The sequence below is a fragment of the Peromyscus eremicus genome, chromosome 2 (genome assembly GCF_949786415.1).
Source record: "Peromyscus eremicus chromosome 2, PerEre_H2_v1, whole genome shotgun sequence".
Taxonomy (NCBI): Eukaryota; Metazoa; Chordata; class Mammalia; order Rodentia; family Cricetidae; genus Peromyscus; species Peromyscus eremicus.
Window position 1 is genome coordinate 73,988,657 of NC_081417.1, and position 72,089 is coordinate 74,060,745.

Here is a 72,089-nt window from a genome sequence, read left to right on the forward strand (position 1 = left end):
TGTTTCTCAAATGCACCAAATACACACTCACCTGGGCCAGTTCCATAAGGAAGACAAACAGGTATGCACACCCTTCAAAGCACCCAGTAATGTATTGCCATCTACAGAGGTATCCCCTCATTTTTCAGTTCTGTGCATCTTGATGAACCACTTATTCAGGTTCCTTAGGACCCACTTGTTTGGGTTCTTTAGAAAACGAGAACTTACATTCCACAGGTCAGCCTCTGAATTACACTTGCAAGTGGCTGATTTATGGATAATAAGTCCCTTGAAGATGTTTGAGAATAGGGACCCACCACGGAAAATGGAAATGGTTTCATCAATAAAGACACTGTGGTGCTTGTGTCCTTGAAGGTGTACAGGGACCTCCTTCCCACCTGCCTAAGAAGCAGTCCTGCTACAAGCAGGTAGTCTGTGGGAGGAAGGGCAAAAGTTGTCTCTTGATGTATCCCTGGGACCAAAGACACGGCTAGGACACTCAGATGTCACTGAGAGGGTCCCTTTAGCTGAGCACAAGTGGGAATTCAGAATGTTCTTCTGTGAGCAATCACTCAGCTTGGAATGGGGAGATCTGTGTTTAGACATAGCTCTGTCACTGAAATAAAAATAACCTTAGGCAAGTCACAGAAGCTACCAAAGCCTTGCTCTCCCTGTAAAATGGGAATGCCGGTAGTACCCCTCCAGTGCAGAGTTGATGTGCAGTAGTCAAAGGTGTTCTAAGAAAACCTCCTCCATGGTTCATCAGAGTTAGCCTCCACTATCCCCATCTCATGTGGTCTGTGAGCATGGTAAGGGCCAGCTGTGCAACACAGAATGCTGTCTCAGTGCCTTGTGTGCAGACTGGGAGTTCGTGGGTGACAGAATGATGTCTCTGAAGCAATCCTGCACAGCATCCTGTCTTCTATTTTGCTTGCTTTTCCTTTCAGCTTCTCTTAAGTATGTCCAGAACCCCCAGTTGATTTACTGGGGAGCATCAGGGAGGGTGTCTTTGGAAGGGACCGTCACGTACCCCTGTTTACAACTTGGCTGGTTAGAGAACTGTTTTGAGCCCATTGGATGCAAGACCACCAAGTACCAAATATGGATACAATCATGCAGCTAGATCCCATTTCCCTTGGCTTAAAGGTGGTCCTTGAAGTTTGCTAAACAAGTGGAAATTTCATCCAAACGGCAGCAAAGTGTTGAACCTGGCTAAACATTGAGCCCAACTGCACATCAGCAAAGAAAGAATAGATTGAGTCATTGTGAGTCTCTATCAATAGCCCTAGTGTGAGGAGGCTTGAAGAGCCTGACTTCAAGCTTGAGCTGCCAGTAAAATAGTTTCTAATTCTAGAAATATTAAAAAACTGATAATGACAAGACCTTGTTAAAGAACTGTGTTGGGGGCGGGGTGGCAAGACATTGCTAAAAATAGCACACGCGCTCCCAGCTGAAGGTACTAGGTAACATATGGATTCACAGTCGTAATAAGGGCTCTCAGTGATTACACCCGCATTGCTACCACATGTGGCAAGGCCAAGGCTCCGTATGTTCTGGAAGACACCCAGCAAAGGGACGTCAGAGAAGATGGAGTACTGAGAAATCAAAGAGAAGTAGAAGATAATCCTTGTTCTCAGAGGGCTTAGTCAAGTCATCTTCCTGAAGGAGATTCCTAGGCATCTGGATTTTGAGACATGAGACCTATGTGTCCAGCTGCAGCTTGCACACTGACTGGGAATGCCTAAATTCTTGTATCTGGGCTCCTGTGAAACAAGAATCTGAAATACAAAGCTAAATAAAGTCTTGAGGATGCATGCTGAAGAGAAGAAGGAAAGCTATAACCCACCCCTAGAAGATGGACAGAACCCCAGCCAGCTTTCTCATCCCTCCCAGTACCTCAGATGTGCACCTCTAAGGCTTGACTACCTCAATAATCATTAAATGCTTTTAGCAAAGCTGTCTCAGAGGAGCAACTGGCTTTGAAAGCCAAATTGAAAAAGGTCCATCTGATCGTGTAATTGGAGAGAAAGTCGGATCTGTGCCACGATCACACATTAGAGGCATTTGGAGATGAAAGAAAGAAAGGGATAGTCTCATAATTAGCAGGGGGCTGGGCATGCAGAGAAGCGATTCTTCTGGAGCAGTACTGGGATACTGGGATGCAGTTATGCCACCACATACCACCAATTACCTCGTGTGTATATACATACAGAGAGAGAGAGAGAGAGAGAGAAGGACGGATGGACGGACAGACGGACGGATGGACGAAGGGAATGCACAGAGAGATTTTGCTGAGTTGCTGAGCACACCTTGCTCTCAAATGGTTTTGATTCTATTTGGCAACATCTAGAGACGGTGTTTTGGTCTTCATTGTTAGAAAGAGGTTTTCTACTGGTGTCTGATGGATGGAGGCCAGGGAAGCTGTTGAATATGCTATAGGGAAAGATAGACCCTCAAAACAAAGAACTGTTGTGCTAAAAATAGAAGAAAAAAACCTGCTATAAACTGGGCGTGCATGGTAGCTCATGCCTTTAATCTCAGTATTAAGGAGGCTGAAGCAGGAAGATTATCATGAGTTGAAGGCCAGCTGGTGCTACATAGTATGTTCTAGGAAGGAAGGAAGGAAGGAAGGAAGGAGGGAAGGAAGGAAGGAAGGAAGGAAAGAAGGAAGGAAGGAAGGAAGGAAGGAAGGAAGGAAGGAGAGAAAGTGAGAGAGAGGAGAGAGAGAGAGAGAGAGAGAGAGAGAGAGAGAGAGAGAGAGAGAGAGGAAAAAGAAAAGGAAAGGAAAGGAGAGAAAAGAAAGAAAAGGAAGACTTGCTTTAAAGTAGTGATTTTTTTCAACCATTCATCCTTGATAAACTTTTTCATTTTTATACCCTGACAGAAAACAATTTTTCCCTTCAAATGAAAAGGATTGGTTTCCATGATCATTGCAGGAACAATAATGAAAAGGTTCCAGCAATGAACGTGTTCCTTTGATGTGTATTCATTTCCACTCAAGGCTTCTGGACAGAGAGCTTGGTGAGGAAGAAGAGACCTTAACAACTGTGTCAGAGCCAAGAAACCTGAGATTTCCTTGGTGTCCTGCATCCAAGTCCATCGAAGCCCATGCCACACAGTTCCTGGGACCACGCAGCTAGAAATATCAGAAAAGCCACACTCAAGGATGCGTAATTCCCTTTTTGCCTAGAACAGGTGGGGAAGCTGTCCTTGCCCAGCACCCTCACCTGGGTCCAGTGATCCTCTGTACTCTGTAGGGCATGGGTCTCTAGCAAGCTCTCAACAACTGCTTAAGTACAGAGTGAGGAGGAAAGGGGGTAGTGAGAAGAGAAAAGGAAAGAAACTGGAGAGAGAGAGAGAGAGAGAGAGAGAGAGAGAGAGAGAGAGAGAGAGAGAGAGAGAGAGAGAGAGCAGGAAGGGAAAAAGGCAGGAAGGGATTAAATAGATTCTGAGGGAGAGAAGGAAGTGAAAGCATAAGAAGAGAGAGGAGGTATGAGAGAAGTAGAGGAAGACGGAGACGAAGGAGAGACACTCTATGGCTGCCTCTTGCTCAGAAGAGCTCTGTTTCCGCAGACTTAAATCAAACCCTGTCCTAAATATCCCAGGTCTCTCTTTGATAACTTTTATGACACCAAGTTTGGAGTTTCTGATGCACATGACTCATTATTTACTGCAAGTCAGAATCCCCAAACCAAAATCTAAAGCATTCACATGATGTCGCAAGTGGAAAATTCCACACCAGGAAACTAGTTTCACATACAAAATTATACATACCTTCAAGCTATGTGTGTAAGGTGTGGACCAAACAAATGAATTCTTGAGGTAGGTTCTTGTGTACTGGCCAGAACTGGCTTCAATCTCCGTATGTAGCTGAGGATGACCTTGAATTCTGACTCTCTTGCCTTCACTTTCCAAGTGCTGTGATTACAGGTATGTGTCAACTAGTTTATGCCCTGCTAGGGACAAAAACAAGACAAGCTTCATGGGCCAGCACTATTCTACCCACTGAGCTACACCTTCAGTCCCACAAAACCAATTTCTTGATCATACTTGGGTTCCATCAGCAAGATATCCCTTTATATCTATACAAATATTCCAAAAAAAAATTTCTTAAACATTTTTTTGTCTCAAGCATTTTGGTGGGTTTTTTAACTTTTATTTTCAAGGATTTAATACATGAATACTGTATTTACATCATTTCCACCTCACAGTCTTCATCCTCCAGCCCCCCATGTCTCCTCTTCCTCTCAAAAATCACAGTTTCTTCCCCCTTAATTTTTATTGTTTTATATATATGCATTTGTATATGTAAACACAACCTGCATTTCATGTTGTTCTTGTAGGCATGTGTTTAGGACTGACACATAGGATTGAATAACCTATCAGTGGCTAGAGCAGACTGTTTCTCCCCGTCTTAGCACCCATTCATTGCCTGTAGCTCTTCATCTAGGGGTAGGGCCTTGTGAGATTTCCCCCAGCCACATTCTTAAGCTTTTTGATTTCAAAAGAGAGACGCTCAGCCTGTTTAGCCATAAGGTCACAGCCTCTGTCTGTGTTCCCACTCACTGTCTTAGTGCCTGTCTGCGGTGCCTGCCAAAGTTACTTGCTAAACGCATGGGACAGTGGGCAAAATTGCAGGTGGAAGAGTGGCAGTGGTTATCTCTACTAATAAGAAGCCAGCCCTCTGGTTCTTTCAGGAGACAGCCCAAGAGCTTGGGTTTGGTCTTTTCACTTCCGTCAAAATATGTTCTGCTTCTGAGGAGAGCTGCTGTACAGCCTCTGAGACAGTGGCATCTACATTCTCACTTTAAAAATCAATCCCAGGAGCAATTTATTACAGGGAAGTTTCCCGGACTCCAAGAAGTACCTTGAAGTCAGGAGATGATTAATTTGATATAACTGAGAAGCTGCAAACATCTGCTCCCTGTTGACATCTGCCTCTCATTAAGCTCCAGTCCTCTGTCTCCCTCTGCACTTGGGGGGGGGGGTGTTGATCTGGTAACACTAATTATATGGTAAGCCCTGTGCTCAAGGCCCTTGTGCCAGCCACCTGGTAGGGGTTCAATAAAAACTTGCTCTATTGCATTGTACTCCAGGTCCACTCTGGGCACTCTGTGAATCCTCCATCACTCTTAAATAGTAGAAATCAGAAACAGTAATGAGGCTGCCAAACATAATACCATCCTGTAGCTCTGGCTATGGCTCACTCTGGATAAAAATCAAAGCCTTAGTTGATGCACATAAACAGATCAATTACTCAAAAAAATGGCCGACTCTGTTTTGAAATGACCTTTTACTGATATTTCCTATTCACTATTCTTTTTCCCAATAATTCTGTTATCATGATCATTATCATAAAATGTATCTCCAATACTACTCTGCTTTCTTAATAGTTACTTTCTTGTTGCTGAGATAAAACACCTGGCTAAGGCCACTTGAGGAAGGAAGGGTTTATTTGGCCTCCCAGTTTGAGCATACAATTCATCATGACAGGGACAACACAGTAACAGGAGATTGAGGCAGCTGGTCACATTGCATCCACAGCCAGGAAGAAAAGCATTATGGACATGGACATTGCTGCTTAGCTGCCTTTGTCCTTTGAAAGCAGTCCAGCAACCAGCCCATGGAATGGTGCTGCCCACCTTGCAGGTGAGTCTTGCAACCTCAGTTAACCTAATCAAGATAATCCCTCACAGACATGCCAGGGTCTTGTCTCTTCAATGCTTCTAAACGTTGTCACATTGACAATCAATAGCCACAATAACCACTCATTCATGAACTTCAGAGGTTCCTGTTGGGCCAAGAGCTCAAGACACTTTCCTCACGGCCTGGAACAAGCCTGCCCTTAGGGCAGTTCTTTCCTCCAACAGGTCTGCTTTCAGTCACTTGAGGTGACTAACTGTTCTGTGTCACCTGAGATGTCCTAAGCTTGCACAACTGGCCTGAAGCTCAGAGGTCAGATGGCATCATCTTGATTCATCCTTATACTCAAGAGCATTGGCTCCAGTCAAAGACAACTGTCCCCCAAGACCAAAGAGACACTGAGAATCCACTCCACCATCCCCCAGCCTAGGCTCCAAAACCCACAGATTGTCAAGTTGCCTATGAAGTATTATGTAGTTTTAGCATATGACCTGTGCACACCCTTTCAACTGTTTTATATTATTGGTAATTATCACACAACAAACAAGTCTACATATGTGTTACATGTGTGTATGTATGTATGGGGTACAACGTGATGTTTTCATGCATATACAAAATGTGTAATCATCAGGACAGAATTTTGGGTTCTGCAGATGGCTTCGAGGGTCAAGTGCTTGCTTGAAGACCTGAGTTCAGATCCTACAACCTACAAAAAACCAGACACGGTAATGAGCATCTGTAATCCCAGTGTTCCCACAGCCAGATGGAAGGCAGAGGCAGGAAAATCCCCTGGAGCCATCTGGCCAGCTAGCCTGCCATGCACAGGTGTGAACAAGGGACCCTGTCTGAAACAAGGCAGTAGGTGAGGGCCCACATCCAAGATTGTCCTCATTTAAACAAGAATTAAAAAAGAAAAATCAGAGTTTTAAATCTATTAATTTCCTCTAATGTTTATCACTTCTTTGACATAAAGATATTCAAAACTTTCTCTTCTAGTTATTTTGCAACATGCCATATTACATTAATAACTATAGTTACAGAGGAACAGCAGAAAATATTTATTATTATTATTCCAGGATAATTGTGATTTTGTAACTGCTAACTAACTCTTTCTACCCCTTGATCCCTTACCCTCACTATCTTCTAGTGACCATTATTCTACTTCTTACATCTGTGAAATTTTTTAACATTCTTTCTAGATTTCTCAGATGAGTAAGATCATGTGATATTTATTTCTCCATGATTGGAGCATTTCACTTCATTTCATCCATGATTATTCAAATTGCTGGAAATTATACAATTTCATCCTTTTGATGGCCACATGGTATTCTATTGTGTGTATGCAGTTTATATTGTTTCTCCACAGTGTCCCACTGTGTGTGTGTGTGTGTATGTGTGTGTGATATTTATCCATGCCCTAATTGATGGATAATTTGGTTTCATATCATTGCAGCTATAAACAGTGTTACAATAAATGTCTCCTATATGCTTTAAGTAATCTCTTGATTACTTACGATGTCTAAAGCTATATGAGGGTCATGTGAACAGTTGTCATAGTATACTATAACAAAAAAGTCTATAAGTCTGCTCCTAATGGTTGATGTTTCTCAAGCATTTTCTATCTACAGTTGGATGAGTATGAATCTCTGGAGAATATGGGGATAAAAAGTCTACAGGAATAGAGGATCCATAGGAATAGAGGGTCCATAGGGGTAGAAGATCTGGAGGGATAGAAGGTTCATAGGGATAAGGGGTCCTTAGGGATAGAGGGTCCAGAGGGATAGAGGATCTGGAGGAATAGAGGGTCCTTAGGGATAAAGGGTTTTTAGGCATAAAGGGTCCTTAGAGATAGAAGGTCCATAGGGATAGAGGGACTGAAGGAATATAGGGTCTAGAGAGATAGAGGATCTGGAGGGATAGAGGGTCACTTGTGAATGTAAATCTTTCCTAGGAACATCAGAAAGGAAACATAAGAGACACCCAAGCTTCCAAAAGCCTGTCCTTTCCCAATCTCTCTTCTCACTCTTTTCTACCTGTATCTACTATCCCAAATTCTCTCTCCTCCCACTAAGCCTCTGTCCCAGATACCCATCAAGTACATTCTCAGGTTCCTTCATTCCCCTCCTTGACTCAGCCCTCATGTCTGATCATTTCAGCATCCCAGGCTTTTCAGGATTTTCCCATAAGTGCTCTGGATCTAACCCAACAAGCAAAAGACACTTCCTAGCTAGAAGATAAAGTGTTTGTTGGGGGCAAGGTAAGTTTGGTAATGTTTGCCTCATTCCCAGCACATTTCCACATGCACTCTGAATAGAATGGCCTGTGCCAAAACTAACTTTGAATACTCCATACAATATCAAAGACAGACGAAAAGAGCCCTCACCTTTGAGGTCCTCAGTGATGCTCTCTTGGACCATGGAACACTTCAGTTTCATCTTATAGCTTGGGGTATTGCTATCTTACTTTGACTTTTGGAAAATGGTACTGAAGATCACCTGTGAAACTCCAGTATGTCTTTCAACATTTACCTAACTGTTACAGCCAGGGCAGTGGCTTCCCTTCTTTCTTTTTATGATTGGTTTGATCATCTTTAGAACACAACAGCAACCATCACTAGTGAATATCATAACGAAAATCAGCATGTTATCTCCTTCCTTGTATTTCTTTTTCTTTCACCAAGTTCATAGCTACCTTGAAAACAAGGAAATCTCTCATTTATCTCCAAACTTATCTAAAGACATAACCAAAAGAGAGCCTCAGAAAATCTGCGTATAATTTGCTATGTTGCACCCCACAAAGTACCCTGTCCTGTGCCTTATACAAAAAGTATATTTGGGGCTGAGGAGAGAGTTCATTTGGTAGAGTGCTTGCCTAGAACATAAAAAGCCCCAGACTTAACCCCCAGCCTTGTATATACCAGGTGTAGTGGTACACACAGGTAATCTCCAAATTCATGAGGTAGAGACAAAAAATGACAAGTTCAAGGTCATCCTCAGGTATGTATTGAATTTGAAACCAAACTGGGTCAGATACCTAAGACACTATCTCAAAAAAAAGTGTGTGTGTATATAGATAGATAAATGATAGATAGATGATAGATGATAGATAGATAGATAGATAGATAGATAATTAAATATATAGTAAACAACATAAATGAATTCATCTTTTGAAATAAATTCATCTGCATGTAATTCTAACAATGTTTTCAAAGTTCAAAGACAGCAGAGGGGAAACACAGCATTGGAAATGAAAAGGTTGGGCCCATTTCATTCCCTGTGGATACAAAGCCAAGCTTGGAGATTTGTCTAAGGAAATAACACTCTGAGGCAAAGATAATGGGCTGAATGTGGGTCCTTCTTCTGTGACCTGCATGGCTGCAAGGACTTTCATTTCTCTATTAGAATATTCTGCTATACTAGGCTCACATGGCTCCTTTGGTTAATGGTGACAGGAAATGTGACTCCAGAGCCACTAACCACAAATACTAGTGGCCTATAAGCTGGAATAGGATTGGCAAACCCTGCCCAGGCTGCTCTTTGTCAAGGTGGAGAAAAAAATACAATGATGGTACCCTATCATTCTTACACATTGTGCAGTCCATCTCCAGGATGCCTGGACTGCTCCCCAGGCACTGTAGCCTATCCCAACACACATAAATGAGTCATGGATCGTAACTTCCATGGCATAAAGGATTCTTCACACCAAAATTCATTAATTCTTTTGAAATCCAATCCTTGCCCTCCTGTGGAGTTGGGACTTGAACGAACAAGGATGTATTTTCTTTGGCAGCGCTTCTGAGGCAGAAGTTAGAGGTAGGAACATCCTGGAGAAGCAGATCCATCAGTTGCCTGGACATATCTCCAGCTCCAGCCCCAGGGTTGGTGAGGAACCCAACCCCTTTGACAGAGATTGGTTCAGAGGGTAGTGTGGTTATAAATGAACCAGTGAGGTTTGAAAGACAGTTTTGCCAGAAGATTGTGTTACCTACAACAGCACCATTTCGCCACCTAGAGAATTCAGCATGAAGAGGAAGACAAGAATGGAGAGGGATGAGCTGAGGATGTAGCTATGTTGGTAGCCTAGCATGTGACCCCAAGTTCAGCAACACTGCCATCATGTTGCTGGATCACAAATCCTGAAGCCTCTTCCCCCTGGATTACGTATAGCATGAAATAAGATTTCTTTTGTGTGTAAGCCACTTACAGCTAGTTCTCTTCTGATCCTTGAGGCCAAAACACCTATAAGTTTGGGTTTAATTTGTTGAGACTTTAATTTTTTTTTAAGTATAACTCTCATAATAAACAGGTTTTAGCCTCTGGTGTGCACACGGTGTCCCTGTCCTTTATCTTCATCTGAGTGATTCCCTGATTTAGTGGTTTAGGGCTACTCAAATTGTGACTCTATTTAGAGCCTTAATTCCATGCCTAAATCACACATGACCCCTCCTGTCCTTCCTTAGACTCTGTTGATAAGCCTGACACCATGCAGGCAAGTGGATTTAGACACTATACAGACAGACCAAAACCATGTGATATTTTCTAGCTCTTCACATTCCATTTATCAAGTTCCTACTGCCAGCCCTTGGTTAGGCTCCCAGTGAATGAAAGGGAGATGAAGGGAACTGGAATTCACAGAACCTGTCCATGGGTACAATCATAGGGAAGGGTACTGTTGGGTAGATCTTGATGTTTATCCTATAGCCACACAAGGACTAGACAAAAGGGAGAATCCAGGCAATAGCAAATATTCCAAGCAAAAAGAACCACAACACAGAGGATCAGAAGCAGACCTGAGAGAGAGCAGTTAAACAGTTCTCAGAAGAGGGGAAGAAGGGAAGGGAGGAGGAGGTATATTCCAGATTTCATGAGGAGTTGGTCTAAGAAGGAACGGAATGGGGGTGTGCTTACTTGGTGACATTGCACACCCAATGTGGGGCTTGCAAGTGAGACATTGGGGTATATAAATGTGATATATGAGAAGAAAACTTGGGCTGGAGGAATGAATGAGGATTTCATAGCATATAAGTGGGATAAGAAGACATGAGAAATGATAGATAATAATACAAGAGGAGCCCAGATAGAGGTGTGTAACACAAATTGTTAAATGTTCTTATTAATAAAAAAAAAAAAAACAAAAACAAAAAACCTGGAGCCAGATATTGGAGTAAAAGCTGAAAGATCAGAGGGATAGAACAAGCCAGCCGCAAGTTCTTACCTCTACAAAATCCTCAGCCTCAAGACAGTGAGTTCTTGGTTCCTCACACCTTACATACCTTTTTCTGCCCTGCCATCTTACTTGCGGGGATTAAAGGCATATGTGCTTCCCAAGCAAAGATATGAGATCTCAAGTGTTGGGATTAAAGGTGTGTGCCACCACGCCTGGCTGTTCCCAGGGTGGCCTTGAACTCACCAAGATCCAGACGGATCTCTGTCTCCCAAGTGATAGGATTAAAGGTGTGAGCCAGAATTGTCTGGCCTCTATGTCTAATCTAGTGACTGGCTCTATCCTCCAATCCCCAGATAAGTTTTATTGGGGTGCACAATATATCACCACAGAGGCACCTAATGAGTGTCTCTATTTACGAGGCTTTGAGCAAGAGCACTAGTGGAAGTGAGCATGTACACAGTTGAATATCTGAAAGAGACATCAGACCAACACAACAGGCTGCTGAGCAAGATGTTTAATCAGCCTGCACTGAAAATATACCCTTATAATAATCATAATATAATCATATTAAATGTGTGGTATGATGGGTTTCATATGGCTAAAATTTGGGAATAAATTAATAAGATACTGAGTTCAGTAATTACTTTTCAATGTCTATATGTTCTCTTCAAGATAACATTCAAACAAGAGTTTTTGGTTTTTTTTTTTTAAAGATGTGTAGGTGAGGCATAGTGGTGCATGGCTTTAATCCCAGCACTTGGAAGGCAGAGGCAAGCAGAGCTCTGTGAGTGCAAGGTCAGCCTGGTCTATACAGTGAGTTCCAAGGAAACCCAGGCTACTTAGTGAGACCCAGTCACAAACAAACAAATTTTTAAAATATACAAATTTCATACATATTTATACATGCATTCCAGGAAAATTTTCTTATCCTCTTTTCAACAAAATCACTAAAAGTGTGGTTATAATCCAGATGCTTACATATTGGTGCTTTTCTGTGGCAAGACCAAAACAGAAAATGGAAGCAGGAGGAACCGGAAGTACCGACAGCATTGCTTGAGCAATGCTTCCATTCAGAAATGAACCCTTAATTTTGCACACAGTTGCAATGTGAGAAAGCACTGCAAAATATTTTAGCTTTATTCTCTGTAGCTAGAGTTTTCCTGACTGGCCCACAGTCAGGACAAATCTCTGACACCCGCCAGTCCCACAGCCACTCAGACCCAATCAAATAAACACAGAGACTTATATTGGTTACAAACTGTATGGCTGTGGCAGGCTTCTTGCTAACTGTTCTTACAGCTTAAATTAATCCATTTCCATTAATCTATACCTTGCCACGTGGCTTGTGGCTTACCGGTACTTTACATCTTCCTTGTCCTGATGGCGGCTGGCAGTGTCTCCCTTACCCAGCTTCCTGTTCTCTCAATTCTCCTCTCTGTTAGTCCCACCTATACTTCCTGCCTGGCCACTGGCCAATCAGTGATTTATTTATTGACCAATCAGCAACACATTTGACATACAGACCATCCCACAGCAATTCTCTCTTTGTGTAGCATCTAAATTTACAGAGCAGTATAAAGACTCGGTATCTTATTTCACACTCATTGTAACTGAGCCTTCACATACACAAGTTTAATAGCAACATGAATAGTTTAAAATGGCAAACACTTCCCCAATTTCTATATACTACTATTGTGACAATCACATTAACTCCTGAACATTTCTAAGAATATGGATTCAAAAGGAAAGGGAGGGCCTGAGGAGACAGGCAGTCAAGTGCTCGACACACAAGCACAAGGATCTGGGTTTGGGTCTTCAGCAAGTACAGAAAAACTCAGGCACAGCTATCTAAGACTATAATCCAAGCTCTGATAGGTGGAGAAATGAAGAACTCTGAAGCTCATTGGTCAGCCATCCTCGCTAAGTTGAACTCTGGGTTCAGTGAGAGATCCTGTCTCAAAATATAAGTGGAGAGCCATTGAAGAAGACGCATGATATCAACCTCCAGTCTCCGCATGCGACATGTGTGCACATGCTCACAGCTGTAGAAATGTGTACATACACTACAGACAGGCACAACATCACAAATAAAAATTTGTGGAGAGAAGTCAAAAAATGGGTGATGGTGTCATAGATAAACATCATGAAGCAAAATGTATGCATATTCATCGCATCTGAAAGGGTGCAGTGATAAAATTAGTTTTTCCCATCTTATAGGTTCTTCTGTCAACAAAATACTCCTGCACCTCAAAGCAATACTCATTCTTGACTTTTGCAACAGTGTAGCCCACATGCCTTTCTGAAATTTTGACTAAGGCATCTTTTGTTTGGAAGATGTGAGGCAGAAGTAGAGGATTGTCCTGAACAATGAGTCATTAGAGCAGGAGCTGAAGGCCATGAGAGTCATTGCCAGGACTGAGCTGGACTTTGCTCACAGTAGCTCTTCAATAAATGTGCTGGGAGGGTGTGATATGTGGAGTCTCCAAAGAAGACGTTGCTCCAGGCACAGGTCTTTATTGCTGAGTCAAAACCCTCATCTGATTGAGCATTGACAGTTTAATGTAGTTAGAAAAATAAAATCTGCTCAAGGAGCTGATATAAAATGGTGAGAAAAATAAAAGAAAAATCAAGCATGTTACAAAATTAAAGGACATAGGTTGCCCAAGACGTTACTAAGAGAAGCATATGTTTCAGAGTTGGGAGGAGGGGGAGGTCCAAAGGCTGTGTGTGATGACACACATCTGTAACCTCAGCACTCAAGAGGCAGAGGTAGGAAGGTTGTGAAGTCCAGGCCAGCCTGGTCCAAATAGCAGCATGCTGCCTCCAAGGGGAGAAAAGCAAACAGTGAATAAACAAAGTCAAACTACCCATGCAATTCTTCAGTGATGGGAAAGCGTGAAGAGAAAGAAGAATCACAAAAGACAACATGTAAACTACAGTTTCTATCCTGAGATGGCCCTATGCCTGCTACTTTCCTTGGCAGCAAAATCCATAGAGACAGAATGTATTTAATAGTCTAATGTATTATTAATGATGGGTGGGTGTACATTACAACACATGTGTGTAGGTCAGAGGACAACTGTGTGGAATGCGTTCTTTCTTTTCACCCTTACATGAGTTCCAGGGATCAAACTCAAGTCATTAGGATTATGTAGCAAGCACCCCCAGAATATAATTTCGTGGCTGTCAGATTCTGGCAGAGTTGGGAGGAAGGGGAATGATTGATAATGGATGTGAGGGGTTTTAAATCATGAAAATTTCTTAAATTTAGATTATATCATGGCTGTACAACTCTATAACTACACTTACAACTTTTGAATTGGGCATTTAGAGCAACTGAACTTAACTATATATAAACTATATCTCAAAAATGCATGCTATTTTTCAGAGACAACTACTGACTGTGTAACCCAAGCTGGCCTTAAACTCATGATCTTTGTGCCTCGGTTTCACAAGTGTAGGAAATGGTTTCCCTAGAAAGGAAAAACATCTAACTAGAAATATCCACTATATTTCTGTACACCAGTTTTCTACTGTTATGACAAACACATGAGTCAAATAACTTAAATGGCAGAAGGGTCTCTTTTGTCTCACTGTTTCCAATGTTTCAGTCTAAGGCGGAACAGCTCCAGTGCTCCAGGTATGAGGCAAGGCAGAATATTGCCATGGCAGACACAGCTGCTCACCTCTTGGTACCAGGAAGTGAAGACACAAGAACATCTAAAGACAAGATTTATCCATTAGTGACCTACTTCCTCCAACCAGCCTCCTCCTTCTAAAAGCCCTTTCAGCTACAAACTCATTAATGGATTCATTCATTGATGCCCTTACCATTGGGATCAAATTCCTCTCAATAGCACTACCGACTTTATCACCTGTGTCACAGCTAGCCTCCCAGCAAGCTTCAAGTGACTCAGCAATGAGGTGATGAATCCATACCTTCCACCCTCATGATCACACATGAGCCTGTGGAGGAGATCTCATATTCAAACCATAGCAGCATCTAAGACCGCATCACCAAATGCCATCCACGTAACTGCAGAAAATGAAATCTTGGTAGGTGTCAGGTGTTGAAGTCTAAACAGTCTACCATGGTGATTCCATTGCCCCAGACAAAAATAAATAAAAACATTCGTCTTCATTCTTTGAAAAACAAGAGATGGCGCTAGAAGGACCATTTCATAATAAGGTCTTTCATGCTAAAGTAAACTTGAAAACAGAGAACAGTTATAAAAAAAAAAAAAATCCATTTACTGTGTCAGTAATTCTCAGTGTTTCCCCTACTGTTATTGTAGATAATTGAGTAAAAGCTTTTCTTTCCACATCAAGCATCAGTTTCCAACTGATCCTCTAGAAATTCAGTTTTGAGATTTCATTTCAAGACCATGACTGGAGAGTTTATGGGAAATGCATGTGTTTAGGGAAATAGAACCACTTCCTTTTCTTGAGGCAAACACTCAGAACAATTAGAAAGAAACAGAAGAGACAAAAGAAACAAAGGGAAAGTGCGCACTAAATTTATCACCTGTGTCACAGCTAGCCTCCCAGCAAGCTTCAAGTGACTCAGCAATGAGGTGATGAATCCATACCTTCCACCCGCCCAGCCATTCAACATTTTCATGGTTTGAAGTTTTAAACACTGATGCATTTCTTTTGGTTCTGAAGTCCATACACTGCCTAATACCCTAACACCCTTTTACCGAAGTTATAGCTTCTTTTAAAATCATGGTTTTATCAATTCTTTCAAACTCCCATATATGCAGAAGTGGTTTTGGTCATATTCACCCCTCACTACCTCCCCCCAACTCCTCCCAGCTTGACCCCTGAATCCCCTCCTGATTTCATATCTTCTTTTTATTTTCAACTCACTGAGTCTAATTTGTGCTACCCATCTACTCACAGATGTGATCATCCACTAGAACATGATCTGCCTATCAGGGAACACATCCTTAAAGAGAGCTGACCATTCCTCCTCCCGGCTGCCTTCAATTGTCAGTAGTATAGCTTCTAAGAGTTAATTCTTAACTCCAAATTGTGATACGTACAAACAAGAAATATGTAATAGAGGTCTTAGTGAGTAACAGACAGGACTGTACCTCCAGCAATGGCAATTCCAGAGCACAGCTTTGTTATTGCTTGCATTCTCACGGTCTGTTTAACACGATACTTCGTGTCACCTACGAGATTAGCAGCAGGTGTTACTCCATTGTCATTATTTACATCTGTAAATTAAGGTCAACTGGACTATAAAGTGATGAGAGTAGACTCCAGTCTGTAATCCTCACTCATGTCTAATGACTTAACACCTGTCTTTCCCTCTACGTTTCTTGGAATCAGGGACCAAACCCAGCATCCAGCATGTGTTCAATAACCATGTGTTGGACTGAATAGGTCAAACAACCACAAGGATGTGCTGAGACAAGATGTCAGACTACACCATGTAGTGTTTCAAAGTTCCAGCTGTGTTTTACATATTGTTAATCATTTTTAACAATGACAGCAATGAGAAGATGCCAAATGGAATAGGTAGAAACTTTTATAACCAAAACACCCATGTGGAGCAACATCTTGGCATATATCTCAGTGGGCACATAGCTAGCTTCGTGGTCATATAACTCATAGGTCAGTTCTGTAGACATTTAGATCTATAGTCAGATTGCCCTATGCTCATAGACAGCTCCACTGTTATGCAGCCTTGTGTTCACATAACTCTGTGGTCATTGTAGCTCAGAAGCTGTGTATCCCCAGTGGTTGAGTCAGTAGCTATAACTCAGAGATTATGTAGCTCCCCAGTTCTCCACCATGTGCTGAAAACCCTCCTGACACTTAGTTTTCTTATTTGCAAAACGGAGATAAAATTGAAAGCATATCAAAATTAGTACGAGAGTTAAATGAAATCAAATGTAAATCATGCTGCACAATGCCTGGCACATAAGTCACTTAATATATACCATCATTGGCCATTACTTTCACATTTTGCATGTTCACCTTTTCTAATATTTTCACAAAAAAAAGAATGGACAGGGTTTGGATAGGTAAATACAAAGAGGGGATCATGCCAAATGAGGATGAAATTGTGTAAACTGTCCAAGAATACATAACAGTAGTTCATGGAGCCTATGCCAGAGGACTTTGGTTCACTCATTCATTCAGCCAATCATTAACACAAGCACTGTTTTCATTTTCTAAAGTGACATACTAATTTATCAGAAGTTTAGTGGTTGAAAACAAGACATATTATCTCATGGTCTCTATGAGTCAGTAGCCCAGTTATAGCTTATTTGGGTCCTTGTCTTGAGGTTTTATGAAGGTGTTAACTTTATGATTGTGTGAAAGAGAATGACCCCCAGAGGTTCATATGTTTGAAATCTTGGTCCCCATTGATGGAACTGTTGAGAATGATTGGGAGGGTTGTTGGAGGAGGTTTGTCACTGGAAGCAGCCTTGGAGGTTCCAAAAACCTATGCTATTCCCAGTTAGCTCTCTGTGCCTTGTCCTTGGGGATCAAGAGGTAGTTCTCAGCTCTGCTCTGGTGTCATGCCTGCCTACCTGCTGCTGTGACAACCACCATGATGGTTATGAACTCTAAGCCTCCACAACTGTCATCCCCAAATAAACTTTCTTCTATAATTTATCTTAGTCATGATATCTTAGCACAGCAATAGAAGACACTCCACTAACCTGAAGCTTGACTGGGGAAAAAATCTACTTCTGAGTTCATTCAAGTTTGGGGCACAGTCCATTAGTGGCAACTATATGGGTGCTGGTGTATATGTGGGTTCACTGCCAGCTAAGGAACACCCTCAACATTTAAAGGCCACCCTCAAGTCCTTACTACAGGGCTTCCTCCATTGAGCCTCTCACAGCATGGCAGATTCTATTCTAAACAACCAGGAAAACCTCACTTCCTTCAGTCCCTTTCTATCTTTTAAGGTTTTAAGCATGGATTTTACATTTTAAAAAGCATTCATCTTAGCCATATAATGTGATTTAATCACAAGAGTGGCATTCATCATATTAACAGATCCCATGACCACTGCAAAAGAGGTTTTATAGAGAATGTACAACAGGGTACAGGGCAAAACTCGTTGGATCTTCTTAGAAGTCTGCTTCCCACACTCAACTATCATCTTCCAAGCAAGTACTTGGTAGATATGGTACCCAAAAATGAGAGAAAATATTTATGAATTCAATGATAAATAAAGCACCTATCCATTTTATAGGGTGTTCTAGATTGATTTCTGTTGTTGTGAAAAATACCTTGACAGAAAAAAAAGGGGGTGGGAAAGAGGTTTATTTTAGCTTACAGGTCCAAGTTTTGGTCCATCACTGAGCAGAAGTCACTCAGGTAGATAGTCACATCATATCCACAGTCAAGAGAAGAAAGAAATGAATGCATCCTTGCTACATGCTTCCTTGTTATCTGCTCAGTCAGCCTGTTCTACTCTTGTACAGTTCAGGGCTCAGTCCATGAAATGGTGCTGCCTATGCAAGGCGGGTCTTCCCAACTCAATGAATAGTTGAGACAATCCCCCACAGACATGCCCACAGGCCAACCTGATCTTGATAATTCCTCTTTAGACTCTCCTTCCCACGTGATTCTAGTTTGTGTCAAGTTGACAATCAGAACTATCCAGCACACAGGCCTAGGATTATACATGGGGAATACAGGTAAAGGATGGGCCAGTCTCTTATATATCACAGTGCCTAACACATGACATATAGTTAATCATTATTGTCTAATAATTAGAACATGGTCTGTAAGAGGCACACTACAGCTCTGGAAGTGTGTATTAAGAGACGAATTCTCAGTTGTTTGGAATATTAGAAAAGACTTCAAAAAATAGAAACATTTGACCCAGTTTTTTTTTTTATGTTATCAAATTTAACTCATCATTTTTAAAAATGGGGTTAGAGAGATAGCTCAGTTGATAGGATGTTTTCTATCGGGGACTAAGGGTGTTCAGCCCCTCGATAGTCCCCTCCCAGGGTCCGGGAAGAATCTACAACCAGCTGATAATTAATCTTTGATAAAAAGAAATGAATCTATATACACGAAACTCCTTAGTTCATACACTTTATTATTCTGTGATAGTTCTCTCTCTACACAGCTTCTACTCTGCTCCCATGTCTAGCTCTTTTCTTGCCTGATTTCTCTATATTTATCTACTGTCCCCTCTAGGTTCTATCTTAATTCCTTCATCTAGTTCTGTCCCTCCTAGTTTCTCATCTATCTAGTTCTTTCCCCTATCAGCTCCTCTCCCGTCTCCTTCTCTCTCATCTGGCTCTTCCTCATCTTGTTCTTCCCCATCTGGCTCTTCCTCATCTACCATCTCGTTCCTCTAGTCTTCTCTTTTAGCCCTTCAATCTAGTTCTTCTCCATCTCAGTTTGTTCCTCTCAAGTTCTTACCCATCTAGTTCTTCCATTCTCTTTTCTCTTCTCTGACTCTCTGGCTTTATATACCAGGACTTCCAGGGTCAAACGGAGGGGTGATAAGAATCACATTGAAAGGCAATAACCGTTAATTATCATTTGCAACCCCAAAGGGAAGTAACCAATGGGGAAATGAATCAACTAAAGGCTGAATTCAGGTAATATCTAAGAAGAGGGCTCTTATGTGCTCAACTATAATCTTAAACGTGATTGGTAGAAAATGTTAAGAATCTGTAAGTTGCTAAGTCAATGGGAGAAAATAAAACTGTCTTCTTTTTTTCCTGTGGCTCCTATCTGTCCAAGCTATCTGCTGTTTTTCTGCAGGGTGGGGGAAAGTGTGCTCAGTCGCTAGGCAACCTGTGTACAGCTAGATGCCTCTGGTGATAGTTAAAGGGAGATCTGGAACTGGAGGTAAGGTTTGGGAAAGGAGGAAGTAAGGCTTAATTGGCACATCCGCCAGGCCTTCTCAAACAGGTAGCCTGGATGGTTAAGTCTGTTCTTAGAGAATACAGAGTTATCTCTGATAAAGCACTCTCCTCCATCTGGGGATGGACTTGGCCGGATGCTGCTAATGATGATAATTACAGGGAGTTAGTTAATTCTGTTGGCCCTGTTCTCATGGTGTCCTCAACCCCTCTGTCTCCTGCAATCCTTCCTCCCCCTCTTCTGTGGAGTGCCCCTGGCTCACCTAATGTTTGAACTGGGCTTGAACTGGGGTTCTGGCAGAGCATAGCTGTCAGCGCAGAAGGTTATCCAAATATTCCTAAAAGTAGTTAGATAAGGAGTTAGAGGTCTATGAAGTTAGTAAGGCTGTAAGAAAGGAGAGTCCGAGCTAAATTGTGTAAAGCTATTACTGAACATCCACCTGACCTAGGTGGTGTCTCCTTGTGGAATTTGTCTTAAATCAGGAGACTTGCATGTGGACTGTTATTACTGCTAGTCCTTGAAAGTGGCCAAGGGAGATATCTGATTCCAGAGAAAGCCTTTCCTGAGGCAGTTCTCCAAATACCTGGAATGTGTATGTCCAGAGAGTGATCAGTCCACACTGTTAGTCCTTCTTAGGGAAAAGTCAATTGGGAAAACTATGAAGGCACACATGATTTTCATAACAGAATACAGCTGATATATAACAAGCCAAGTAACAACAAAAACTCCTTGGGATTTGGCTTCCTCTGGAGGAATTCCCTGATTCCTCCAGGTAGTGACTTTGCCATAACCAGCTAAGTTCTTATGATATATTCCTGTGGCCTGCAGCAGTTTTCCTGGTATACATGAAGCCCTTGGTTTGGAAGTTCAAAATCATCCTCAAATATACACAAGTTCAAGGCCAGCCTGGACTATGTGAGATCCTGTCTCAAATAAATAGGGAGGGAGGGAGATAGATAGATAGATAGATAGATAGATAGATAGATAGATAGATAGATAAATAGATAGGGTGGGACAGCCCAGAGATCCAGGATAGAACCAAACACAACTGCCAAAAAAAAGTCAATGAAATGATTCCTAATGATATTCTGCTATACTCTTAGATTGGTGCCTAGCCCAAATGTCATCAGAGAGGCATCATCCAGCAACTGATGGGAGCAGATGCAGAGACCCACAGTCAAACATTAGGTGAGCCAGGGGCACTCCACAGAAGAGGGGGAGGAAGGATTGCAGGAGACAGAGGGGTTGAGGACACCATGAGAACAGGGCCAACAGAATTAACTAAGCAGGGCTCACAGGGGCTCACAGAGCCTGAAATGACAAACACAGACCCTGTATGGGTCTGAGCTAGGTCCTCTGTATATATGTTATGTTTGTTAGCTTGGTGTTTTTGTGGGACTCATAACATTGGGAGAGGGGGTGTCTCTGACTCTTTTACCTGCATTTGGGACCCTTTCCCTCCTACTGGGTTGCCTTGCCCAGCCTTGATATGAGGGTTTGTGCCTTGTGCCTAGTTTTACTGTAACTTATTATTCTGTGTTTAGTGAGTATTGCTAGGAGGCCTGCTCATATATATATATATATATATATATATATATATATATATATATAAAATTTAATTTTACATATCAGCCATAGATTCCCCCTCCTGGCCACCACCCCACCCCCCGCCTTACCCCCAGCTCACCCCCCATTCCTATCTCCTCCATGGCAAAGACTCCCCTGAGGATTGAGTTCATTCAACTTGGTAGATTCAGTCCAGGCAGGTCCAGTCCCCTCCTCCTAGGCTGAGCCAAGTGTCCCTGTATAAGCCCCAGGTTCCAAACAGCCAGCATATGCACTGATGACAGGTCCCAGTCCCACTACCTGGATGCCTCCCAAACAGATCAAGCTAATCAACTGTCTCACTTATCCAGAGGATCTGATCCAGTTGGGGGCTCCTCAGCCATTGGTTCATAGTTCATGTGTTTCCATTCGTTTGGCTATTTGTCCCTGTGCTTTTTCCAACCTTGGTTTCAACAATTCTCCCTCATACAAACCTCCTCTTTCTCACCAATTGGACTCCTGGAGCTCCACCTGAGGCCTGGCCGTGGATCACTGCATCTGGTTCCCTCAGTCATTGGATGAAGTTTCTATCACCACAATTAGAGTGTTTGGCCATCCTATCACCAGGGTAGGTCCTTTTGGACTGTCTCTAGACCATTGCCAGTAGTCTATTGTGGAGGTATCCTTGTGGATTTCTGTGGACCTCTCTAGCACCCTGCTTCTTCCTATTCTCATGTGGTCTCCATTTACCATGGTCTCTTATTCCTTGTTCTCCCCCTCTGTTCTTGATCCAGCTGGGATCTCCCGGTCCCCCAAGCTCTCTTTCCCTTGACCCTTGCCCTTCATTACCCCCACTCACGTCCAGATCTCATCCATTTCTCTGTCATTGGGCGATCCTTGTGTCTTTCCAGGAGTCCTGCTCTCTAGGTAGCCTCCCCGGAGTTGTGAGTAGCAGTCCAGTCATCCCTGCTTTACATCTAGTATCCTCCTATGAGTGAGTACATACCATGTTTGTCTTTCTGAGTCTGGGTTACCTCACTCAGGATGATTTTTTCTAGATCCATCCATTTGCCTGCAAACCTCATGATGTCATTGTTTTTTTCTGCTTAGTAGTACTCCATTGTGTATATGTACCACATTTTATTTATCCATTCTTCACTTGAAGGGCATCTAGGTTGTTTCCAGGTTCCGGCTATTACAAACAATGCTGATATGAACATAGCTGTGTATGTGGTATGATTGAGCATTCCTTGGGTATATGCCCAAGATTGGTATAGCTGGATCTTGGGGGAGATTGATTCCCAATTTTCTAAGAAAATGCCATATTGATTTCCAAAGTGGTTGTACAAGCTTGCATTCCCACCAGCAGTGGTGAAGAGTTCCCCTTGCTCCACATCCTCTCCAGCATAAGGTGTCTTCAGTGTTTTTGATCTAAGCCATTCTGACAGGTGTAAGGTGGTATCTCAGAGTCGTTTTGATATGCATTTCCCTGATGGTTAGGGATAGGAAATGGAGGAAGGGATCTGGGGAGAGGGGAAATGGGGAAGGGACTGAGAGGAGAGGAGGAAGGGGAAGTGTAATTGGGATGTAATGTATGAGAGAAGAATAAAATGAAAAAAGAAAAGAAAATACTAAGACAGTAAATATTATTAATCACACCAAATATTCATTAGCATATAAATAATAATTTTATGTATTATTTATGGTTCTTATAACTGAGAAAGTTATTTTTAAGAAAGTATTTTTCCTAAATTTTAACCATCTGAAGTAATTATGTCCAAAGTAATTAAATAAAGCTTGCATCTACCTTTGTACAAATAATAATTATAATAAATAAATTGGAAATTCAGACTCAATAGAAGGACTTGCTCAAGGCCAATTAGCTGGTAAGAGATGAAGGTAAATTTTTTACACCCAGGTCTCCTGGTGGGGGTGCCTGTGCCTCCCTGTATGTGTACAGATGTACACAGGAAAGAGGTTCAGTTCAGCTACAGAGCAGAGTTAGGATGGGCCAACTAGCAAAATGCAAGCTCATGCAGAGAGCTCAGATTTATATCACTGAGAGTCAAGATTGAGGTTTCAAATTAATAAGACAAAACAAGATGAAAAGCTGGGTCCTTTGGTACGATTATTTAGTATCTAATCAAGAAGCAATTTTAGGAGGATTATACTGGCCCTAGTGTGCAAGATGCATTGCAAGGAGCACGGTGCTTAGGCAGGGGTGGCCAGGGGAGCACTAAGGCCTTGCATGTGAGAAGTTGAAGTTTACAGAAGAAGCTGGAGTCAAAATGAGCAGTCAGCAGGAGTGAGAAAAGGGGGCCTGGGAGCTTTGAATTTCCCAACCCTTTGCCCTCCAGGGTTCTTCCATCCTCACCTTCCTGCATAAGCTGCACTCCTCCAGCCCACCTGGACCAGCAGAACAGATGGCAGCACCTCTATTTTTCTGTTTTCTTCCTTGGGAATAGCCTCCTTCATATTCCCTTTTGGTGAAATCCTCCTCCTCCTCCTCCAACGCCCATATTAAATGTCATTCTTACAAGGAAGCACCTCCGACCTCTAGAGCCTTCCCAAACCTGGGAGTCGAGCACCTGCAGTCACTTAGCACTTAAGATCTAAGATCTCCACTGTACCACTCGGCCTGTGGATCTGTGTCTTCATGGTGGTCTCTAATTGATTTCCACTCAGTGTGAGGAAGTCCTTCCAACCATTAGAGCTCTCTCGCTGCCTGTGCAGAGCTGAGCTGCCCGGGAAGGTCGGGAGTGGGTGCTCATAGAAGTTTGTATGCAATCTCAGTAATTATTAGGGAATTGAAATGAATCCCCAAACCTGCTGTAAAGACTTCAACATCTAATGGGAACGCAGAGATGGGAAATCTTTGCGGTCTTGTATTGCTCAGAGTCTGAATTAAATATGGTGGTGTGGCACTCATATTATATATGAACATCTGAACATCTGGTTTGGGTGCCATCTGAAAACAGAAACTCAAATGCCTTCAGGTCACATGTGAGGTAGACAAGTCACCTAAGGAAGTAGGCTGAATTGAGGATCACTAGAAGGTGGTGGGGACAGTTGCATACTGGAGCAGACATGCTCTCTCTCCACAGTGAGTACCCACTCCTCGGCCCCCATTCACACTGCTGAGAAGGAACAAGGCCTAATAAGAGCCATGCTGAGTTTGAAAAAAAAAAAAAAAGGAAAAACGGATTTGGTATAAAATTTCATTTTAACAAAATAAGATGCTGAGCAGACCTAATTAAATGTATCCAAGAACTAAAGTCTGCCTTTGGGGTCTCTTTCAGCCTCAATGCTAAATATCATCTAGATACTTAGGATAATAAATACAAACCTGAGCTTCAGAAATCCCACACTTGGGCTCAACCCTAGAGAGGAATCTCTACTATTCCCTCCAAACCTCAGGGAGTATCAAGGAAGAGGGGTCGAAAAGATTGTAAGGACCAGGGGACTGGAATGGGTGTCATGAAATACTGTCGTCCTGACATGACATGGTTATGGCCCTCATGAGTTCACAACAGCAGAGGCTACCTGCACAAGACTGGGTCCACCAGTATTGCTTCATGGAGAGAGGGGGATTCATAAGGGCCCATCCCTCCCTGCGGAGTTACAGGCAGTTAACGGTCCCTGAGAGAAAGGGATTCTTATTCTTCAGTGGTATAGGCACTGTTACATTGCCCTTGCTCAAGAAATACTCTCCTCCTTACTCACCCCCATGCAAGCAATCATAAGGAAATGCATTGGACACACACAAAGACATGAAAGTAAGAAAGAGATTATCAAAGAATATTGTGTGTGATATAATGAAACTGTGAAAATGTATTTTTTAAACCTCTCTTTTTTTTTGTTTTTCGAGACAGGATTTCTCTGTGTAAAACCCCTCATTTTTATGGAGATATGAAAAGAAATTGTCATTTTAGTACATAATTGAATCAACAGGTACATTTAGCATTTTATGATTTTTGTTTTAACATGTTTGACTTACTTTTGACAATTTCATACATGTAAACAATGCATCTTGATTATATTCACCCCATACTCCATCCAGACCATCCCCTCTAACTACCAACAATTTCCTCTCCTGCCTTCGAGTTTTCTTTTTTTTTTATAACTCACTGAGTCCAATTACTGTTGCCCTTACATGCATGCATATGAGACCATCCACTAGAACCTGGACATCTGACCAGTGTCCACAACCCTGAAAATAAAATGCTTTCTACATCCCAGGGCTCAGCAGTCATCAACAGGTAATACTTTCTAGCCAGGAGCGAGGCCTAATGAACCTCTGACCCACCCATTCTGGAATGTTGACTGGCTTAGTCTTGTGCAGGTCTTGTGCAGACAATCATGGCTGTCGTGAGTTCATGGGTGCAGCTGCATGTCATGTCCAGACAACAACATTTCACAGTGCTTCTCCCCATCATCCAGCTCCTATGTTCTTTCATCTCCTTTTCCATAACGCTCCCTGAGATCTTTTTATACCATTTCTGTTATGTTGTTGTTGTTGTTAACAGTAAATAAAAGGAGTTGGTGACAGTAAGAAGAGAGGTCAAATTAACATTAAAATGTGATCTTAACAGATACAAAGGATATAGAAAGGAAAAAAGGAAGCGCTAGAGATCCTGGTTCAGGAAAGCACAAAAATACAACAGGTAAGAAGCTAAGTAGATATTGATGGGAGCAGAAAAGGGTCTAGTGACATCCTAACAAAAGTGATCATAGGCTGAGCCCCCTCTTAAAGCCAATTAGACCACGGGGATTGTTTTCTTTGAGAGGAAAACAACACTCATTCCATTTGGACCAGTTCACAGTCAAGGAGGCTATAAAATGTCCAGAAATCAAAGCAGAACCCTGGCCAAGGGCACATGGCCTCAGAAAGTTGGACGAAGTGAGACCCAGAGATGAGAATGGGAGGGCTGTTCACAGGACTGTTCTGGGTAAAGCTGCGGAAGGGAATGAGTTCAGCAAACGCAGGGTCAACGTGAGAATGGCAAAGAACAGGGCTTCCATCCTAGGAGACGAATGTTTAGGAACAAATCGAGAGAAAGCACACCCTAGAAAGTGGACCAAGACACCGGCTGGGACAGACACACACCCAGACCCCTAAGGCCAAGGTGTTTGCTGAGAAGCTGTTCTCCCTATATTCCTCTTTTCTCTTTCTTTCTCTCTTTCTTTTTTTTTTTTTTCTTTTTTGGTTTTGGTTTTGTGTTTTCAAGACAGGGTTTCTCTTTGTAACAGTTCTGGCTATCCTGGAACTCACTTTACAGACCAGGATAGCCTTGAATTCACAGAGATCCACTGGCCTCTTCCTCTTCAGTGCTGGGATTAAAGGCATACACTTCTACCCTCAATTCCTCTTGATCTGACTCATTCCCAAGGTACAGCAGCTAGGAGAGGAACTGCCACCTAGTCAGAGCTAATGGTGTTTTATTATTTTATACTTTTTTTTGTTTTTTTTTTTGTTTGTTTGTTTTGTTTGTTTGGTGTGTGTGTGTGTGTGTGTGTGTGTGTGTGTGTGTGTGTGTGTGTGTGTTTAAAAGCCAGTTGAGACTAGAAGTAATCAGACGCCCTGAAGCTGGAGTTACAGGCAGTTGTGAGTTGCCGGACATGGGTGCAGGAAACCGAACTCAAGTCCTGTACAAGAGCATCAAGTGCACGTAATCACTAAAGGCACATCTCCAGCCCTTGAAGACAATGTTGGTGAGTAGTGAACTGAGTCATTCATTTTGAGTTGTCACTAGAATATTCTTTCCATGCCTGACAGAGAAAAGTCTTTACATTTAAGAAGAAACAGGGTTTTGCCTTGAATCTGCAAAGACAAAGCAAGCCATGGAGAAAGGATTCGTTATTCTTAACCGCCATCTCCCACAATCCAGTCAGTAATGCACTCTTACACCTCCCCAAAACCTCCAATCAATTGGGCACACATGCAAGTTCTTAAGTTGCAACTATTCATCACTGTCAACTCCATTTTTCCTTTTTTTAATTGTTTACTTATTTTTATTTTATGTGCATTGGTGTTTTGCCTGCATGTATATCTGTGTAAGGATGTCAGGTCCCCTGGAACTATAGTTATAGACAGTTATGAGCTGTCATGTGGATGCTGGGAATTGAACCTGGGTCCTTTGGAAGAGCAGCCAGTGCTCTTAACCACTGTGCCATCTCTCCTACTCCATTTTTCTTAAGAAAAATGAATTAATATCTATTGGGAAAAGAAAGAAAAGAAGCAGTCTCAGTGAGGAATTTAGTGGACCTGAGATGTGAATTTTCAGAGACACCCTCCTCCCCCACTACCCCCGCTCTTTATCCATTATGTGGGATTAGTTCTTTGTAAATTTGGATTTGTACTGATGAATTAAAATCTTGGCAAGCACTGTTCCTACTGCCTGGGTGCTTCTTTGTGCTCTTTGTGTGACCTGTAACCCACTGCACCTGTTGCTTCTGAATAGGTTCTCTGCAAGTCAGGGTGTGAGTGTGTGAGAATGTGTGTATGTGTGTGGATACAGGCACACACATGCTTTTTAAAGAATTTCACAGTGTTCATTGTGGAAAAAAAAAAAAAAGAACTCCAGAATGAGAGTAGGGATTGTAAAACAGCAGATTGGATTATAGAAGCAAACTGTAAAACCTCTTTTCTGAGGATCTTTTAAGAAAAAATGCCAGGAGACACTCTAAGAAGGACAGCAGGCATTGGTGCTCATTTGGGGATACAAGGGTAGGAAGGTGGGTTCTGAGGGTCCCAGCAGCTCTTGGTGGCTCCTCTGCATTTTCCTCAAGATCAAGAAAAGAATTCAGTGACCCTCCACACAAAACAGCAGTCTCCTTAGGAGGTCAGTCTAGTCCGAGTGGTTGAATAGTACTTGCCCCAGGTAGCACAGTGGGCTAGTGGGAGGCAGGACTCTAGGGTCTCAGCTCTAGCCAAACAGTTCCATGTTAGCTTTGGGGCTGTTGTTCTTTCAGATAACCAGTAACATGCGAGCGCTATGCAGGAGATGCCATATCTCATCAAGTTTCACATTTCTGAAAAATTATATCAGAATCTATGTTAGAAGGATGTTATTTTTGTTTTTCAATGAAATGGGTTTTTTAAATGGGAAAAATAGGAAGTATCCTCAGATATGTATCTTAGTAGCTGAATAAACAGCTCTACAGAATAAACATTTTTTCTTTATAAGTTATATATTATTTATAAGGCAATCGTTCAATATATTAAAGACTGGGCCATTAGTTTCATAATACAATACATTCTCTCCTTTTATTTGCCATCCAGAGCTCTTGCTGAGATGGAAGTTGGCCAAATGGAACAAGAACCCTTCTTGGGACTTCTATTAGTTGTCCTTCTCTCTGGTCTTTCCCTCTTCTCCTCTGCTCCCACCTCCATCACCATCATGAATGAGCCTTGCTCAGACATCTTTGAATTTATCTCCATGATAGTCATTTGCTATATGGGCCTCCCAAAAGGACCTAGAGACAGAAATACTCCCTCATATATAGAAAATTGATAGTCATTTATGGGGCGTGTAGACATTGCTGTGTAAGCTTTAGGTTGCCAGAAACCTCAAAACAGAGCTTGTTACTAAGATGCCCAATACTGGCCCTCATCTGAGAGTCTTAGGCATTGAGTCTCATGGTCCCAGTAAGTCTGCCCTGCCTGGATGTTGCCAGAGTCTGGGTTTGCTTTCAGCACATCTTCCAAAGTTTTATTTGTTGCAAACTTGATCTCAGATTCATAGCACTGGGAGGTAGTGGAATCTTTCAAAGGTGGACACTTTTAAGGAGCCCATAAGGCACCTGCTGGTGCTACCCTTGGAATAAGTTAAGATGGTTTTTATACCGTCCTTTGGTAACTCTCACAGAGTTGTTACTGAGAACCTGGGCATGGCATAACCAGGTCCATGGCTTCATTTCTGCCAGTGTAGCTGCATCTATCTACATTGAGATCCTGCAGCCAAAGCAAGCGTCTTTCACAGAGCTGGCACTCTGCTGTTCAGACTTTCAATATACAAAACTGTAGGATAGATTAACCTCTTTTCCTTATAAAGTTAACTTGCTCCAGGAATTCCATTATAACATAAACCTGACTAACTCTGTCCTAGACTATTCAGGTTGCTATAATAAAATATCTTAGCGTGAGCAATTTATAAGTGGCATGAATGTATTGCTTACAGTTCTGAAGGGCAGGAAGTCCATGATGAAGGCACCACCAGGATTAGTATCTGATGAGGGCTTCCTCTCTGCTTCAAATATGGCAGTTTCTGTATGGATCCTCACAAGTTTGAAAAGAAGAACAAAAACCTCTACTGTGTGTTTGTGTGTGTGTGTGTGTGTGTGTGTGTGTGTGTGTGTGTGAAACTGTGTAACACACACTTGCAGAGGCCCGAGTAGAATGTCACATGTCTTCCCCTATTGCTCTCCACACTGTTGCCTTGATGCTGGGTCTCTTACTGAACCAGAAGCTCAGTGTTTTCCCCTAGGCAGGCTGGCCAGCCAGCTCTGACATTCCACTGCACTCCACAACACTCCACCCTCGGTACTGGAGTTACAGGCACACGCAGTCATGCCTGACTTTTAATGTGGGTGCTGAGGATTTAAACTCAGGTCTTAATGCTTAACAACAAGCACTCTTAGCCACTGAGCCATCCCCCTATTAGTCATTTTGTATTTGATGAATTCCATTCATCTCTATCATTACACACAAATATACCCATGTGTTGACTCACCCTCAGAAGGTAAGAACACTTTACAAATGAAGAACACTGGAGGCACCTCTGCAGCTACTGAGTTGCAGAGCTGGAGTTAAAACCCAGGCCATCTCGCTTTGGAGCCCCTGGTGGCTTATATCGTGTGCTATGTCCACACTACTTAGCACTGTACTCCATGTCAACGTGCATGGTGAATAGAACATTATTCATGTATTGCTATTTTATTTCATTGGAGACAGGGTATCACGTATTCCAGGCTGGCCTCAAACTCACTATGTAGCTGAAAATGACCACGAACTTCTGATCCTCCTGCCTCTACCTCCTGAGTGCCGGGATTACAGGCATGGGCCAGCACACTCAGTTTATACAATGCTAAATAAGGGCCAAACCCAGGATTAGATAAGTATTCTACTAACCTGAGTGACATCCTTGGCCATGTCATTGTTCTTAAGGAGTTCACAGTTGATGCAGAGGGAAAACATAATTACAGCAAGGTGGAACGGTGCTGGCTTCTCTGCATCCTGATCATTGAGACTGTCTAACTTGCAGGATACTAAGGCGGCATTATAAAAGCAATAAACAGCTGTAATGACCATGAGATTTTCACTAGCATAGGTCGTGGCAAAGGAGCTGCAGAAGAATTAGCCATGGCAATAAGGAGGAATGCCAATTTACGCTTTCATCCTGCATAGTTTTCATCCCTCAATAGGGTTTGATCTAGTTTGTAGAACTATAACATAATACTAGAGGCAAGCTAACCTTGTTTTTAAAAAAGGGAAAGAAAGGAAGAGGCTTATTTAGATCCAAGTTTTGGAGTTTGAAAGTCCAAAGGACTACAAAGAAATGCAGAGCTAGCATAGGTTTGAAAGTAAGCGGTTGAGATGGCAGTATGTGTTGAAAAAAAGAGAAAGATTTTTTGAAAAAAATATGACTTTGGAGAGACTGCACTGGAGAGGGGGGAAATATAGAATGGGGGATCAATCTGGACACTCAGCCTACCTCAGAAGGATTCCACGAGAAAACACAAATCTCCCTACTTCTTTGTGTGTCAGTGTGGACCAAGTGCAGAGCCAAAGGACAATTTTAAATGCCATTTTCAGACACCATCCATCTTGCTCTTTTAGATGGCCCGGACCCCACTAAGTAGTGCAGCTAGAGTTTTCCTGATCCTGCCTGGCCCACGGTCAGGACAAATCTCTCTCACCTGCCAGTCCCCCAGTCTCTCAGACCCAAGTGAGTAAACATACAGAGACTTATATTGCTTACAAACTGTATGGCAGCAGCAGGCTTCTTGTTATCTAGTTCTTATATCTTAAATTAACCCATTTCTATTAATCGATAAGTTGCCACGTGGCTTGTGGCTTACCGGTATCTTAACGTTTTGTCATGGCGGCAGATGGCAGCGTCTCTCCGCCTCAGCCTTCTGCTTCCCAGAATTCTCCTCTCTCCTTGTCCCACCTATACTTCCTGTCTGGTTACTGGCCAATCAGTGTTGTATTTATTAACCAATCGGAGCAACACATTTAACATACAGAACATCCCACAGAAAAATAGTCTAGGCTAATAGGCCAGCAAACATCTAGGATGTACCTACTTCTCCCTCCACAGCTGGGAAGGCACCAACATACTCAGCTTTTTCTTGTTTTTTAAACATGAGTTCTGAGGAATAAAACTCAGATCCTCAAGTTTTTTACCAACTGAGCAGCTATGTCCTCTCCTCCCCACTTTCTTAAGTAACCTTTAAACCTTCAATGATTCCCCACTGGGGATAAAGTGCAACCTTGAGATCTTGAATGATCTCATCAATGTCTACATTAAGGTCCTCAATCCCATCGCTCCAGGCTTACACCATCCATTCCAGCCACACAAAGGGAATCGGTAGCATTCATTAGATTTCCCAGGCTGGTCTCTTTCCTGCTTTGTGCAATTACAGAATCAAGTTCAGAACATCCTGACAAAGGTACCTTACAGAGTATAGTTTATCCTGAACTCTTAGTAGAGGTGATAAAGATAGAACAGAAATCCAAGAGCTCTAATCCATGATGGAGTGTTGCAGTAAAAGTCACAAAATTGTTTTCAGTCTTCATCTGAGCCACTTTGCTTCTTTCACAGATGACTTTTCCATGCCTCAGACTCCTCATCTGTACAAGGAGGGTGCTGTGCTCTAGATCTCACCATTTTAAGAAGATGCAGTCAGATAGCAAATGTAAGAGCATAATGAGCTTCATTACCATAAGGAAGTGAAGCTCAACCCACACTACTGCTACACATATGTGAAAGTGGAAAAACAGCCTTAGATGTGCAGATGAAAATAATGACTAACCCAAATCTTTTCAGCTCCAACATCCAACCTTCAGCAACACAACAATACAATGTTCTTAGTTCAAGAAAATAATATACAACCTATGTCTTCCAAGTCCATTTCTGCCCTTCTTCTTGGCAAATACAAAATACTAGCATATAATAGGACAGACTTCAAAGGCATCATTGTAGAATCAACTGAGAGTCATAGTAAGCTCTACAAAAGTACTGGTTCAAAGTCCCTGACTTTCCTTTTCTGACTCAAGAACTTCAAATTTCCCCCCAAAGTGTTGCCTTACAAAAGTTCAAAAAACAAGCTGTCACATCAGGCAAGATGCGACCATTGGCGCAATAGTGGCCTGACTGTCAAAGCAGAAACAAACCACTTTATGACTGGATTGAAGCCAGTTCCACAGAGGTAAGTCACTTCTGGTACTGTAAACCCAGTGAAAAGTTCATGCCTCAGATGTCATAGACCCTATTGGAAAGCTACTGCTGTTATTGTTGCTAAATGGACATGACGGGCCTGCCAAATTGCCTTAGAAATATCTATGTTTGTGTCCATGGATTAGTGCTGATGCCAGCTTTGGTTAAAGAAGCCTTTTTCCCCCCAGTGGGAGGCAGGTAAGTGACCCTGGATGTTTAGCTCTAAATGGGACATCTACATAATACACCAAGGCTTGGGGAACATCACAGAAGATGGAGCAGAAAGTGTAGCCAGGAGTTTTTGCTTGTCCTGCCCAGTCCACAGCCACTCAGACCCAAGTAAATGCACAGAGGCTTATATTAATTAAAACTGCTTGGTCATTAGCTCAGGCCTACCACTGACTAGCTCTTACACTTAGACTCAGCCCATTTTTTGTTAATCTATATATTACCACGTTTTCCATGGCTTTACCTGTTTGCCATTACATGCTGCTCCCTGGATGGCAGGCTGGTGTCTCCTGACTCTGAGCTTTCCCTTTCCCAGAATTCTCCTTGTCTGCTTATCCTGCATATACTTCCTGCCTGGCTACTGGCCAATCAGCATTTTATTTATCAACCAATCAGAGCAACATAGATTCACAGCATACAGAACATCCCACAGCAAGAAAGTACACAGAGAAAGGGGTGAAGTGAAGTAGAATGTTGTTTTCTGGGCAGGACATGGCCATTGCACTTTGGAATTCCCATCATCTGTGATTACCCATGCAAGACCTGCACAAGATTGGACCTGATTGGCCTTGTCAACATGGAATTGAAAGGGCTTATGAAGCCCAGCACCTCTCTGAGGATCTATAGACCATTAATGATAGTTCAGTTATAGACAGACATTTTCTTCAGTTATGTAGCCATTGAAAAATTGTCCATACTCCTGTAAATATCCAAAATACATTAAGACACAAGAGTGTGTCTAAAGTCAGGATGGATTAAATATTTGGGTGATATTAAGAGGGAGTCTATCTCAAGACACTGCCTTCAAAAATGGTCTTTGAGGAGAGATCTCTACAGGAAAGCAGGTAGGAGATGTGGCAATGAAAACCCAGCCTCAAACTTTCTCAAATAGGCACACATGGCATAATTAAGCTGCCCAGCAAAAGATTGGCTGCTCATTATATAAGTATTCTTTTTATTATTTTTTATTTAATATCCACTCTTGTATACATGTTTCATGATGATTTGACTTTTGTCAGTATGTTGTTTAGTTAGGTTTTAGGGTTGCTGTGTGTTTCCCCACCCAGTCTACTACAAGACATTCTTTACTAAACCTTTCACCAATAGCTCATGTATTTCCCCTCTTACTCCTATGTAATTTCCTCTTTTTCTTATCCTCCTCTTTTTACCTCTTAGTTATAACCTTCCATAGCTTTAACAATCTCTAAAATCAATGGAGCTGACCAATACCCCAACATTCTCCTCCCAGATACTTTAAAAATCAGTCTAATACTAATCTCTATATTCACCCACCTAACTTCCCTCTTAAGTCTAATTTTAGTAATTAACATCCTAGTCTACTCCTCACTATGATTATTTTGTTGTTGCTGGTGGGGTTGCAAACTTGTACAGCCACCTTGGAAATCAATATGGAGGTTTCTCATAAAATTGGAAATCAATCTACAAGACCTAGCTATACCAATCACGGACATATACCCAAAGGATGCTCAATAATACCACAAGGACACTTGCTCATCTATGTTACAGCAGTGCTATTCATAATAGCCAGCACTGGAAACAACCTAGATGGCCCTCAACTGAGGAATAGATAAAGAAAATGTGGTACTTTTATACAATGGAGTACTACTCAGCTGTTAAAAACAATGGCATCAGGAAATTTGAAGGCAAATGGATGGAACTATAAAAAATCATGCTGAGTGAGGTAACCCAGACCCAGAAAGACAAGCATGGTATATACTCACTCATAAGTGGATATTAACGGTAAAGTGTAGAATAACCAGGCTACAATCCACAGCCCCAGAGAGGCTAGGTAACATGGAGGGCCTAAAGTGAGACAGGATGCATGGATTTCCCTGGGAAGGAGAAACAGAAAGAGATTTCCTGGGTAAACTGGAGGCAAGTGAGGATGGGAACATGAGGGGTCAGGTTGGGAGCAGGATAGAAGGGGAGAGCCAGGAAAGAGAAAAGTTGATGAGGGGGCATTTGGGGGTCAAGGAAACTTCCAGGAATCCACAGGGATGACCACAACTAAGACTCCTAGCAATAGTTGAGAGGGTGGTTGCACTGGCTACCTCCTGTAATCAGATTGGTGACTATTCTAATTGTCATCAGAGCAACTGATGGAAGCAGATGCAGAGATCCACAGCCAAGCACTGGCCTGAGCTCTGGGAGTCCTGTTGAAGAGAAGGAGGAAAGATTGCATGAGTCAGAGGAGTCAAAGTCATCACAAAAGAACCCACAGAGACAACTAACCTGAGTTCATAGGAACTCACAGACACTGGAGCAAGAGCTAAGGAGCCCCCCATGGGACCAGTCTAGGCCCTCTGCACACGTATGACAGATGTATAGCTTGGTCTACTTGTGGGACTCCTAGCTTTGAGAGCTGGCCTGTCACTGCTGCTTTGGCAGACTTTGAGGAACCTAATCCTCATATTGGGTTGCCTTACCAAGTCTTAATACAAGGGGAAGAACTTTGTCCTACCTCAACTTGATACGTCATACTTTGTTGGCATCCATAGAAGGCCTGGCCCTTTCTGAACATAAACAGAGGAGTTGTGGATTGGGGGGGTGGGTAGAGGGAAAGGGGGCAGGAATAGAAGGAGAGAGGGGAGGGGAAACTGCAGTTGGGATGTAAAATAAATGAATAAATGTAATTAATAAAAAAAAAAAGCTCATGACTGAGATCACAAATAAGGAAGGCAACACAAGATATAAAAGGGAGTCAAAAGATAGGAATACTGAAGAAAAGCTGATCTATGATGCCGGCAACTAAGCAACAAAATAAACCAAATAAAAAGCTCTGTAAGAAGTCTTACCAATAAAATGGATCAAGGTGAAAACAAAATATCTGAGCTTGAAGACAGGGTGGGGAAATTGGAGCAACCAAATAAGGATAAAGCAAAAAAGAAGGTACCAGTGGAATTCCAAGCTATACCTGGCACTGGCACTCAGAAAAGACCAAACTTGTAGATCATAGACACAGAAAAATATGAACAATTTTCTAAATGTATAGAAAATATTTTCAAATGAATCTTGACAAAAAAAATTGCAGAGTTTGAGAAAAAAGAAGATGTAAATCCAGGTACAGGGAATATTTAGGACAGCAAAAAGACAAAAGTAGAAAAGAAACACCTTTCATCATTTTTTAATTAAATCATTAAATATACAGAATAAAGAAAATATTGAAAGTCACAGCAAGAAACATCAGTAAGGCCTGTAAGAGTAACAACAAATTATTCAATGAAAATGTAAAAGCCAGAAGGGTTTGGATTTATGTCTTTCAAGTTCCAAAAGATAGTAACTGTTAACTCAGATTACTATACCCAGCAAAGATATCTGTTCATGGAAACATAAAAACTTCCCATGATAAAAACAGGCCAAAGAAATTTATCCTCAATAAGTCAGTGTACAGAAGATGTTTGAAGGAATTCTTCAGACTGAAGAGAAAAGTAAATCCATCTATGAGGTCACAGGGAAGATTAACCATGCTGTAATAATAATTAAACAGGAGAAGAAGAAGAAAATCCAATAGTATAAAATCAACAAAATGACAGGAATTAATATACAACTTTCAGTAATAACTGAATATTAATGGTTTCTATTTCCCAATCAAAAGACACAAGCTAGTCTGATTGGTCAAAAATCAGGAGCCATCTATTTACTGACTCCAACAATGTGTCTCTCCACAAAAGACAGACACTACTGTAGAGTGAAAATATGGGGTAAAGTATTCCAAGAAAACTGACCTAGGAGACAAGTGGATGTCACTGTTACAATAGTGGACAAAATGGATTTCAAACCAATACTAGTGAGAAAAAAATAAAAATCATTTCATATTGATTAAAGGGCTTTATGGTTCAAAATATATATTCTCCAAACACACACATACCCAATTTCTTAAAGCAAATACTGTTAGGTGTAAAGTCACAGATTAACTCTAACGTAATAGTAGTTGGTAACTTCAGTACTCCACTCTCACCATTTGACAGGTCGTCCCAACAAAAACTAAACAGAAATATAAGAATTAAATAACAATATAGATTAGATAGACTTAAAAGACATCTACAGAACATTCCATCCAAACACTGAACATTTTTCTCAACATCCTACAGAATTGTCTTTAAAATATATGAAATATTAGGAATCAAAGCAAATCTCAACAAATACGAGATATTGCTATGTTCCTTGTATTTTATCTGATCAAAATGTAATAGGACTACAAATCAACAGTCAAAAGCCCTTGAAGAAATCAAGAAGGAAAATTAAAAATTTCCTAGAATCAAATGAAAATGAAGGCATAACATACTGAAATTTATGAAACACAATGAAAGAAATACTAATATAAAAGTTTGTAGCTCTAAGTGCATACTTATTTCTAAGAAATAAGAAAGTTCTCAGATAAATAACCTGATACATATTAGTGACCTGGAAAAACAAGAACAGGACAAACCCTAAGTCAGCAGATAGGGAGACACAAGGTGGCTCAGTGAGTAAGGGTGCTTACTACCAAGTCTGAGTGTGATCCCTGGAAATCACAGAGAAGTAAAAACAGACTTCTGCAAATTGTCCTCTAACCTGCCCTGGTACATGTACCCACACACATACCCATGCTTATAAATAAATAAATGAATAAATAATAAATGTGAAAAATAGTAGATGGAAATAAATCATTAAGATCAATGCAGAAATTCATGAAATAAAAAGTAAAAAAGTTCAATGAAATAAAGAGTTGGTTCTTTGAAAGATAAGTTAAGACTGACAAACTCTTAGCCAAACTAACCAAAAGAAAAAGGCCAAATTAGTAAAATTAGAGATGAAAATATAGATATTTACAACAGATATCAATAAAATTAAGAAAATCATTAGTTTTTACCTTAAAAACTTGTATTCCACTAACTCGGAAAATCTAAAAGAAATGAATGGATTTCTAGGTGCATATGAATTAATGAAATTAAATCAAAATTAGATGAACAATTTAAAGAGATCTATAATAACTAATGAGTAAAAATGAAGAAGTAATTTAAGAAAAATCTCTTATGTAAAAAGGTCCATATCCACATGGGTTCAGTAGTGAATTTTACTAGAATTTCAAAGAACTAAGATCAATGTTTCACAAATAATTCCACAAAATAGGGAAGGAAGGAACATTAGCATATTTTCATGAAGTTAGTATTATTACCCTAATATTTTAAAAGATAAAAAAAATATTATCACAAAATGAAAATTACAAATTAATGTCCATGATGAACATGGACACAAAAATACTCAACAAATTTCTTGCAAATCAAATTTGAGAATACATCAAAGAGATCTTTCACTATGAGGTTGATTGTTTACTACCAAGTTGAGTTTGTTCTGGAGATACAGGGATAATTCAACATAGATAAATCAATAATGTTACAAGGACTCATAGACAGAAATCACATGGTCATTCCAGTAGATACAGAAAAGGCTTTGATAGACTCCAACATTCTTGTAAGTTTAAAGTCCTAAAAAAAGCTGGGTGGGCAGTGGTGGCACATGCCTTTAATCTCAGCTCTTGAAGGCAGAAGAAAGTAGATTTCTAAGGATCTTTGAGTTCAAGGCTAACCTGGTCTACAGAGAGAGTACCAGGACAGCCACAGCTACACAGAGAAACCCTGTCTCAAAGAAAGAAAAAAAAACCCTAAAGAAATTCAGAATAGAGGGAGCATACCTCAAAGTAATAAAGGCTGAAACATCAGGCAGATTTCCAGGAGTCCAGTAGGAGAGAGAGAAGAGGGATTCTATGAGCAAGTGCATCAGGATCATGATGGGGAAACATGCAGGGACAACCAAACCAAACTAGAGGGAACTCATGAAAGTTGGATCAATGGCTGTGGAGCCTGCATGGGACTGGACTAGGCCCTCTATATGGCGAGACAATTATGTAGCTTGATCTGTTTGGGGGGGGGGGGGGCCTGACAGTAGAATCAGAATCCATTTCTGGTGCATGAGGGGGCTTTTTGGAGCCCACTACCTATGATAGGGCACCTCATACAGCCTTGAGGCAGGGGGAAGGGCTTGGACTTGCCTCTACTGGATGTGCCTCCCCATGGGAGGCCTTGCCTTCCTGTGGGGGGGGGGAAGGAGAGGAAGGTGGGTGGGAGGGATGCTAGGGGGCAGGAGGAGGGAAGAGGGGGATCTTTGATTGTTGTGTAAAATGAATGAAAATTTTTTCTTAATTAAAAAAAATAATAAAGGCTGTATGTGACAACCAACACCCAATTTTATATTAAATGAGGAAAAACTTCAGGCATTTCCACTAAAACTGGAACCAAGATAAGGGTGCCCACTTTCTCTGCTCCTATTTGATGTGATTAGGGAAGTCTTAGCTGGGGCAATGAGACAAAAGCAGCAAATAAAGTATTATATAAAAAAAGAAAGAAGTCCCAGTGTCCCTGTGGGCAGATGACATGATTCTGTAATAGAGACCCTGTTCCACCAGAACACCCTTAGAACTAATAGGCACTTTCAGCAATGTGGCAGGATACAAAATTAACATACAAAAATCCTGCATGCCAATGACATTTACTGAAAAAGAGATCGGGGGACTCCATTCACAATAGCAAACAAAACAAAACCTTGGAATAAGCCTAATGGACATGAAAGGCCTCCACAATGAAAATTTTTAAAAACTGAAAAACGAAACTGAGAAAGACACTACATGAAAAGACCCTGAATATTCATGGATTAGAAGAATAAATATTGTGAAAATGTCCATCCTACCAAAGACAATTTACAGATTCAATGCAACTCAGTCAAAAGTTCAGTGATATTCTTCACATAAATGGAAAAAAAAAACTTAAAATCCACATTGAAGCACAAAAGATCCCAGAGAGTTAAAGCAATCAAAAAAAAAAAAAAACCATAGTAGCTCTAGAAATACCTTCATACCTGATTTTAAGTTATACTACAGATGCCTTGTAATAAAAACATCATGATACTGCAAAAAAGCTGGCACATAAGCCAATGAAACAGAATGGAGGACCCAGATAAAAAGCTATACCACCATTCCTTAGGGGAAAGACAGCCTCTTCCACCAATGGTGTTGAGAAAACTGGATATCAATATGTAGAACAATAAAACTAGATCCTTATCTCTCACCCTCCATCAAAGTCAACGTCAAATGGGCTAAGGACTTGATCATAAGTCCTGAGACTGATAGAAGAAAAACTGGAGAGCACACTTCAAAGCATAAAAAGGAATTTTCTGAGTAAGACTACATCACTCAGGAGATAAAATCAATCATTATAAAGAGTTCATGAAATCAAAAGATTCTGTGTTGCAAAGAAAACTGTCAGGTGAAGAGCAAGTAGAGAAGCAGCCAATGGGAAGAGAACAGACCTTTGTTATCTATATATCTGACAAAGAATTGGTATCTAAGATACACAACAGCCCAATAATTAAACATCAAGTAAACAAACAATCCAATCAATCAATCAATCAATCAATCAATCAATCAATAATAAATGAGTTATGGGACTGAACATATTTCTCAAAAGAAGAAATACAAGTGGCTAGTAAAATTTTTTGACATGTTCAACATCAGAAAATTAAAATTAAAATTGTTGGGTGGTGGGGAAGTTGAAGAAAACTACATTGTGATTCCACTCCACTTTCCACTTCTCACATGCCCTCAGAGGTCAGAAGAAGGCATTGGATCCCATGGAACTAGAGTTAGAGGCTGTTGTGAGACACCATGTTGGTGCTGGGACCAAACCCAGATCCTCTAAGAGCACAACAAGTGATCTTACCCACTGAGCCCTCTCTCAAGCCCTAAAAGTTTCTTTTGGCAAAATATATATATATATATATCTCACAACAAGTGCTCTTACCCACTGAGCCCTCTCTCAACCCCTAAAAGTTTCTTTTGTATATATATATATTCTTTCCTGACTGGCTAGAGCACATTACATCACAGTAACACATCAGCACTCAACAGACACGCTCTATCATTTTCTTCTAGATGGCCTCACTGGTGGAGCATTTAGAAATCACCTTATTCTCACTATAAATACAACGCAACTTAAGACACCATTCCACATCAATTCCACACCTTCACTCTTACAATTTTTGTTTGGTGCCGTATTTAAAAACGACAGGTATTTTCTCTATTCACGGTCATTTTTCTGTCCTACATAGGCTGCAATTTAATTCTCACTTTCCCAAATATACCCTGCAGGCTTAGTGAACATCTATCTACCATTTTCTTGATGAAGAAACCCATAAGCAATAAATACATATGCTAATTCAACAATTTATGTATTCATTATCTCATAAAGCATTCCTGAACACCTATTCTTTGTCAGGCTGTATGTTAGGACTTGAGAGTGGATGAGACAGAGTCCCTGCTGTGAAATGTCCATGTTCAGCTTCCTTGAGGAGACAGGCAAATACATAAGTCACCTCAATTCTATATGAGAGCTGCAACATGAGTTTATGCAGAATACAGAGACACTGAAGATAGGTGATGCACGTTTCCTGGGGTGGGGGTGCAGGTATGGTGCCCAGCTTCAGAGAGAAGGTGATGTTTCAACAGTATGAAAAGAATGAGCAAAGTTCCTAGCTGGAGTACTGTAGCCAGGTCTTCCAGGCAAAGGGAACCCTGTAGAAAAGTTAGAAGCATGGTGACACTTCTGACCATGCCTTCTAATATGACAAGAGTCTATCACTCATGAGTAGGCAGAGCTCTTAGATATTAGTCTGGCAAGGGAAGCAGGATCAGATCATAAAAGACCTTCTAAAAAGGATATTTTTGTCCAGTAAGAAATGGAAGTCCAGAAAGATTTCATTGTAAAATGATCTGGCTTCAGGATGAAAAGATCTGAGAAGGGCAGCTGTTGCTACAACCAGGTAAACATATGTAAAAACTCAGAACAGGCCGGGTGGTGGTGGCGCACGCCTTTAATCCCAGCACTCGGGAGGCAGAGCCAGGCGGATCTCTGTGAGTTCGAGGCCAGCCTGGGCTACCAAGTGAGCTCCAGGAAAGGCGCAAAGCTGCACAGAGAAACCCTGTCTTGAAAAAACAAAAAAACAAAAAAACAAAAACAAAAACAAAAAAAACAAAACAAAACAAAAAACTCAGAACAGAGCTCCAGAGAGAAACATGGATTCAAAAGATGTTTGAGGATAAGAATAGGCAGCATTTGTGAACAGACTGGGTATATACCTCCTTGTCTTCACTGTACATATTTTAGGCCCATATATGATCAATAAGCTCCCCAGTATGTGAATAAAGGTGCACAATTAAATAAAATTATTATCAGTGATTCCTAATCAGCAACAGTGAGGTGATGGAGGGGAGACATCCTCTCTGGACTCTGACTGGGCATTTGAATGGGATAGCAAGGATGGCACTCTACCTCTGCTACTGGATGGACCTTACACAAATCCCTTACCTTTGTTCCTTCTTCAATTCCCAGTGACATGCTGACTAGGATGGTTAATCTTCGAGGCTCCTCCAGGGCCCACATTCTGTGAGTCAAACCAACCCTGTCCTTTCCCAGCTGAGTCACCTCTGAGGCAGGGACTCTTTAGGGCTGAACAGGAAACACAACAGAGTCACTGAAGTCACACCCCAAGTTCCATTCAGGAGGCAAGGATGAGTAGGGGGTGCCTAAAGTCAGGACAGATATCAAAGGCAGCTCCCCTCCAGTGATCAGCCTGGCTGGTCCTGGAGACCTGTCCTCACTTCCTTAAGGCTAGGGTCCCTGAATATGGCTTTCTTCTTCAGAGAAGATGCTCCAACACCGCCACACACATACAACTCAGGCATGTGAGTCTCTGGAAATCCTCTGTTTTTCCTGTTTGTATCAATTCCCATGGCCAGTGTGCCTACTGATGCTGTCTGAAGATTATACCACAAGAAGGCAAAGGCTTCCTTACTGCCTGCTGTCCTGAGTGTGTCTGAGATCCACAACCCACAGACTGCTGTGTGATGTCTTTCTGTATGCTGTGAATATGTGTTGCTCTGATTAGTTGATAAAGCCATTTGGCCTATGGCAAGTCAGGTTATAGCTAGGTGGAAATTGAGGAGATAGACAAGAAGAAGAAAAGAGAGGAGAGGGAGATGCCATCCCACCGTCCAGGGAGCAGCATATAATGGTACACAGGTAAAGCCATTGAATACATGGCGACATATAGATTAATAGAAATGGGCTGAGTTTAGTTATAATAGGTAACTAGCAAGAAAATTGAGCCATAGGCCATGGCTATGCAATTTATAATTGATATAAGCCTCTGTGCGTTTACTTAGGTCTGAGCGGCTACAGGACCAGGGGGGAAACAGGAAAACTTCCAGCTACAACAGACAGCAGCAAGATGTCCTCCTCAGGATCTTAGCCGGTAAAGGGCTCCACTGCTGTCTATTCCACTGTCTGGAACTTGGTGAAGCCTACCATGTATTACCAAACACATCTGAGAGGCCTGGTCTTCCCACAGCAATCCCACAAGGTGAGCATCGTTTGTTCACTTTAATGATGCGGAGAATGAGGTTTGGTGATTCACCAAAGGCTGGACTAGGATGTGGTTCAGCCAGGACTCAAACTGAGGTCTGTCTGGTTTCCTGTCCACTGTGTTCTCCCTCGATAGCCAGAGCTAAGCTAAATAATCTGCATGAGTGTGAACCATCTGGAAAGCCACTAAGTAGATTCAGTGTCTTTTTTTCACCCAAGAAAAGCATGATCTAGTTTAACTTCAGGCCTAAAAAGCAAAAAATAAGTGGTTCACAGTTCACCAACTAAAGCACATTAAAGTTAGACCTCTATGTTCCTCCTGATTCTCTCCAATAAAGTTGTAACTTAGGAGATTCACAGTGAAGAAACTCTGGAACTCAGTCTGCCTGGCTTTTCATCCCTAGTATCACAAATTAGCCCCAGACAAACTATGGAGACTAAGCCTCAGCCACCCATGTCTACACAGAGATGAGAGTCATATGTACCTCATAGTGTTGTTATGAGGGGTAAATAAGATCCTGCATGTAAAAAGCACTTAACATGGAGTCTGGCATATGGCAGGAGCTAGATAAATCCCAGTCATTATTATTACCATAATATCCCTGTGCATAAATCTATCTGCAACTCTGATTGTTTTCTTAGGACAGATGCCAACGGGTAAAATCGCTGTATCAAAGGGTGACTCTTCATACATAATGCTTAATTATCCCCCAGAAATTGTCAAGCAGTTTATATATATCCAACCCAGAATCAGCAAGGCAAACGCAGCCGCAGGTAATATGATGAAAGTGTCTCTCTGGCTGATGTGAGCAGTGAGCAGGTAACGGTAGAGACTTCATTGTTATTATTTATTTGGAGTATGTCTGTGCATTACACACAAGGGGTGGTCAGGAGACAAGTTGTGGCAGTTGGTTCTCTTCTTTCACCATGTGGCTCCCATGGGTAAAACTAAGGTCCTCAGGCCTGGCATCAAGCCTTTAATCCAATAAGTACCATGACAACAGCACTTTCTTTTCTTCCTTTAAAAAAAAAAATTGGACATAGTCTGAAGTAACCCACAGTGGCCTGGAAACCATTATATAGCCCAGGGTAACCTTGAACTCCTGATCCTCTTGTCTCCACTTTCTCCAGACACACACCACCACACTTCATTTATGCTATGCTGGGGATAAAACCCAGGACTTCCTCTATGTTAGGCAAACACCTCTCATCTGTGCCACATCCCAACTCCATGAGCATCCTTACTTTTATGCCTCCCCAGGTATAGGAAGACCCAGGTTCCTGGCTGCTCATTCCAAAGGCCTTGATTTGAAAAGTGAGAAGGAGTAGGTCCAGTTCTGAGTACGTCACGACTACGTGCACAGCTTTGAACTGGTTTATCCTCTCTGTGCCTAGTTCATTCTCTTCTTCAGCAGTTGTTTTAAGTGGGGATTCTATGTGAACAATGTCTCCCTCTTATATCTGTTGTAATTACATATGAAGAGTAATGTGACTACTCCTGATAATAACACCCATGGGTGTTCTTCTTTTCATGTGTTTCTATGTCTGTATTACCATCATGGCCTTCATTTTACTAGTATTGACATTTAATATTACACATTTTATATGTCCATGTACAGTGGAATATAGATCCAGCTCTACCATAATCTTTCTGTGTTACCAAATGTTAGTAGCTTTGCCATTCTGGACCTCCTTTTCCTGACTGTAGCAATGAAGAGCTTAGTCCACAACACTTCCAGTATCAATATTTCTATCATTATACCTTCCCTATATCAAAGTTTTCCATATAGTGTAGATGTGAAATGTCCCCCAAAGTCTCATGTGCTGAACACTTAGTCCCCAGATCTTGGTGTTATTTGAGGAGATGGTAGAAGGTTTGGAAGGTGTGACATAGCTAGAGGAAATAAGTCACTGAGGACATGCTACTTAAGGTCATAGCTGGTCCCCTGTCCCTTCCTTGCTCTCTGATTCCAGTCTAGATGAGTTGAAGAAGCTCATCCACCATACACTCCCACTGCTATGGTGTTCTGCCCAAGAACATGGGGCCAAGAAAACATGGGCTAAACCCTCTGAAACCGTGAACCCAAATAATATATATATATATATATATATATATATATATATATATATATATTCCTCTCAGGTGCTCTCTCTGGGATTTTCATTACAGCTATGAAAAGGGAATGAATACAGTCATTCCTCAACCTCATACTACTAATAATACTTAACCAGACAATGCTTCTTTTGCAGACATAGAGAGAAGGGCACTGTCCTGAACATCAGAGGATATTCAGTAGCATCCCTGGCCTCTGCTACACACTAACTTCTTACTGCAACTGTGACATGTAAAAGTATCCTGGACATTGCCAAAGACTCCTGCAATTAAAGCGATCCCTAGCTAAGAACCCTGTGTGTTCTAGTTTCATTTTGTGGCTATGACAGAACACTGACCAAAAGGAACATGGGGAAGAATGAGTTTATTTGGCTTATTCTTCCAGGTCATAGTTCATTATTGAGGAAATTCAGAGCAGGAACTCAAGGCAGGAATCCAGAGGAAAGAACCATAAAAGGACACTGTTTGCTGGCTAGCTCGCTGGCCTGCTCCCTGGCTGGTTCATGTCAGCTAACTTTCTTATATAGCTCGCGACACTAATTGCACAGTGGTCTGGGCCCTCCCCCATCAATTATCAATGAAGACACTGCTCTATGGATGTGTCTGCAGTCCAAGCTAATCTAGACAATTCTTCATTTGAGGTTTCTTCTTCCCAAGTGACTTTAGGTTTTTGTCAAGTTGACAATAAAGACTGAGCACATCGCTATGTCCTTAAAGCTTGCAGTCACTGTTTATCACAGAGCTGAATATCCTTTCAGTCTCCAAATTCCAAAGGTCCCCAGTACTGAGGCTCTTATGAACTTAGCCCACCTCAGGCTACCTGCTTGAGAGTCCTTCATCGTCTCTAGAATCTTCTACCTTCTTAATGCCACTGGGATGACTAACTCAAGGCCCTGCATCAGTGCTGTCTTTTTACCTGGAGATGGAGATGACAGGCAAAACAGCCAAAGACAGACTTAGAGTCTATCTGACCCAGCCCACAGTCAGCAGTCTGCAGGACATTGTTCAGTTTTCCTAAACTTGTTTCTGTTTCCTGTATGAAACACGGGTGATCTCTCAAAGCTGTTTAGGGGTGGTTAAGTATAACAAGTGTGCATGTTCCTGATGCCAAAGAGGAAGCAGAACTCCAAATGGGAAGCTGTTGCTTTCATTTGTTCCCGTGGCATGTGATGGCCACTGAGTCATTCTCCAGCCATCTACTCAGGACTTAGGCCAAGCTTCCTTTTGACTCAGTTCTTTTGAGCCAGACCATGGAGTAGTTACTGAGGAATGGGATGGACAGGTGGCCTACTTAGGAGTCAGAGAAATACTATGAACCAGAATTGTGACTTTGGTTCTAGCTGAAAATATCACAGAGAACCAGGAGAAAGGAATCACTTTAGCAGGTGTGTTTGGAGTCTGGCAGAGAGCGCTGGGCTGGGGCCAGGAGCACAGAGCAGGCCTGAATGGCTTCTGTGTTGACTCCCTGGGACTGAGACCCAGGAGGGAGAGTGAGAGGAGAACTCTGGGGTAAATACACAACAGCCAGACAGTGGCTGATTTTTCCTTGGGCTCTCCATGTCTCTTGCACAACTGTGGCCAGAGTCTAAGGCCTTCATCAACCCTTGTCCAGTTCATCAGATCCAAGAGGAGTTCCCAAAATAGCTCACACTCTGGGCCCACCTGGGATAGACATAAAGATTCATTTACAGGGGAAGGTGACCGCTCTGAATATCTTGAGCAGACCAGTCTATGCTAATGTGTCTACTCCCTCAAATATGGGATTTCTATAACCCGCTCCTGTCCTCATCATTACCAGCAGAAATGTCTGCATTATCTTAATTCCAGAATGGAAATTATTCCAATTTTGAGGCCATCATTTTAAAGCTGTCAAAGTCAATATTTTTAACAGCTTAGAAAAAAAAAGTTTTACAACTGGAAAATGTCTAAACAAGTTGTGCTTGAGACCTTGAGACAACCGGGGGAATCTGTGATGAGCTGGAGGAATGCCCCATGCTGAGTCCATGAGGAGGGGAGCACATTCATTTGTCCCAGCACCAATTTGTCTGAGTAGAGTCTCCAATCAGGACACTTGCCTTAACCACTCAATCTGTTGTCTTCTATTTATGGATTAGTCATTCATCTTTTGATCCTGACTTTATTGTTGTTAATAAAGCAATTAATTCCTAAAAGAAAAATGATCAATGAAAAGAAAAAAAAAAAGTCATGCCTTAATAGCCTGCAGAGTTTCTAAGTGTTACTCCATTTCTGTTTTTATTCACGGCATTCATTACTCTCTGAGACCTGGCTACTTCATGTGTCACTCGCTGTCCTAGAGATGCTGGGGTCCACTTCCTTAAGTGGAGGGAGGAAGCTTCCAGGAACTCCCTTGTACTTGGTCAGGAAGAACAAAGTGACTCCTTTTCAAGATTTACCTATCAGTTTCCATCCAAGTGAATCGTCATTTCTACCTGATTAACTCTCCCGGACAGAAACCCGAGATTGAAGGAAGTACCCGCATGGGCAGGAGAATGGCTCTCTCCAAGCGGAATCACAATCAGGCTTTGTCTTTGGCTTAAGAGGCCATTTGTTAGCACCTGGGGAGCTTGCCAGGCAGTGAGAAGATGGAACCAGCCAAGTGGACACCTTGGACACCACAGCCCCAGATGCCAGCCTGAGCGGTCCTCAGGGAAGAGGCTGGAAAAGCTCTATTATGGACCCATCTCCTAGTCAGGAGCTGGAAAACACCACATTCCTGTAACTCCAAAGCAGGATTAATTGATTGGTCTCATATGAACCTAAAAGCCGTTAAGAGCAGGGAGGATGAAAAGCAATTCAAATTGCTTTATTACGATTTTGTAGTAAAGTACCAGTTTAGTCCTCAGCCCTACTGTGAAGCAGCAGGTTTCCAGATATTGACTGCACTGGCATGTGCTGCTCCAGGAGAGGAAATGCCTGGGTCTGCCTAGCAGAAACATCTGCTCAGCTCTCCAGCAGGCCTGTTGCTGGAGCTGGGGAGGGGGCTCCCCTCCAGGTGGTGTCTCAGCAGGCAGGAGACAGAGGAAGCACTCCCAAGAGAGGGATTGGAGACTGTGGATGAAGACTCCTCCTTTTTGTTTTCAAAGACTTCATTCACTGCATATGAGAGGGAATTATAAAGGGTTTTCTAAAACCGTCCGTAGACGTCCCATCGCAGAACAGCAACACAATTATTGTAGCTTGAAAGATCATGACAATAACGATTGACTTCTCAAGCGTTGGGGTGGGAGGCATGGAGTGTTTTTTATATCTTAATTCACTTCATCCTCAAATGTCACTCCTTGCAAGATATCTCTATAATCACCCTTTTAAAAATGGAGAAACTGAGGCGCACAGGAGAAGCAGTTTGAACAACTAACTTTGAGTCCAGCCACCGGCTGTAGCACTCCTGACCTTGATCCCTAGCTATGGGACTAGGCACCACCACACATGCTTCTGTCTGTATGGAGACGACAAGAGCTGGACATTAAGGTGACCAATTTTCATGTGGGCAAAATGCATCCTGGAGTTATGAAGTAACTTGTTCGAGGTCACTTGGATAATAATTCGTTCAAGGTCACGAGGATAATAAATGTCAGGGCCTGGTTTAACTCTGAGTCAAGCTCTTATAGCAGCTGGTCTCCCATTCCATGACCTTAAAGTTTGGTCTTAGGCTGGGTCACATGGAAATCTAGCACAGAAAGCCAATAGGGTGTCAATTATAATAATAACTTCACAGTAGCAATAGTTACCATTTATTGAGCACCTGTGACTTATAAAGGTGTCTCCTAAACATGAGTTTAATCCCCACAAATCCCTACAAGGCTGTATTACCCCCATAGATCAAAAAGGGAACCACAAAAATCAGTTCCATGTCTACTTACTAACCATGAACAAACCAGAGGGGAAAGACGACCATCCCACTACAATAGCATCAAAAGGACAAAGAGCTTGGAAATGGCTACCGCCAAGAGTGCAGGCAACAACCCAAAACGGTGTCAACTGCTCCTTAACAAAATTAAAAACTTCTGTGCATCAAAGGAGTGGAGAATAAAAGTCACAGAATAGAAGGAAACATTTGTAGGTGGCCAGAGATTGTGGTTCAGAACATACAAAGAGCTCCTACAACTCAACAACAGCAAACCCCAATTCAAATGGGTTCAAATTACCTTTTCTCTAAAGGACACCTACAGATTTCCAATAATCACATAAACAGATGCCTAACACCACCAATCATTTAGGAAATGCAAATGAACACCCATTACATCAACAAAGCAATGACAAAAAGACAAGTATTGAGAATTCTGAGAAAATGGAGCCACTGTTCATGTGCTGCGAAGGTGAATGGCACAGCTTCTCTGCAAAGCCGTGCGGCTTCGGCTCTACACTTAGAATTACGATAGGATCTAGCGGTTTCACTTTTGATACACACCCCTAAAGAAGTGTAGTGTCAGACTGGCTTTTGTACACCATGCATACAGCAGCATTGCTCAGAGTGTGAAGAACGTCGAATCAAGCCAGCCACCCATGAAGGATGAGTGGATAACAAAAGCAGATCCATCCAAAGAGATAATACTCACCCTTCAGATAGCGTGAGAGTCTGGAACATGCTACCATGTGACTGAACTTTGGAAACACTGCTGAGAGAAGTGAGACAATGAAAGGACATAGACTGTAGGAGTCCACCTATATGGAATACCTAGAACAGCCAGACACCTAGAGACAGGAAGTAGAATGATGAGAGATGGGAGGGGAGCACAGGCTGTTGCTTGATGGATGCAGAGTGTGGTGGTGTAAATGAAAACAGGCCCCATAGGCTCAGAGGGAGTGGCATTATTTAAAATTAGGACCTGTGGCCTTGTTGGAGCAGGTGTGGCCTTGTTGGAGGAAGTGTGTCATTGGGGGTAGGCTTTGAGGTTTTAGATGTTAAAGCCAGGCCCAGTGACTCATTGTCTTCTCCTGCTGCCTGTGGATCCAGATGCAGAACTCTCAGCTCCCTCCCCAGCACCATGTCTGCTGTGTGTCACCATGCTTCTGCCATGATAATAATAAACTAAACCTCTGAAACATGAGCCAGCCCCAATTAAATGTTTTCTTTTATAAAAGTTGCTGTGGTCATGGTGTCTCTTCACAGCAATAGAACTTTGACAAAGACATTTCAGTTTAAGATGATGAAATCTTCAGGTATGAAGGATGATGATAGGTAGCTACATAATATTGTGAATGAATGTAATGCTGCTTACAATGTGCTTTTTAAAAAATACTTTTTTACATTTGCAAATGTGTGTGTGCCTGTCTGTCGGTCTGTCTGTGCATGTATGTGTGTGTGTGTGTGTGTGTGTATGTATGTATGTATGTATACACACATGTATTGATTCATATGGCATTTAAAAGAAAACTCACAGGAGTCAGCTCTCTGCTTCTATCATGTGGGTTCTAAGGACTGAACTTGGACTTAGTGTTGTGTCTCTGTCCACTGAGTGGTCAGTCTCACGAGCCCCAAGAATGAATACGCATTAAAAGGGCTGAAATGGTTTCATGTTATATACCTTCCCTACTCTCCCTCCAAAAAACCCAAACTGAGTAACCAAAATGAGACTTTTGCCTAAGATCAAACATTGAGCATGTTCCTGGCCCAACCTGCACTAGAATTACAAGTTTCTAGTCTAGTCTAGTATAGTATCGATGCCATGCTTGCTGTGAATTAACAAAGGGTGTGTATAGAGTGCTATACATTCTGAAATACCAAGTAGCTTGAACAAACTGAATCAAACTCATCACTTGCCATTGCCCTTTCCCATGGAAGCAGAAATTCACACTTAAACATGTAGTAAGTAGGAATGATAGTGGCCATAATGACAGTCAACCTCTAGACCTGAGACCTGGCCAAGAGCACATTTCACCAAGGGTACCAAGGCCTCTACTCTAGCTATAAGAATATTCCAAACCTCACAATTCATCAAACAGACTTTTTATAAATTTTTCACAAAACTAAGCTGAAACTAAGTAAAATCTCCAGGACTCAGTGATCTTGCAACTCACTACAGCAAAATCAACGTCACCAACTGCAACCAGGTCATTTTCATAGCACATATTCTCCTGTCCTGTGCTCTACAATGTTGCCTTTAGTAGAGCCTTGCTGGTTTCCTTATTGCTATTCAAAGTTATCAGAAATCTTAGCTAGGAAATACTTGCAATAAATTAAAATATTAAATTTCCAAATATGCTTCTCTTTCAATGTTAAGGAAAAAAATCAGGATGCAGCCTCATGTATAAAGTGGATTTTAATTGCTCCATTTTTTCCAGAACAACCTGGATATGGTTATTGATCTTCCTTAAACCAGGTTTAAGTGTTTGAAACGATGGAAATGGTTTCTCCTCTCCCATTTCCACTTAGTGTCTTCATACCTCTTATCCATTAAGAGCACATGCTAACTCTAAAGGGCATTTATTCTATCAAAAGTCAAGATGGCTCAGTGAATAAAGACACTTGTCAAGCCTGACAACCTGAGTTTAATTCCTGGTCCTCTGACCTCCACAAGCTCACTGTAGCAGGTACACACCCCCAGTCAGATCCTCCTGTGCACACAAGTTAAAATAAATGTAAAGGTAAATAAATAAGAGTCTATGTTTTTAAATTCCAAAGCTTTTATTGGAATTTAAAATAAAACGAAACGTCTATATGTCCTACAATTCTAACTAGCTATTTAACCAACTTTACCCTGAAAGTTCTCTGTCCTTTGACAACATGTCCAAAGACTTGAAATAACTCCAAGTCTAGGGATGTTTCAGCCCACAAATCTGTTTATAGCCAGAAGAAATGAGGAGCACTCAAAGGTTTTTACAAACCCAGATCTGTATGCCATTGCTCGTGTCCACTACTACTGAGCACCTCGGTGGGCTTGGATTGGTGTTGCTGACGGGTCAGAGAAACAGCGTGAATGAACCCCCGGGTCTGCTTTCTCTTTGTTCTCAGACAACACAGTCCGTTTCTGCCCTGAAGAGGGAAGGGTTCGAGGACAGGAAAGCAGCAGCCTGCCCCAGAGGTGCAGATCACTGTTCTGTACTTGCTAACTTCTGCAAAGAAGAGGATACAGGGTGGGTTCCTTGAGACTGTTCTACTACCACACCCATGCCCTTCTCCATGAACTATCCTGCACCCACCCACTCCTAGGAAAACATCTGTCCCCCACCCGACTTCTAATAATGTGTGAGTTGGTTTAAAAATTAGTAATGTTTGACAAGTACGTTTTGGTTTATATAAATAGAACAGCATTTTGCATATTTCTTCCAAAAATATGTTAGTCATTTTCAAAACAAAATAAAGGCTTTTGGATCCTTTATAATCTCATAACCCATATAACCTCTTACTATTGTTTAAATAAAAATAATACATTTATGATCTATAGTGACAGAATGCAGAGCAGAGTGCTGGGAGCCAAGAATTGGGGAATTGATTCTGTGGAGCAATAAAGACCTCGAGAGCAATAAAAACACTCTGTATGCTGATACTGGTGGCTATGTTCTGTGTGTTGATATTGGTGGTTACAGAGCTGTACGTATTCATTTCTATGTACATTTAAAATGAACACAGAGCTTTTTATATACATGTGTATAGATTATACCTCAATGCATCATTACATTAATACTGCACTTCAATAATTTTTTATTTAAAAAATTAAGTTGTGATATATTCACTGGGGATTTTAAAACAAGTTCCTAGCTAAATGTGCTAGATTTATTTCACCTTTCTCCTTCCCGTGACATCCCTAAAATTAGAGAAAAGCATGGCAAAAAGACGAAGAGAAGAAGAATAGAGGAGATTTCACAAGAGGATTTAACTGATTTCAGAAGCCAGCAGAGCAGAGGAGACACAAACCTGGTGGTGGCCAATGGAAGAAGCAAAATCACAGGAGGTTAACCGGGGGCTGGGGTGGGGTGGGGTATGGGGGTTCCCCCAGAGAAGCCTTGGGTGGGGGAGAGGGACACTTAGCACTTGGGGGCAGGATGAAGTACAGAAATGAATGATGGATTAGCTGGCAGTATCTCTGGCAAGGATTGGGACTCTAGTCCTCTTTCATGTGGGCAGCCAGGGAGTTGTCCCTTTTCCATCCTTCATCGGATGCAACAGAGCTCATTTCAGAGGCATCCCAGACTCAGAGGCACAAGCCGCAGTGGAGGCAGGTCAAGACATCAGATGGAGCCATTCCATTTACCTCCTGAGCTACCAGCTTCAGCCCACTTCACACCACAGCCTTCTAGAGGAAAGAGCATGCGCACAAACTCCTCAACTTCCCAAGATCTGGCTCTTTTGGACCCCCAGGCTGAACCCCACTGGGTTGTAAGCCTGGGTTGTAAGCAGTTCACACACACACACACACACACACACACACACACACACACACACACACACACGGAAGGGGGATGGGGGAGGCTTCCAAATGTGATTCCATTTTAAACAAGGACAGTAGAGGGTCATTGAGTAGTCATGAAAAAACATCATCATGACTTTTTTAAAAAAATTTGAAAAGATTTTTTTTTTAATTGTGGGGAACTGAAATAAGTCTGTAGCAAACGTAAGGCAACCAACTCTAACTTTCTTACACTCCACAGCATCCAGAGACTGGAAGACAGACAGCCTGAGGAGGAGCTGGTCCTCTTCTACCTCTTGGGTGCCAGAAGTCAAAGTCAGGCCAACAGGCTTGGTGGAAAACACCTTTGAAATGTGTCTTCTGGCTGACCCAAACAGTTTATTTTTAAAAGAACCCTGATGCTGAGTGTGATGGTACACGTCTTTAATCTCAGCACTCAAGAAGCAGAGGCAGGTGGATCTGAGTGAGCTCAAGGCCAGCTTTGTCTATATAGCAAGTTCCAGGACAGCCAGGGCTACATAGAAAGAACTTGTCTCAAAGTAAATCAATTAATTAAAAATAAAAACAAAAACAAAAGCAAGCAAGCAAGAAAGAGCCCTGTTTAGTAGCTGTAAAGGAGTAAAACATTGAACCCATAAAACAAAGTCGTAAAAAGGAAATGGAGGGGAGGGTTTTCTCTATTTAAAACATGTTAAATGAGACTTTTCTGTATTTAAAATATGTTAATATTTAGTGTAAGTGTTGGGGTAGAGAAAATTAGAAGTGTTCAAGTAGAAAAGCCACATAACTGAGCATGGTGGTGCACTCCGGAGGCAGAGACAGGTAGAGCTCCACTAGTTCCAGGTCAGTCTGCTCTACATAACAAGTTTAAATTTAATAATAATAATAATAATAATAATAATAATAATAATAATAATAAAGTGAAATCTTCACATAAAGAAAGAAAAACACACAAAAATTGAAAAGAAAATCAATCAGGAAGAACATCCTAAAAAAAGAAAACTAAAGCCAAGGAAAGGAACGGAAGAGAAGGAACGAATCTTGGAACGGAAAGAGCCGTGTACAAATGGGACACAGTGGAAGGGATTCACACGGTGCTGATTATCCTGGAATTTCAAGACCCTGGAGGCAGACATAAAGTACAAAACCTCTAGAAATAGATTACAGGTCACAGAGCAGGGAGGCACGTAAAAAGGATTAGACCTCTCAGCATCAACATTGATTTCTCAGTCAGGGGAGCACAGTCTTGACATTTGTGAGAAAATTCATATTGTAAGAATTTTATACCAAGTCAAGTGTGGTGGCACATGCCTGCAATCCCAGCAGTCTGGAAGTGAAAACGGGAAGATTGGGAGTTCAAGGTCATCATCTGTGTGGCAACTTCAAGGCCAGCTTGGACTACATGAGAACCTGCCTGGAAATACCAAAAAAGAAAAAAATCATACTAATCTTTGGTGATACTTTATTTGTGCTGAAATGTGATTTTATTTGTATGTTAATAAATAAAGTTGCCTGGGGATCAGAGCTAGAACCAAGCCATTTAGCAGAAGTCCGGCGGTGGTGGCACATGCCCTTAATCTCATCACATGGCAGGCAGTCTCTGTGTGTTCAAGGACACAGCCAAGCGGTGACCCGAACCTTTAATCTTAGTACGCACCATAAAGACCTGGAGGTCTGTATAGACAGGCAGTGACGACGAAATCATGTGGTTGGGTTTAGAGCCAATGAGAAGGTAGAACAGAAAGGCAATGAAAAGACAGGTCACACAGGAGAATGTCTCTCTCAGGGGAAGGATGGCAGCGAGTGGTGAGCTAAAGGCTAGTACTCTGATCTCTTGGGCTTTTCTCCGTATTTGGCTTTGTGTTTCTTATTTAATAAGACTGTTTAGAATTTCGTCTACAAATCTTCGTTCAGATTAGAAGGAAAACTGACAGATTTTCGTTTTTTACATACAAAACCTCAAAACGTTCACCTCTTAGACATCTTTCCTCAGGAGCTACTAAAGGAGGTACCTTAGCAAAAGAAAGACTGTACTGAAAGAAAAAAAAGTCAAATGTTTAGGAAAGAAAACACAAACACTGGAGAGTGACAAAGAGAATTCTTTATGTGCACCCAGCCAGGTGAAGTGACTGGAGCTAATCTGGGACTATCACCCTCTAAATAAGAATTCTCCAGCCGGGCGGTGGTGGCGCACGCCTTTAATCCCAGCACTCGGGAGGCAGAGCCAGGCGGATCTCTGTGAGTTTGAGGCCAGCCTGGACTACCAAGTGAGTTCCAGGAAAGGCGCAAAACTACACAGAGAAACCCTGTCTCGAAAAAAACCAAAAAAAAAAAAAAAGAATTCTCCAGAAGAAAAAAAAAAAAAAACAGAGTGGGGTCTGATTTTATCTTATCTTCTTAAGCAATTATAATATATACTAGTGGGGATATGACATATCTGTTACTATGTTTAGAATTTTTTTCTTGTGATAAGTAAATAGGAAATTAATGAAAAAAATTAAGCCATCATTAACCACAAATAAAACAAAAATGTCATATGAAAAAAATCCATACTACCTGACTGGACTGTGAACCATTTATGCACTTGTGACAATATCACTCTGTCTTTAGATTTGGCACCAAATTGTTATGTAATTGTATTGGGAGCCTGAGAGATTAAAAGGGGAAGAAATAGTAGTCTGATATATAATAGCAAAAAAATTACACAATATGCATTTTGTGTAGACTTCACAGAAACATCATAGAAAACAACTAAGATTTCATAGCAGCTCCCTGTAAGCACTGCAGAAGAATTTGGATAAAGAACTATATATTTTTTTTCAATAAGCCTGCAGACTACTTTATGTTTAAACTGTGTGTGTGTGCTTTCATGCATGAGTGTAGGCATGTGTACACATGTGTGAGGGCGTCTTTGGAGGCCATAAGAGGGTATTGGATCCCCAAGAGCTGGAGTTAAAGGCATTTAGGGGGCACACAATGTGGGTGTTCTCAAGAGCAACAAATGCTCTTAGCCAATGAACCATGTCTCCAGCCCCAGTCTGCTGGTTCTAAATATCGCCCTTTTCTCCATCTGAAGGGTAAAGAACAATATTGCAGTATTTGTCTCTTCACAACTCTGCCTGAACAGACGAGGACATAGAAAGATGAGAAATAGATCGCTGCATGATATATTGAGAGCAGATTATTTGAGAAACAGAGGAAAAGAGTGAGACTTGGGGGCTGACCCTTAACTCTGCAGTGAAGAGCTCACTTCTACTGTAGAGGACTGGAGTTGGGTTCTCAGCACCCGGATGGACATGTTCCAGATCCAGAGACTCTAATACCTGCTTTGAGGGTGCCTGCAAGCACATGTACGCGCGCGTACACACACACACACACACACACACACACACACAGAGACAGAGAGACACAGAGAGAGCTTTAAAAGAAGGAGATAAATAGAAGAGGGCAAAGAGACGGCTGAGAAGGTAAGGACACTTGCTGCTTTCCAGAGGACTTGGGTTCGATTCCCAGCACCCACATGGCAGCTCACAACCACCTGTAACTCCAGCTCCAAGGAATCTGACACCTTCTTCTTTCTTCTGAGAACCAGGCATGAATATGATGCAAAGATATACATGCAGGAAAAACCACACATATTATGGAAATTTTTCTTTAATTTAAAGAGAGAGAAATGAAAGTACTTGATTCAAGGAGAAAGTTCAATTAGCAAACTCTGTGTAGCAAATCCTCTGGATTACTTATGATTAAATCCAAGGTTTGTTCTGCATGTCCTGGGAGTCAGTGTTAAAAAGAAAATGAGAATTACCATCGAAAGTTTCACTATGTCCACAAAATAAGATGAAACTACATGTTTCATTAAAATGAGCCTTATTAGGCCAAGCATGGTGGCTCACACCTTCAATCCCAGCGCTGAGAGGCAGAGGCAGGCAGATCTCTGTGAGTTCAAGACCAGCCTGGTCTAGTTGTAAGTTCCAGAGCTTCACAATAAGATCCTGCCTCAAAAAGAAAAGAAGAAGGGAAGAAGGGAAGGGAGGAAAGAAGGGAGAGAGTGACAGAGGACAAAAAAAAAGAAATTATGTCAGGTAGTGATAATATTCTAAACAATTACGTAACATGAGCATGAGGTAATGTTCCTGTTAGTTGTGTGTGCATATACACACAGGAGTGCATGCACACAGAGAGGTGTGACAGCTATCACAAGTTTGAACCAACTTTCAGACACGCTTCCAAGAGAAACTAGCCACATAATGCAACATCTCCACAGATGTTGTATTTATAGAAAGTGATTTTAAACTGATTGCTATATCCAAAGTAGTAACACTGGTTTTATTTTTTTTAAGTTAAATTTTTATTTATTTCTGGGAAGAGGAGTGTGTGGCCCACATGTGGAGGTCAGAGGGCAACTTGTAGGCATCCGTTCTCTCCTTCCATCTAGGTCCCAGGGGTGGAACTCAAGTCATCAGGTTAGGAGGCAAGGGCCTTTACCCTGGGAGCCGTCTCCCCACCACTTTTAGGAGGATTGCTTTTGTTGGAAACAATTATGACTTGAGTCCTTCTCGACTCCCAATAGCAGAAGTACATCATCTGTTCACTGTTGACCTTGGATGCAGGGAGTTGACATCATCCCAGTTCTATCCCCTCAATTCTGCTCAAGGACGAAGGGTATCAAAGTCAATGGCATTTCATTTGCCCTCAGTACCAGGGAGTTATGCTGAAGGATGTGTGAGTGGTGTGGTCTTCTGGATCTGGGGGCTCAATGGGGGTCAGCACAGTCTCTCAGGAATGCTCCTGCCCTCTGTAGGAGTAATAATAGACATTCTGAGACACTGAAAACCAAAGGAAGAGCCTAAAATTGTCATCCTTTGAACCTACCAAAGATCCCCTCTACTATTCAGGGTATTGAGATCTTTGTGAAATGTAAATTAGCACATACATGATGGAGAATAGCATAAAGTTTCCTCAAAAGCAAAAAAAAAAAGAATGCAATGATGTGTTTGTATAAAATATTCATTATTTGTATGCTGACTAAAAATATTTAATGAAAAGGGAAGAAAACCCCTATATGATTCAATACTGGGTATATATTGAAAAGAAATTAAATCTATATACTAAAAATTATCTGAACTCCCATGTTTACACTATCAGACTATCAGTCATGGCCAATATACAGAATTAACAAAGGAGTCTATAAATGGATGAATGGATAAAGAAATTCTGGTATACATATGCAATGGAATATTACTCAGCAGTATAAAAGAATGAAACTCGGTCATTTGGAAGGAACACTATGTTTAGTGGAATAAGCAGAGAACAGAGAACACCAAGTATTCTCTTCCAGATGCAGAAGCTTACGGAATTGATTTCCTGGAATTGGAAAATATAACAATGATCACTAAAGGCATAAGGAGGAAGGAGGATATAGAGACGCTGTATGCAATTATGTAGAAAAAAAAAACAGTTCCAATGTTCTGTGTATTGTGATGAGAATACATAAAAACCTGTTATATATTCTATTAGGAACTAGAAAAGAGAAGGTTCACAACTCACATACAAACATGTTTTAAAATTGAAATGCTAATTAGCCTGATCTGATCATCATATGTACATGTGTACTGCATTAGCTATCACAGTGTATGCCAGAAATATGGACAACTACTATGTGTCAGTTAGAATAAATAAACACGTTTTAAACACAATATAACATGCCTTAAGTAGATTAAGGGCTGCCACATCTAGCTGGGAACTGGCGTCCAGGTTTCCAATATGGAAGTGCCCTCAAGTACAACTTCAGCCTCTTGTCCACACAAGTCGTCGTTATCAACAAACTGAACAAGAAGTGGGGTTTTTTTTTAATTAATTACTTTTTAAATTGTTGTGACATAATTCCCAGTGAACAAGGGGGAAAAGATTCTTTTGCCTCATAGTTTGATGATGCAATCCACCTTGGCGGGGAAAGCCTAGCAGAAGGCATGGGAGGCAGCAGGTCCCATTACATCCGCAGTCAGGAAGCAAGGATGCCTGAATGCTGATGCTCAGCTCCTTTCAATGAGAGCAAAAGCCTAGCCCAAGAGTGGTGTCACCCATGCCCAGAGTGGGTCCCTAATCCATGAAACCATGGGTCTTCCCTGCTCAGTCAGACCTTTCTAGAAACACCCTCATAGACACACCCACAGATGTGTTTCCATGGTGATTCTAAACCCAGTCACATTGACAGTCAAGGTTAACCACGACACTTTCATAGATTACTCTCCTAATTCAAGAGGAGGGAAAACCCTTCAGAGTTCTACCACAAGTGAGAAAGTAGTCTTTTCTTAGGTAGTCTGGGGCTGACCAAAGAAACCTACTGATTGCCAGACAAAATGCTATCCCTCTTATTTCAAATCATGTGCTCAAAATTTCTTCCATAGGATCCTTTTTGCTCCAACACTCTCTCTTTAAAAAAAAAAAAAAAAAAAAAAAAAAAAAACTCACGAGAAATACAGTTGCCTGGCTCCCTGTGAGCAGCATGGGCTGTATGCTCCTAAGCCAAACCAGCTTCAGAACGGAAATGGCTCCTCACTAAATGGTGTGACTCTATTAATTTTACTAACACTTAGGACTCTGGGGTAACCATCCCACTTCACCCAAGGAAAAGGATGTATCTTACCTGCATTTAACTTCTCCATAGGGTCTTTTCCTACCGTTCACCTTGGACTTTCTGTACCGACCCCCCCCCCAAAAAATGGTGACCAGCACTGTTGCTGGAACTCACGCTAAAGTAGCTCGCATACCTTCCATGGGTGCAGCTGGCACACTACCATCCTGGGGTTGCTGGAGCAGTAGTTAGTTTCCACGGTGTTTGCAGGCTGAAGTCATCCCATCCCTAAGCAGAGGGCAATTCCTGGAACTGCAACTGGAAGTATTATTATGACATCTGTAATGAGGTAGTGTTTATGCTTGTTTACAGCTACCTTTGTCTTCAGCACTTCAACGTGAATTGTCAAAACAGCTGCTGGTCTAGGGGACAATTCTGAACAGCAGATACTATGGAAGAAGATGACTTTCCTCACCTACGGGGCTTGCAGGTGGAACCAGCCATTTTGGGATCTTATAGAGAATGTAGGTTTGACTCACACTATCATACCATTATCTCCTGACTAACAAGCATTAGAAACCCTCATGCTCCTTTCCTTACATAGTCCTCAGAAGAATTCTGGGTAGAAAACAGTATTTTTCCACACCGAAGCTCATCTACTTCTCCAGAGCACACTCTGAAGCTGTGGAATTATGACCAGCACAGGCTGGACCATGGCCCAGGACAAAACACTGCATTCAGTCATATAGCCCTAAAGCACCCTCAAGGAACCCTGGCGGGAGAATGACACAGAAATCACAGCTAGGTGTACTGGGGCACACCTGTAATGACAGCACTCAGAGGAGACTGAGGCAGGAGGATCATGGGTTAAAACCCTGGGCTACACAAAATGAGACAGAGGCAAAAAGCAAACGGTGAGGTGTGGCTCAGTTGGTAGAGTGTTTGCCTAACATTCAACAGGCCATGGGTTCAACCCTCAGCACAACAAAACACAAGAAACAAGATCAATCAGGAAAGAAACACAAGCCATAGATAGAATGCTATGCAAGACAAAGACAACACAATGAGGACATGCTGACAAGGACCTAGACACCCATTTGCACAGCGGTTGTGATGACCAACCTTGGTGGTCATCTCTTAAATGGCCAAATGACCTTCATTCATATACTCCACAGTAGAAATATAGTATCTTTTCTGAATTAGAAACTCTATAGGCAAAACAAGAGCAAGTCACATAGAGGACAAAGAAAGCCAGAGTCTCAAAAGGAAGTAAAGATTCTCACGGCATTCATGTGCTCGGGCTATCAGAACAAATTACCACAAGGTAGATGGCTAAAAACAATAAACACACTCTCCCACTGTTCTGGAACATCAAAAGTCCAAAATGAAGGCATTAATAGGTGCTCTGGTGCGCTCTCTCTCTCTCTCTCTCTCTCTCTCTCTCTCTCTCTCTCTCTCTCTCTCTCTCTCTCTTTCTCTCTCTCTCTCTCTCTCTCTCTCTCTCTCTCTCTCTATATATATATATATATATATATATATATATATATATATAAGATATATATATCTTTCTCTGTCTCTTTGTGTCTTTCTCTGTCTGTCTCTGTCTCTGTCTCTGTCTCTCTGCCTTGCCTTAGCGTCTGGTGGCTACATGCAATTTCTGGTGCTTCCTGCAGCAATAACCCTGGAATCTCTGCCTACCTCTCCATAGGGCATTTTTTCCTGTGTGTCTCCACATCTCCTCTCTGTGTCCTCACATGGTCTTATAAGAACCCCAGTCATTGGATGGAGTCCATCCTGATCCAGTATGACCCTTTCTTCACAAATGATATCAGCAGAGTCCTGTTTTCAAATACCACACTCAGAGTTCCCTGATGAACAGGAATCATGGAGCTGGGGGTTCTGTACACCATTCAAGCCAGTACAAATATATTAGGTAAATTCAACAAATGCCATATGGGAACATGTGGGACTGATACGAGTACATGAGTTGAGACCTAATCCAAATTAGAGTCAAGAGAGTCTCGTTCAGAATCCAGGAAGATGAGGAGTTGGTGAGTGCTTAAGTGAAGTCACTTGGAAGAGAAGAGCTTCCCCTTGTCTTTGCAGAGGCATGCATCAGTAACGCCTGAGCTCTTCACAATCTAGTTCCTTTTTTGCAGGTCGTGTCTCTAGACTGCCCCTCTAGAGAGTCTTTCTCAAAGTCTCTGTCCAGATTAGTTACTGCTTTCTCTCTATTCTTCCTGCCCAGTTTACAACTTCATTGACCCTAACCTCACCCTCCCCATTACATCTTGCAAAGGGGATCCTGACTCTAAAGACAGAAAAACAGCAACTCACAGTTAAGTGACTCTACCAAGAAGACGCAGAGTCATGCAGAGTCTGCTCTGCCTGTTTTCATCACACACAGGGCATAAACTTCCAGCCTTCATAGCCTCATGACTGTCCTACACTTCTGCCTCCTCCGGTCTCCGGCGAGGTAGATGAAGATGGGGATTGTATTTACTACTGTGGTTACAAATGCTGCTAGAGTCTGGAGAAATGTTCTGTCACAGCGAATTGCCCACAGGGCTTCCAAAAGTCCTTGAGCTCACTCATAACTCAGCGTCTTCAAGGTGCCTTCCTCCAACCTTTCTTCCATCCCAGGAGAAAAACAAACCAGCTGAGAGTGTTTGCACCAATAAAAATCCATCCCACAGCCAGCATCCTTCCAGTCCCTAAGGATTTCTCCTAAGGGCTTTCCACTACACCCCTCAGAGGGCAGGCAATGTGCTAAACCAGCTGTTTAACAGGAGAGGATCCCTGTCCCCAGAGACCTGGGACAAGCTCCTGAGATGTGTAACATGTCTCCATTAGACAAGCAGTCAGTTGTGGGGGTGCTTTCTAGTCCCATAGTCCAGTGTTCACTAGCTGCTGGTTTGCCAGAGCCTCCAAGCACCAGCTTCTAAAAACAGAAGAGGAAAGTGCTTCTCTTAAGTCTGCCTTCCCAAAGACTACATGTCGCAGAAGCTCGTCCCCTCCACAATCATGGAGACTTAGCTATGCAGTCTCCTGGGATTCCTTTGCAGAGTCAGCCAAGACGGGTGAGTAAGCTGGAGCAGGCATGGCTGGGAGAAAGTAGCTGACAAGGGAAAAGACAGACGTACACACATTTCTAAAGGTCTTATTGTAAAAACCCAGGGCCAGAAATAGGGGTGAAAGCTGAAAGATCAAAGAAGCAGAGCGAGCCACAGCCACCACCTCTTACCTCACCAGCTCCTCAGCCTGAAAGAGCTCAGCCGATAGGCCTCTAGCCAGATGAGCTTCCTCGGCCGAAAAGCTTTAGTTCCTGTCTCCTTACCTTATATATCTTTCTCTGACCACCATATCACTTCCTTCTTAGTGCTGGGATTAAATGCGTGTGACTTCCCAAGCAAAGGCATGAGATCTCAAGTGCTGGGATTAAAGGTGTGTGTGCCACCACTGTCTGGCTCTGTTTCTCTCCTAGACTGAGTCAATCTCATGTAGTCCAGGGTGGCTTTGAACTCACAGAGATCCGGACAGATCTCTGCCTCCTGAATGCTAGGATTAAAAGTGTGTGCCATCACTGCCTGGCTTCTATGTTTAATCTAATGGCTTGTTCTGTCCTCTGAGCTTCAGGCAAGCTTTATTTAATACATAATATTCACCACAGGCAGACATCAAAGTCCCAATGTCCAAGGAGCAAGAGAAAGGACTCATAGCACAACTGATAAGAGCTGGAATTAGGAAGAACTTGTTTCGAATCCTGCAATTGCCACTTACTTGATATCTGTCCTTGGACAACTTCAGAACTTCTTATTCCCAAGAGGTTATAAAAAACCTCCAGGGTGGTAGAAGGCAGAGGCAGACAGATCTCTGTGAGTTTGAGGCCAACCTGGGCTACAGAGTGAGTTCCAGGAAAGACACTAAAGCTACACAGAGAAACCCTGTCTCAAAAAAACAAAAACAAAAAAACAAAAAACAAAAAAAAAAACCTTCAAAATATCTAAGTACAGAACACATGACATTGATGAAACTCTCAGGACAGAGTCTGGCTCATGATAAACTGTAACTAATGTTCTCTGTGGGTTGATTTCTGTCCCTAAGAGAGGACAGAGGCTGAGCTAGTAGACAATGTTCTCCTGATCAGAGATGTCCTCACTCACAGAGAATTCCATCTCCCATATCTTGGTTCTTCCAGGTGTAATTATGCCCATACTGACTAGTGTGGGGTCAGGGCCTGCATCATTCAGCAGGGCAACTACTAGCTACATATTGCTACCAAGCTGGTGTATGTTGCGATACAGAGTGTAAAATCTACTTTAAGTTTCCAAGAGTTAGTATGAGAAAGAAAAGAGCAAATTATCCTAACTGTCTCTTTTATATTACTTACTTGGTAAAATGATAAAATAGCTAGCTCTTCATGTTCATGTATTCTGCAACCATGGATTCCACCAATCACAGAAGAGTCCTTCTGACATGATCACCTCCTATTGACTTCATAGACTTCACATAGCATTGAGCCCTGTTTCCCTTCTGCCTTCTACTCTATGAAGCCATAGCTTTTGTTCTTTCCAGACTATGAAGTAGTCGAGATTCCATCTGGCAGAGAGCAGCCCTCACTAAATGGTAATGTTAGCACCTTGATCTTGGGCTTTCAGTTCTCAGACCCACGAGAAGTAAATTTTGTTTTTATAAAATTACCCAGACTCAGGTATTTTGTTATAGCAACACAAAGACCAGGACACAACTCATATAGTTAGGAGAAGAAAATAGTCAGGAAACCAAGACGGTCACACATGGGTCTCATGAATGCAGATGACAATGACAATAGATCACATGCTCACCCCCTGGTGTGGAAGAACCCTTAACAAAGGAGCCAAGCCTGTTCAAGGCTAGCTCTGTGAATGGGTGTCACTGAGCCTGGAAGCTTGGGACCTACATTGAACTGGCCTGAGTCCTTAAGAACTGCAGTATCACCGTATGTGGACCTACGGGTCAACCTGGTAACAGGTAAGCACCCCAGAATATCATGTGCTCCTGTCTCACATGCTCTCAACAGATATCAGAAATACAGATACTCTCCCAAAGGAATTCTCACCCAGCTCCAGTCCTGGGCTAGATGAGAAAGCTGGAGGAGTTAGCCAGAATCAGAAAGATACCAGAAGAACACTTCCAAAATACTGAGTCTATCTTCAAGTGGAATCAGCCTCAGCCAGTTTCTAACACGGGCACAGAACAGAAAGAGCTCTATCCCAGTGTCATTTGAAAACATGACAAATGGCTAGAACCATATATGGGCCCACCATGTCCAAAGAGATTGCTGGGAGTTCTCTTCAACCTCCTAGTCCAAAGAGCCTTGGAAACAGGGTTAAATGCAATCTAAGATAGACAACGAAACCTATTATCCACAAATAAACATTCTCTAAGAATATGTGTCATGTCCTTTAGTGAATTGTAGTGAGCAAGTTTTTATGAGGTAATTTCTCTGGTTTGAAAGCTGAAATTTTGACATCTGGTCTTACATCCATGAAGTACAAATCAATGCACTTGAGTTTGTTGCCACCATTCCATTTTAGGTGATACTGGGGTCAAATTCAGGCCTCCCATTTGCTAGGCCATCCCTCTAACCACTGATTTATAGCCCAGCAACAAGCCAATGAACTTGAATGGAGGAGGCACATGCAAAATACAAAAGATTGAAAAGAACAAGGTTTCTGAGATTCTGAGAACTTGGACTTAAGCCCCACCCTAGGCTTGTACTGTTTTCAGGCTTTGGCATGAAAATTGGGATTTGCAGGTCATTCCTGTGCCTCTACACATATGGTCTTTCTGAACACATGTGTTCTGTTACCAGATGTGTGAAAACTAAAAGGACCCATTGAGACAACCCAATCCCTGAATATAAATTATTTTATTATTTTGTTGGGGCTTTTCTGGTTTTTGTTTTAGATAAGATCTCAGGTAGCTCAGGCACCTTTGAATTCATTGTGTAGTGGAACATGACTTTTGACTCTTCATTCTCCTGCCTTCTCCTCCCTTCCCCCACAAGTGCTGTGACGGATTGTGTGCTATCATGTCCAGATATAATGTGTATTTTCAAGGGGTAGATAGCCATCACAAATTCATACAGTTTAGTTACTTCAAGACAATATAAGGTTACATTATATAGCCCCTAGGAAACTTGGAAGCCACTCACTTGGGGATTAAATGCTTCCTGAAACTTTTCGTGATCTCTGAGTCTCAGGTCCAGGGCTTATTCCTAATCAACCAGCACTCATCCGGAGATCTACTGTGTCTTCGGTGCTTTCGTCACTGGGACCAAACCCCTGACAAGACAGAACTCAAAAGAGGTGTTCTGGGTTTTAGTTTTTGGGATTCTGACTCACAGTTTAAGGGTACAGTCTATCATGTCAGGGAAGGCAGAGCTGTGGGAGCCTAACGGGGCTGGTCACATGGCATCTGTAGTCAAGAAGGAGAGAGCTAACAGGAAATGGGGCCGTGCTATATGACCCCAAGGCCTGCCCCATCGACCCACATTCCCCAGCACAGCTACTCATCATAAAGATTCCACAATGTTCCAAACAGCCCCTCCAGTTGGGGATGAAGTGTTCACATACATTAGTCTATGGGGTGGCATTTCACATCCCAACCACAGCATACTACTGTTCTCTTTTTAACTTTGTAAAGACATGGGATAGGACAGCACAAAGAATTCTTTGATGTGGGGGAGAATTATCTTTCTGAGTCGTATTATATTATCTACACAGTGGGAGTGATAACGCCTCTCTAATAGGGTTATTGTGGACATAAATTAACAACCACAGAGTCAAAGGCCTGGCACAGTACCACGCCAGCCAACAAAACACGGGCCCAGCTGTAAAGTTCCGTGTCACTTTATATGGACTAAACAGTAAAGCATGACATCTTGCTTGCAAGAGGAAGGCATGCATGGAAGTGTATTTACTACCAAGAGTCAAAAAATAAACTGTGTCTAGGGCTTGGTAGAGGAGATTTCTAAAGAACTTCACTGTGGTGGAAACATTATTACAGTTTTGTTGGTTTTCAGTTTTGTGGCACAATGGCAGGATACTTTATTGTCTCCCTCTTTTTCTTTGCAGTCATCAATTGTCTGTTCTTGGGACCAAGCTTAGTGGTTATCAATGTCATCATCACTTTAAAGTGACTTAGGTGGAGTTGCAGAGATGCTCAGTGGGTAAAGCGCTTGATGTGTAAGAGCTCAGACAGGATGAAGGTCCCCAGCATCCACATCAATGCTGCAGAGATGCTCAGCGGGTAAAACGCTTGATGTGTAAGTGTTCAGACAGGACTCAGATCCCCAGCATCCACATCAATGCTGGGTGAATATGACTGCATGCTTATAATCGGTATCGTCAAATTTCTTATTTTATTTAGTATAAAATTTTGTGATAGGGCCTCATGTAGCCCACAGGTTTGTCTCAAGTTTAGTATATAGCGGAGAATGACTTTGAACTTCGGATCCTTCTGCCTTCACCTCATAAATCCAGAGACTAGAGGTATGTACCACCGTGCCCCATTTAATACAGTGCTGAGGATAAAACCTGGGGCTTCAAGCTTGTGAGATAAGCACTCTTTAGCTACATCCCCATATTCCTTCTAAATGTTCCAAAACTCAGTCTGAACAGTGAGTTCTGGCTTGGACCTGTCTGTAAGAGCTTGTCTACAGGTTAAAGAAGCACACTCAAGTATGCTGCATTATCCTTTCTCATTCAGGGTCAAGATGCCAGGATGCCTTATGGGGAAAACACTGCCCGGTGTGCCCACCTGCTACCCTCCCACTCGGTCTCTTTCTCTTCTCCCTGTCTGCCTTAGCTGAGCTGTATGTTCCTGACTGCAGAGCGTGCTTATACTTATTTCCTCTGGAATGGTCTCTTACATGTTTCTGTTAAAATATCTCTGAGCCCTACCCTGTTCATCATATATAAAACTATAGCTCCTTATACCCCAACTTTTGTGTGCCATAGCAAATATTTATATCCTCTCTGAGTCCACGAGAGGAAGACTTTGCCCATTTTTCTTACTGCTGTGTCCCTGGTACTCAGGAAGTTTCCAAACCACTCTAGGGACTTGAGATGTAAGTACTTAAAGAGTTATGGAACATCATCACCACCACCACCACCATCATTAATATTATGATAGTAAGATGTTTCCAAGTGCAATCAGATCATGTCTACACCTCTCAAGCAGACCCTAAACTTGAACCTGTCTGGCTCTCCTAGCCAACACTGCTCAGGCCTTGCTCTGATTTCACTTTCCCATTAACATCTCTATTATCCACGTTTTTCATGTAGAAATCAGTGGAGTGGCATATCTTGAAATGATATCCATGTATACAATAAGAAGTAGGGATGACACTACCATGAGGAATACTGACATTATGATATTAATAATAATGGTATTTGCTGAGAACTCAGTAGGCATCAAACACTAATTTATTTACCCAAAGATCTGTTGTTGTTATGGCGTAAATGTGCTGGATGGTAGAGGTTCTCCTAGTGTATATAATGAAAAGACAAGAACTGTGACTTAACAGTGCTGTGAATGAGGGCTATGCCTGGCACAGCCTCTGCCACCTTAGACATCCTGCTTGCTCATTAAGAATGCTGATGTCGTTCTTCTTTCATTCACATTTTCACACCAATAACTAACTCCCCATCCAAGCTTCAAAATGGGGCATTTGTTTTCAGTGTATATTGGTGTATATTAGATGAGGAGGAGATGATCCAGAGGAAATGTGAGTGGTTGTCTGTTTGTATGTTACAGACAAAAAGAAATGGTTATGCACTTCTTAATTGTAACATATCTCTGTGCTGGAATCATAATCAGAGATTCTTAATATGGCTCCCCGTCTCCTGCCCCGTGGGTGGGGAGGTATATGTTTATAGTGTTGTGCACCTGTGTACACATGCAGAGGACAACTGTACACTCATCTGTGCCTCCCTGCCTTGCTCCTTCTCCATGAACCAACAGCTTTCAATTTTTGGTTATACTGGCAAACAATAATCCCCAGCAATCCTGTCTCCACTCACCACCACTCAGTGCTGAGGTTATAGACATGTTGGAGCCACACTCTGCTTGTTATGTGAATTCTAAGTTCTGAACACTGGTCCTTATAAGCTTATGCAGCAAGATTTCTTAACTGCTGAGCCATCTCTCTAATCCCTGAATCTTCCACTCTGAGGTGAAATAAGTGCTCCTATTAAAATGAGAAAATGGATAAAATGCATTGCAAAGTCTTCGCTCTCTTTTCTTCATAAACAAAAGGCATTCCCCTGAGCCTGAGGACATCCCCCATTCAAATGGCTGTTCTGGATTCTCCTGAAGAGCTCTTATTAGGCATCCTTCACAGAACTCGTGTTCTGGGATGTCTTCATTCAGTCCTCCTTCACCAGATAGAGAACTTCCAGGAAGGCAGTGATGACCTCATGATGTGGGAAGAATTCTCAAAGATTCTATCTTACTCAAATTGAGAGTATGAAGTTAAATGAAGAACTTACAAAAGCAGAATTTCTCTTTGAACCATTAGTCCTTATTGAGAGTTTGACATTTTACAAATAAAATTAACATCCAGGTGACTGCAGAGCTGTTTGAATCACAGCCGTGTCCCTTCTGCTTTAAGTCTGCAAATTTTGGGGGTTATTAACATGCATATTTAAAGAGTATTCTGTTTGAGAAGATCACCCCAAACCAGCTCCTATAAGGGTCTGCCTAACTGAAATAATGTGGTCATTTGTAATGACCATGGAAAAATATTAACATTGTCAACAAGGCTATGTGATTAAGTATCTCAGAAATCAAAGCTATAGCCTGGCTTGGAAGAGCACACCTATAATTTCATCACCAGGGCAGTAGAGGGATGCATTGGGCATGGCATGATCCAAGAGCCTTTCTCAAAAACTCGGAGAGACGTGAATGCTCAGTCCTAAATGTGTTATTTCCCTGAAACCCTTTGCTCCCAAGGCTCAGGGACTATCACTGTGGACAAGGGGGTGGAAAAAGTGTAAGATCCAGAGCTGATGAATGACTGCAAGGAAACAATGTTTCCTGGACATACCAAGGCCGCTTGCTGCATGTAGGAATTCACGGTAGCTGTGATAACATGTATAAGAACTGTGCACACTAGAGACAGACAAAATCCCAGCCTGGAGGGGACAGGCATGCACTAAGTCCCATCCTAGCTGAGGAGCAATTGGAAGTTGACAGTCGCTGACAAGGGGAAAGTTGGTTTTCTTTAATGTGATCCTTGGTAGGTTCACCAGGCTTTAGTGCAGTGGTTCTCAACATGTGGGTAGCGACCCCTACAGGGGTCACATATCAGATATTCTACAATCAGATCATTTATATTACGATTCATAACAGTTAGCAGAATTACAGTTAAGAAGTAGCAGCAAAATATTTTATAGTTGGGGGTCACTACAACATGAGGAACTATGTTAAAGGGTCTCAGCATTAGGAAGGTTGAGATCCACTGCTTTAGTGGAAAGCCATACATCCAAGAGTATATGGACAGTACAAACTGTCTTTGATGGGTTCTAGAAAATAGGAGACAAAATTGAGTGGGTTAGGAATAGGGGGTAGGGAGTAGATTTGGGAAGACTTGGAGGTTGGAGGAGGGGAGTAAATATGATCAAAACATGGCATACAAAGTTCTCAAAGAATTAATTTTTAAATTGGGAGGGGCCGTGTGGGTGGAAAGAAGCCAAAGGGCACAGCGTCCATGAGAAGTGTTTTCTACAGAGTTTTAAAACTGGCTCATCAGACCAAGAAAAGCATCAATTCTAGAATCTCTGTAATTAACTTCAAAGAGGGCAAATGCCACCGAGCTGCAGAGACCCACCAACTAGTAATGTGGATTGCAAGTTCCCCAAAGGGAAGGATCATGGGATATTACTGGGAGAGCACACTTACTAGACTGGAATTCAGAGGCTCACTACTAGTGTTCATCACAAGTCATGAGGAGTTCTTGACTGTTCTAATATAGTGTCGAGACTAGGAACATATCCAGAGAATGCAAGGTAAAGCTGTTTCCAATAAATAATAAAGGTTACAATTCTAAATGCTTTGACAAAACATTTTAAACAAACATTACCTCTTGTCCTCATAATTACTTGGCAAGATGAATATTATAATTACCATTTTATAAATGGTGCAACTAAGAATCAGAAGCACTGGGCCACCCTCTGAAAGTGTAACCAGCTGAGGCAGGAATCAAAGGCAGGTTTCCCCAACACTGCCTTCCCTGGAGCTTTTCGCTGAGCACTGAACGGTTCACTGCTATTCGCATGCACTCTTGTGTATTAACTGCCTCCTTTGCTCTAGTCAGCCTCCCTGATGGAGTTATTTCTACTCTTGTTTGAAGGAAAAGAAAACTGGGGGGATGAGGGAGGGGCACGAAAACCAGTGACAGCAAAGCTTTCACAGGAAATGCCAGGGTTCTCCCAACAGCACCTCCCCGAGACTTAGCCACAGAACTCCATCTGTACTGGGAGAACGAGACCCAAATAGAACTGAGTTGCTGTAGATCCTTAATCAGATACATTCCATTTGACGTTTTTGAAGTCTGTTGCCATGGTTGTTAAGACCAGCATGCATTCCTTGAGATTACAGCCATCTCACAGCTGATGATGTTAGAGACTGTGCTCTGAGGTGTCACTG

The 72,089-nt window shown here is 41.9% G+C and overlaps 1 long non-coding RNA gene across 1 annotated transcript; it reads left to right on the forward strand.

Moving 5' to 3' along the window:
• Positions 1-3,724: 3,724 nt before the first annotated feature.
• LOC131904711 (uncharacterized) lies at positions 3,725-6,530 on the forward strand. The gene is made up of 3 exons (XR_009377805.1): positions 3,725-3,801; positions 5,524-5,628; positions 6,276-6,530. It is a non-coding gene; the product is annotated as an uncharacterized LOC131904711 (long non-coding RNA).
• The last annotated feature ends 65,559 nt before the right edge of the window (positions 6,531-72,089 follow it).